The following is a 72,089-nucleotide window of genomic DNA, read 5'->3' as shown; positions in this document are numbered from 1 at the left end:
AATTTCTCTCAGGACCTACCCCAACCCTCCTTAAAACCGGGTTTCCATTACCTGCTCCCCTTTGTCCATCTCTCTGCCAGACAATGTTTGAACATGTATAAATCCCAACTACGGACAGGATTCATGTTCCCCCTCCCCCGTCTTCTATTTTAGTTGGATGTAAATAAATACTTGGGGGAACGAGCATTACTCATCTCCACAGGCAGAAGTCTGTAAATCTGAGCCCTGACCCTGCTGGGTTCCCCATGAGATTTTAAATAAGTTGTATGTCACACTGTAAGCAGCCTCCGAGTGGAGTTATTAACAATGCACGTGTTTTTGTAAATAACGAGCATCAGTGTGGATGTTTGAGGGGGAACATCAGGCTTCCTAAGGAAAGTGTGGCAGACCCCGGTGTACCCAGTACCCAGTACCTACCTTCCTTCTTGATAGTGGAGCATTTCATGTTTACGCAGGCGGTGGTATGCCTATTTCAAGGCTATGAGTCATGGCGAGTGGGAACCAGTGTGACATTCTTATCCCTCACTTTGCCAGAGTGCCTTGCAGGGAGAAGTGACACAAATCAGGTCAATGGGACCTAAATGGAAGTCTGCTGTGAGTACTTCTGGGAACAAGGGTGTCTCCCGTAAGAGGGAAAACACACAGCGGGCACCGTCTCTCCCCCCTTTTCTGCTTGGATGCGGTGTCTTCAGATGCAGTGGCCACTGTGAGACTGTGAAGTGATAAACACTGGTGCTAAGACTGGCCAGTGGCCCTGGGTCCCTCATGACTGAAGAGCAGCCACCTACTTTGACATCTCGTTAAGAGATATCCTGCCCTCCTCTTTTTTGGTCTAAGCCACAGTTAAGATTTTTCTGTTACTTGCAGCCAAACGCATTCTGAGCTGATACAGAAGTGATTTTTTTTTCTTTCTTCTTAACAAATAATAAATGCTCATTTTAGAAAAACTTAAAAATGGATAAGCAAAAAAAAAATCTGTAATCACCATTGACATCCTTTTGAAGCTTTTCTATGATTAAAAAACATTTAGCGAGGGGCGCCTGGGTGGCTCAGTTGGTTAAGCGTCCAACTCTTGATTTTGGCTCAGGTCATGACCTCATGGTGGTGAGATTGAGCCCTGTATTGGACTCTGTGCTGGATGTGGAGACTGGTTAAGATTCTCTCTCTTTCACTCTCAAAAAAATTATTTAGGAACATTTATTGAGTGTACCTATAATGACAAGCACGTGTTAAGTATTTTACTTCCTTTATTCCATTTTATTTTCACAATAATCTATTAGATATGAATCGTTACAATTCAGAAAAAATATGCACCTGTCCCTCTGAATTTCCCTCTCCTTATTAAAGTTAACCGTTGTTATTGATTCATTCTTATGATGAATTTTTCCTATGCAATTACATACACACTGAGAAGGTTTTTGTATTTTGCATAATAATTAGATCATACCAGGCATGTAGTTCTTTAACTTGCTTTTTGTACTTACTGATTTTTCTTGGAGATTTTTCTGTATCAGTTCAAATAGATCTATCTCAAAATTCTCAACAGCCTGTGTAGTAAGTAAGGCAGCTCTTTCTAAGGGGCAGAACTGCCCTGAGATGGAGTAGGCAGCTTGACAGCTAATGATCAACCTGTTCCTGGAGGAATCCAAGTAAAACTATCATAACCACTTGGAGAGAGAGGTTACATCAGAAGGTAGGTGGGACTGTGGTGGCCATTCAGGGACATACTTACCCCGAGATCTTATGACTCTCTGGCTTGACAATCTGTATTTAGTGACAAGGAAAGAAGTTTCTTAGTTTGGGGGGGGCATCATAGAATAGTGGCTAAAAACACAATTTGCTGGGTATGTGACCCAGAATAAGTCATTTTACCTCTGTGAGCCTCAGTTACTTCATAAGCAAAATAAGGCATTAGGTACACCTGGTCCCATGGTGGCCCTTGCTGCAGATTTGAATCACCTGGGAGGCTTTTTATTTTTATTTATTTATTTTTTTACAAATAGTTTATTGTCAAGTTGGTTTCCATATAACACCCAGTGCTCATCCCCACAAGTGCCCTTCTCCATGCCCATCACCCCCCTCCCCCCCACACCCATCAGTCCTCAGTTTGTTCTCAGCATTNTTACATTCCCACCAACAGTGTAGGAGGGTGCCCGTGTCTCCACATCCTCGCCAGCGTCTGGAGCTCTCTGATTTGCTCATTTTAGCCCCTCTGACTGGCGTGAGGTGGTATCTCAGTGTGGTTTTGATTTGTATTTCCCTGATGAGGAGGGATGCTGAGCATCGTTTCATGTGACCTGGGAGGCTTTTTAATCTGCATGCAACAAATGGATCAACTGAAAACAAATATTTGAGAATGGAGCCTGGGCATCCTTCACCAGGAGAGAAAACCCCCAGATGATTCTAGTACAAAGTTAGAGTGGAAAGCCATAGACCTGGTCTAGTGTGTGGGTCACCTGGAAGTCATAGTTAATTGCATCAGAAGCCTCTGCGGATAAGCAGTATCTGTGTCACGGATGAGAAAACTGAGGCATGGAGAGAAACGAATGGACTTGGCTCAGGAGGTAAGGCCAAGATTTCCCACCCAACTTGAGGGTCTTGTCATTGATTATGATAATGCTACTAATTCTTGGAATCACCTGGAGGAACTTTTTACAAATCCCGATGCCCAGGCCATGTCTCAGACGGTTCATGTGAGACCCAGGCATGAATCCTTTCTAAAATGTGCAGCTGATTCTTCTCTGTAATCAAGGCTGACAGCCTCTGGTGTAGACACAGTGAATAAAGCACTTGTCATACTCCTGCGACAGGTGAATGACCCTTGCTATTAGGATTGCTTATCTCTTAGAGAGGAAATGCAGCAGTCTGGTTGATTGTATGAGCTTTGGAATCAACCAGACCTGGCTGGGATCATTCTGAGATTATTCTGGTGCTTTCTACCTGAAAGGCCTGGGCTATGAGCCTCAGCTGCATGGTCTATAAAATGGGAATAAAAATATATGCCTATAAGAATATTTGAAATGCACTGTGCTCAGGGTTGAGCAAACAGTACGTACTACAATGTTTCTGGTAGTAATTTATAACAGTTGAGCCAAGTCCATTGATTTTTCAAAGCCTCTGTATTTTCACCTGTGACATGGACACTGTTTATCTTAGAAGCTTCTAATGAAATGGAGTGCGTGATATATACAAAACTGCACAAAGTATATGTTTAATAAACGAGTACTTCAGTGATGACATACACACAGTAGAGGCTCAACTATCGCTCGGGTTTCCCCATCAAATACATCTAGTTTTAAATCTGAGATCGTAGTCGGGCTACGTTTAATCAAAAGATGTGATTCTGTGGCCTGAATAGTGTTTATAGAAATACAAATATTTAATACACTTTATTTGTAGAAGAGTTTCAGATTTGCCAACAAAATTGAGTAGGAAGTACAGAGAGTTCCCATAGACTCCCTGCCCCTATCCATGCAGACACCCCCCACCCCCGCTTCATCCACATCCCCACGAGAGGGTGCACTTATTATAGTCGATGAACCTGCACTAACGCATCGTCATCACCTAAAGACCATAGTTTGCTTTCAGGCTCACTCTTGGTGTGCTGTATCTGGTGGGTCTGGACCATTATAATGTCGTGCAGAGTAGTTTCCCTGCCCTAAAGATCCTCTGTGTTCTAGCTATTCATCCTCTCTTCATCCAGAGCTCTGACACCACTCATCTTTTCAACGAGTGTTTATATTTAAAATTTGGGACCATTTCTCTAAGAATTGGGAGCTTGCATGTATATTTCGGGATGCCCAGTTTCTCTTGAAATATGGAGAGATTGGATAGTAATTGTGCTCAAATCCACAGGGTATACTTTTTAAAGCTCAGTAGTAGCATTTAGATGACATCAATCTGGGGCNTTTTAGATGACATCAATCTTCAGTCAGACTCCATGCCCCTTTTTATAAAAGAAAAAAAATGTTTTATAACAGGCTCTTTACTATCCAGAAATGAATTTCACAGATAGTAGAATCTATATATATACACATAACTTCAAGAAATCAATATAATGTCCTAACAATGTTATAGCTGAGAATAAAGTAAAGAGTCTCTAATAAGATAGCATATATTTCAATATGTAAATGCTTAGATATGACTCTACTATAAAACATAATGATATAGCCAGATAATTGCTTCTATATATAATCACTGTGACTTGTCACAGCTACGAAGGCAAACTTGCACAGACAACAAAAAATACCACGTGCAACGTTGCCACCCACGACCCAGTTTCCTGAAATGGTGCACTTTGGTGAAGTTCTGAACAAAGCAAAGAACAGCCTTTGCTCAAAGTACCCAGTAGTTACGTTCCTTTAAAATTCAGTACATGCTTGAACCATGCAGGAAATAATTCTGTGTTTTCATGTACAAAGAAGTTAGAGTTTGGCTCATGTGATGATGTTTGTTTTTCATGGAGTAAGTGTCTGGCAGGACATTAATGTGCAAGCCTAGTGGCAATCTAAAACATGCCCCCAACCCACCGCCACATTTCCAGATGCTTCACTAGGGGCAGCACCACCCTCACTGAGAACTTATGCTTCCAGACAAAGGGTACCGTGGGGCTCCAGGAGTTTTGTGGGGCCACATTGCTAGAGCTGTTTAACCAGACCTTACATTTTCACTTACCAAGTGCTTGCAGTGGGAGGGTTGTGCGTTTGTTTGCTTTTGTTTTCATTTTTTGTTTTTTAAAATTTGGGATTCTAGAGAGCTTTTTATGTTATTCCATCTGCTTCACCCAAAGTATTTATTATTATTATTTTAATGTTTATTTGGTTTTGAGACAGAGAGACAGAGTGTGAGCAGGGGAAGAGCAGAGAGAGAGAGAGAGACACAGAATCCGAAGCAGGCTCAGACTCCACACTGTCAGCATAGCGCCTGACGCAGGTCTTGAACTCACAAACCAGGAGATCATGACCTCAGCCGAAGTCAGATGCTTCACCGACTGAGTCACCCAGGCGCCTCTGTTTGCTTTTGTTTTTAACGACGAAAGACATTTCTATGGGTGGAAAGAACTTTGTCCTCTGGAGTTAACTGGGGGAGCAGGGATTTATTGTCCCTCAGCAAGGAAAGCCATAAAAATAAAAGATCTGTCACAAAGTGCAGTTTTTTACATAACAATTGTTCAATCATAATAGCTGCAATGGCTCGTTCTCTTTTAATTTTTAGTGAGATGTGATTGACATATGACATTGTGTAAATCTATGGTGCAGATTTGATACATTTATATATGTCCCCCCACCCTGCTCTGCCTTCTTGTTTTCCTATAGCATTTCTCACCTTCAGAAATACTAGATAACGTACTTATTTGTTAGGATTATTACATGTCTCCTTCCTCGTATGTAAGCAACTCAGGGACAGGATTCTTCTGTGTTGCTCATCGATATGCATCTGGATGTCACGTGCCCAGAACGGCGCCTGGCACACGTGGCAGATAGTTCATAAGTGTTTATTGGGTGAATGTGTACATTTCATGCATTCTCCCATCACCCTCCTGGTGAAGCTGCTGTAATTTCCGCTGTACGTTGAGGGAACGGAGGGTCAGACATGTACAGAGGTCTGCCTGAGTAACACAGCGAATGGCTGAGCAGCGTTTGGGCCTGGTATCCTGACTCCCCTGCCTTCCTTGTGCGATTGTGGAAGCCTGTTGGGGTGTTTATGGGCACAGGAGCTGAGGTCAGACTGCTAGGGATCAAGGCCTGGGTCAGACTGGTCCAAGCTGAGTGGTTATTTACTCTGCATGACTTATAGGATTGGTTTAGGCCTGTTTCCAAACCTGTAAAAATAAAATAAAAAGACTAACTCATTAAACATGGTATGATCAACTTGGGAGCGCCATTAACTCCTTCGCCTCCTTCAGCTCAGCATCGAATATGAGGCCAGGTCTTGGCTGTTCTACCTTCAGAGTATGCCAGAACACCCATCAAATCTGTCCCCTTTTCTCCATGTTCACGTGAAGCACTCTGGCCTCTGCTTCTACTCCTTGCCTATAAATCATCCTCTACACACCAGCCAGAGTCATATATATATATATATATTTTTATAAATCAGATCATGTTATTTCCATGCTTAACACCCTTCATTACCTTTCCATCAGCCTTAGGATAAAATTTGGCCTCCTTACTTGCCCTACATAGCACAGCATGCCCTGGGCCCCGCTATGCTCCCAGGCCTCACCGCTTTCCTCCCTCCCTCAATACACACCAGTTCCTCTGGCCTCTGTCACTGTCTAGGACCCACCAGAATTTTCTGCCAGAGGGCCTTTTCACTTGCTGCTCCCTCTAGCCAGAATACTCTTTCTTTGTCATTTATAGCTTGGCTCAGATACAACCTCCTTAGAAGACTTCTGCAACACAATAATGCTTGGTGATGGTGATGGGCATCATAGCAGGTGATGGGATTGTCCACTTCACCTTCCCAGCCACTTTCTAAGCATCTCAGATCCATTCAGTATCTCCACACCATGTGTAGAGTCCCATCCAACTAGGGCATTACACCTTAGTCAGGTGGCAGTTTGGCTCCACGTCTGCCTACAAACAAAACTGCTCCGTCTCTCCTCTCCCAGAGAGTCTGTCTTGTTTCGCTGATGTTCTGCTCAGTGGTTGGTCATTTTAATACCTGTTTAATCAGAAGGCAGGTAAACATGCATTTAGCTTCTCAGTGAATCCAGTCTAGGGCAGGTAAGGTGGAGCTTGGTGCCCCTGGCAGGGGGCTCTGGCACAGATTCAGGCGAAGGGGGTCACCTGATGTGAGGGACCACCCAAGACCCGAGGGGGCCCAGCAACAGACTCTGCTCTGCGTCAGGTCATCTGGACGGAGGCAGCCTCCCCTGCTGCATCATTTCCAACGATTCTCCCAGATGTGCCCTGGTCCTCGGCTGCTCTGCAGTCAGCGCTGTGTATTCTGCCTGGAAGGCTTCCCCTTCTACTCACCTGGAAAATGTCTTTGCAGGCTCCAAGGTTCAGCTCAAGAGCCACCTCCTCCTGGAAGCCTTCCAGGGCCTTCAGCTGCATTCCTATATGCACTTCCTTAGTTCTTTTTACGTGCCTTTGCTAGTCTAGTGTTTAATCTTATTATAAAATAAGTCCTCCCATTTATTTATTCATTCATCACATTTATACTGAACATTTGTTATGTGCCAGGCAATGTTCTAGAACAGTGTTTCTCAATAGTGTTTTTGGAGAGCTGCCTGCTTCAGAATCCACTGCACCCCATAACACGCTCCTCCTTGCTTTGACTGTACCCAGTGATGGGCTCCTCCTTGCTCTCTGCCTCAGCCACACAGATCACTTTCAGTCCCTGCTACTTCTGTGTTCCCTCCTGCCACAGGGCCCTTACATATGCTGTTCCCTCTACTTGAAATGGCTTTCCTTCCTTTCCTCATGTTGATAATCACTACTATTAGCCATACCCTGGCTCCGTCATCACCTCCTCAGAAAAGCCTTCCCTGACCTGCTTCCCATGTTCCTCCCATGTGGCCCTCTGAGCACCAACATCACTCCTTCTACGCATATGTATAGGCCCAATTACACATGTGCATGACCCTGAGATTAATATCTGCATCCCTTGCTAAACTGGGTTCCATGAGGTCACACTATGTTCTCGGCACCTTAGTGCATGACAATAAAGAAGAAATGAGCAAAGAAACCCCGACTTGACTTCTCTGTGCCTACAGCACATTTGTGTGTGACAAAATTAAGCTGTTGGAAGAGTGATAGAAGGCCTACAGAAGACCAAGGGCTTGACCTTTCCCCTGGTAATATGACAGTAAGAATGGTACAGGGCCAGGACTGGAGTGTAGACAATCTAGATTCCAGTCTGAACCTGTTAGCTGTGTGGTATTGGGCAAGGCAGTCTATGTTCATGAGCCTTAGGGTCCTCATCTGCAGAATGGGTTGATAATACCTACTTCACAGGGTCATTGGATTAATACATGCTAATGTTTACGGAGCGTTAACCACATGCTCACCCCACCCTTAAAATAACCCTTCAAAAACAATACTACTAATAATCTAATCCCTGTTTTACAGATAAGGAAACTGAGGCCCAAGTTCATATAAGCAGTGAGTGGTAGAGCCAGGGTTTAAGGCAGTCTGGATCTAGAGCCTGTGCGTATAATCACTGAGCTTAACTATCAGGTGGCCTCAGCATGTCTCATTTTGTCCAGTAAAGCACTTAGCACAGCACCTGGTACATATAAGCACTCACTAAATGTGGTTTTCTCTTCTTCTGATTGTCTCCTTGGCTTGAATTGGGGGTGAGAAAGGGCTGCCCTGGCATTAATTCATGGCCTGGCTCAGTCCAGGAGATAAGGTAAGGACTGAGCAGTGAACCTCAGCCTTTGAGAAGCTTGGCACGCTCCTATCAGCCTCTCGGCCCCACACCGAAAGGCATTTTGACAGGTATCTTTATTACCAACATGAAAGAGACCCTTTTGTGCTTGGAGATGGGCTCCCAGAGCCTGGCTTTCCTGCTGTCTTTACTGGTGACCTGGAGTGGGGCCTTTAACCCTTTCTCCTTCAGCACTTCTGCGACCCTTTTTCCTTCATCTCGGCAGGTACTTGTTGAGCATCTACTTCATGCATAGCACAATGCTAGGCATCATGAGGGATGTAAAAGAAATGGTGGATGCAGCCAGGGCCCACCAGGAGAGACGAGTCTTACAGGGTGGGCTTTGGACTCAGGTCGACCTGGAAACTTCAGACACGTGGCTCACCCTCACAAAACCCTGTTCCTCATCTGTAAAAGAAAGATGGTAACAATATCTTCTTCAAAGTCTTGTCACGTGCTAACCTGTACAGTGCTCAATTCAAAGAAGGACTGAATGGTAACAAGTTAAATTTCACTTGTATTATTGAAGAGAAATCACTGCAATGAGTTATTTCAGGGACTTTTATTGATGAGAGCATGGGTGTGTGCCACTGTGTAGACTATGTATCTTTTACAGCATTTTCTGTGGTGATCACCAATTATCCTTCAAGAATTAACTCAATAATAAAAAGAAAAAAACAAAAGAATTAACTCAATGAAATTTGATCACTTCCTCCTTTAAGTCAGGAAGGTGCCCAGTAACTCTTCTCAACTTTGGGACTTTTCATATGATTGCAATTGTGGTAGTTATCTGTTTCAGCTACCAAACTATGACCATCTTCTTTTTTTTTTTAATATTCTTATTTATTTCTAGGAGAGAGAGACAGAGACAGCGTGAGCAGGGGAGGGTCAGAGAGAGAGGGAGACACAGACTCCGAAATAGGCTCCAGGCTCTGAGCTGGCAGTCAGCACAGAGCCCGATGTGGGGCTCGAACCCACGAACCGCGAGATCATGACCTAAGCGAAAGTCAGACGCTCAACCGACTAAGCCACCCAGGCGCCCTAACTATGACCATCTTCTTGAGGGTAAAGATTGTTTCTTAATTCTGTCTGTATCAACTAGCACTGAGTAGGATGCTAAATAAATGATAGCTGATCTTAAAAAAAAAGTAAAACAAACAATCAAAGAGTGACTGAATGGAATTGCTAAATAAGTGTTAGCCATGAGGGGGATAGTGGTGGCTGTAATGAGGAGGATGGTGATGATGGGGATGGACAGTGATGGTAATTGTGATGCAGAAGGTGATGAGCATGATGAGAATGGTGGTGATGATTATGGTTATGATAGTGAATGTGATGAAGGTGGTGATGAGGAGGATAAGGATGGTGATCATGATAAGTATGATAATGATAGTGATGGTGACAGTGGTGGTAATGATGAAGGTGGTGAGGATGGTGGTAAGGATGATGATGAGGATGGTGATGATCATGATAGTGATGATAGTGACAGTGATGATGAAGATGATGACAGTGGTGATGACAGAGATGAGGATGGAGATGACAATAGTGATAGTAATGAGGATGGTGACGGTGATGATGAGGATGGTGATGACAGTGGTGATGGTGAGGATGATAGTGATGATGAGAATATTGATGCTAATGACAGTGATATAGTAATGATGATGGTGATGGTGATGATAAGGGTTAGGGATGGGATGGGGATAACGGGGATGTGGATGGGTGATTTGATGGTGGTGGTGGAGATGACTATTGATGATGAAGCAAAGACCTTGAGTTAATCCCCAATTTGTTGATACTAGATTTCTGAAAAAACTTACATGAGTTAAGACCTAGGTTCGAATCTGAACTCCACCATGTTTTCAGCTGTGTGACTTTATTACACAGGTCTCTCTTAGCGTTAAGTGCTCCCTGCGTAAGATTTTCATGATTGTCCCTACCTCACTGAGGGGTGTCCTATCCAGATGGTGATGTGAGAGAGCACCAAGCAGAGCCAATGAGTATTCATTAAGTGGTATTTTTTCTGTCCCTTTCCTTTCCTTCTTCGCAGAATCCCTCATTAAGTCGTAAGGAATAGCATAGTCCAAGAAAAGAGTTTTGAACCTGAAATCTCTGCTTTCTCCTCAAAGCTCTTTTCTCCAAATAAGAGAGATCTTAGACTAGTTTAAGGAAACAGTGGGATTTGTTGAAAGTGACAGGGCTGTCTCAGGAGCCCGTGGGGGAACCGACGCAGCCAGGCCTTCCAGTACCCTGGAACCATGAACCAGAAAAGGTCTAAAACTAAAGCAAATTATCTCATTCTCTCCCTCAGTAGCCAGGCCTAGAGAGACCTAGGTCTCTGCCTCCTTGGTTACATGGAAGAAGATGGAATCCTTTTGGCTCCTGAATTTATACTCTTCAGTTGAAATAGCGAACAGGGTCTGACTAGTTCCTTTAGTTTCACCCTAGGTTTCTGGGAGAGAGAATCTGATTGGTTGAGTTTGGTGAGCTTTCCTTCATGGTCCAACCGCCATTGGCTGGGAACTCGGGAGGGGGCATGGTTATGGCTTCCAAGGCTTAACCAGGTGTGGAGTGAAGCATATTTTTAGAGAAGGATGAACACTAGACAAGTTGCCTACTACAGCCCAGCTAAGATTTACTTCACCCTTCCCATGAGCCAGCCGCTGCACTAAGTGCTTCCCATGTGTTGTTATTTGGTGCTCTCATTAGTCCTCTAAATTAGGTGCTGCTTTTATCCTCATTCCAAAAATGGGAAAACTGAGGCTCAGAACAACAGCAACACGGCTGAAGTCAGACAGGAGGAAGTGGCAGAGTCGACTCCCGGCCTCCCCGCTTGTGCTGCAGTTTTCCCCAGGAGCTGCTTCCAGATCAATGTGTTCTTGCTCTTCGAATATTAGAGGACAAGAGGCTCCATTCCTTGGTGAAATGCCGACTGCCTGATGATGATTCTTATAAAGTTAGAGCACCTGAGTTTTGATCACTCAGGATTAGTTATGCTGGTCATATCCCTTATTCCAGAACTGTGTTGAGAAATGCAATTTGTAGCATCCCAGGTGGAAAATTTCTGATTCTCTCTGACGGAGGATGCCAAGGAGAATTGGTCTCCATCCTGGTGGAAACATAAACATCAATTCTGAAAATGAAGGGGGGAAAATGAGGTCCTGGAAATTGATGGAAAGCTGGCTGTTTGGCATCTTGAAATTAACCAGGACTCTCCCTGTTGCTGGTTTCTTGGGCTCTGTCTATGGGTTTCTGAGACACATTTTTTTTAATCCTCCTGTCATTTCATTTGACCTGGAAAAGAATATAGATTGTTAGGTGCTTGGGCTGTAGAATTTACACAGAGGGAGAATTGACCCTGTGGGGACTGATGTGGCTGTTCACTCACCGACCACACAGTTTCATGTGCAGATGATGGACGTGTCCAGGACATTGGCCAGCACACAATGTGGACTCCGTACCTGTAAATTTTCTTCTTTTGCTTTCCTTCAGAGCAAATCACATGTTGACTTTGGGAGGTTATTCGTTGCTACTGCCAACTAGCAGAGGGTGCTGTGAATGTAGTTGGTGCAAATTGAAGAGAGATCATTCTAGGAAGAAGGAAGTAGTGCCACATAATGAAATATTGCACTGCATGGTAAATATATTGATTGTTCGTGGCTCCAGGGGCACATTCTTCCAGAGTTTCAGCCACTAGGTATTAAATACCTACTATGTACTTGACCCTGGGCTATATGCTGGTAAGAGTATAATAAACCAAATTATTCTCTCTCTCCACCAGGTATAGTGAAGCAGAGCCTACAGTTTATAAAGGTTAAAGGAGACAAGGATAATAAAAGCTATGAAGTAATAGCTATCATTTATCAAGTACTCACCTTGTGCCAAGCATTGTGCCAAATGCTTTTGTATGTTATCTCATTTAAGCCATTCTTCAACTCCGGAAAGTAGGCATTCAACAGAAGAGGAGACTGAGGTTTAGAAAAAAAGGTTAAGTAAATATATTTTTGAATGGCACAATGAGGGGTTGCTTCAAAGTCTGTGTGTTAAGTGGCTTGGATGAGTATTTTTGGCAGTAGAGAGCTGTGAATATAGGGAATGAGGAAAAGTACCTATTCTTACATCTTGTTCCTTTAAGTGCCCTGGATGTTTAATGTTAAGCTATGTGCCTCTGGGCCTGTTGATTTAGGTTGCTTTAAAGGGATATCGGGTGTGTGAGAGCATAGGCAAAGCAGGGAAGCAAGGACACACACACACACACACACACACACACACACACACACCTTTGTTAGGTCCCTCAGATCAAGAACAGCATGGATGTTTGAAAAGAAATAATGATCTTACACACTTTCTTCCCCCAATAAACGTGGTCTGGGGCACTCCCATCCCCAACATTTGCACATGAATTCGATATTAAAGAGCCTGAACAATGCTTCACATTCATCTGGATATTAGTTACGTATCTGTTTATTTACACCAGTCTTAGTCCCCCAAATATTCAAGGAGGCTTATAAGTATGCACAAAAAGCAGCAGAACAAAATAAATGAAAATCAAGATAAATAAGACAAAGGAGGGAAACAACCCAGGAAAATTAGATGGATTCAGGAAAGAGGCTAGTGCATGAATTATAAGGCAAGTGGCTTTCCTGGTCTGTAGACTTCCTGCAGCCATTGCAAAGAGGGAAATATGTCAGTTACAGAGTGCACAAGGTTCATAAGGCAGGAAAAAATCTGGTGGCTGAAGAGAGACACATCAATTATTGATTCTAAGATCAGGGAGGCATTTCTCCCCACTCCCAGAGCCTCATAGAGAAGGCACTATGTAAAATAATGAGCAATATCCTCAACATTGTTCTTACATTAAATACAGTTTCATTGGACTGCTTCCTATTATGTCCCACCAAAGTGCAATTCAGAAAAGGAAGAGGGTCCTAGAGAGAGGAGGCAATATGATAAGATGCAAGGTGTCTGCTCCATTTTGACACAGGACGCTATTAAGATCATGTTGTTAGGGATATAAGGAGGCAGTAGCTCAGGAGATTATTATAATCATGAAGACTATACAGGTAGTGTGAATATCTAGGTCAGTGTTGGAAAGTGGGTTTAATCTTGCATGGCACCCCCAATCAATTAGTAGTGGCTTTATTCAATCAATGGGATGAAAAGGTGTGTCTGGGGTGAAAGTGTGCTGTAATTGATTAGTGATGTATTCCAAGTTAGGTACATCATTTATGCTAGAAATTTGCTGTTGGCATTTTTGCTAGGACTGTCATTGATGCTTGTTACAGATCCTGGCTCTGAGGGAGCTCACAGGTCACTGTAGTCACCATAGCCCATTGCTTCATGAGAGTTTTGTTCCTAATTGACCCTATGCAGATGGGTACCCTTATTTTGATATTCTTCCTAAATTAGCCAAATGTAGCATTCCCTGAAGCACTGGAGGAGAGTCCATAAATCCATGCTTGTGTGTACATCCCATTTTGCCTTCAGTTGTCTGGGACCACAGGAGAAACCTCAGTCACTGAACTTTATCCCATCACAACACAGAGTCAGGAAAAGGGTGGTTAGCAGAGTGCTTTGGGCAAAGGAAGTGGCTTAAAGAGAGCTGGGTTTCTGGAACTCAGATATCTCCCAGTTGGGAGGAACCCTTCCTTCTCCAGGGTTTTCATCCCAGCCACAGCAGTTTCCTGTTGTAGGGACTGCCTTTGGTGTGTTCACCGTCACAGATGGTCAGAATTGTACAGTCCTCAGGACCAATAGGAAGGACCCCTGGCTTTCTCCAGTCACCTCCCACAGCAGCATCCAGGAGAGAAAACCATGCTATTCAAGTACCAGAAGCCCTTAGGAAGAAATGCAGAATCATGGGCATTCATTCATTTATTCAACACTGTCTGTGCATCTACCACATGCCAGGGTAGTTATGTTTATTGAAAGATACAAATATAACTAAGATGTCTTCTCTGTTCCTCGTACTCAGAGCCTAACAGGGTAGATAGGTATAACTCCAGTGCAAAATGGCAAAGTGCTAAGGATAGGTTCAGTGTGAAAGGGGGAGAATAATGAAAAATAATAATGGTAGGCATTTACTTACCTGTGCTAGCACCGTGTGGAGTGAATACGTATGTATCATAGTAATATTACCGAGTATTCATAACAACCAATGAGTTAGGGATGCACTATAATTATTGCCATTCCCCAAATGAAGAAATTGAGGCTTTTGGTTGGTGGTGCTCAAGGTACCAAGCAGCAGAGCCAGTATTTGATGGCAAACTATTTTTAAGTGTTTTTTAAAATGTTTATTTATTTTTGAGAGAGAGAGAGAATGAGCAGGGGAGGGGCAGAGAGAGAGGGAGACACAGAATCCAAACCAGGCTGCAGGCTCCAAGCTGTCAGCACAGAGCCTGATGTGGGGCTTAAACCCACAACCTGAGCTGAAGTCAGTCACTCAACTGACTGAGTGAGTCACCCCTGATGGCAAACTATCTTTAGAGACAGTGGTGGGATAGGCATAGAATAACCACTGTAGGCATTCTTGTTCACAAAGGGGAAATTGTGTGAAGGACACAAGGGTTACTGGCCCGTAGAAATTCTGAAACCCAGCTGGCCACAAGTTGCCAGTTCCTTGGTTCAAACACAGGGCTTGGGAGTAATTCTCCATGGCTCTTGGCTCCACCCTCTGAGTCATCCTTCGTTTTACATAAAGGGTGGTTGGTATGTGTTTGCAAGAAGAGTTTTCTCAGCTTGCCTCCTGCTTGAAGAAATTTGGTGATCTGAATGTCTCTTTTCACCTTGTACTCTCTCTTCCACTTTCATTTCAAGATCACAGTGTTTCTTCAAATATAATCCCATTAAAAGCTTTGTATGACGCCAGTGAACCTTACCTAGTTTAACCCCTTAGCACACGTGCACAAAGTATTGTGCGTTACATTGCAAAGTGAGCAACTTTGCCTGAAACGGCAAAGGTGTCAGGGAAGAAGCCACAGAAAAAAGATGAGACCTTTATTCTCTCCTTTTGTGATGTCCGGAGCAATTGGAGCCATCTTACAACCATGAGGGGAGAGTGAAGAGGCTGCAGACAGATTGATCCGAGACCTTTGCATATTTGATTTATGGAAACTATTCTGGACCTTCTGCCCCTGTACTCCTTTTCTATGAGAGGGGAACACACACACACACACACACACACACACGCCACCACCACCCTGTTTTTAAAGCCAAAACAAAGTACAGGTGAAAACATTCTGACTATTCACATTTTGTTTTCTTTAGGCTTGGCATGCTATACCTACATGAACTTCTCTTGCCTGGCTGATTTCTCTTTGCCTTATGAGACTCAGATCCATCCCTTTCCTGACCCTTCTTGACCATCTTCATCCCCCAGGGAGACAAGAGGCCCTTTCCTGTGCTCACTTTTCTTATAATACTTATCACAGTGCAGCAGCTCCTCAGATCTTCTCTATAGAAAGCCAGAGTTGAAATGAATAATAGCCATTATTAATAGTCATCTATTAGTCATTAGATGGTATCATAATTGGGAGATTCGTTATCTGTATAATCTTATCTGTCCCATAGAATGGGTCGTGTTTTTTTCATCTTTGTTCCAAAGCTCACTGGCTGACACATGGAAAGATCTTAAAATGTCTTTCAAATCAAAGGGCGGATGAAAATACTGATTACACTAACTTCTCCCACAGCCAATACATGCGCTTTCTCCGCTATTGTCCATGACCCCTAGAAGGAAAGAAAGGACCAGGGTTCCTGGTAGCTGAACTAAAGTCACTAACTGTCTACCTCTGGACTTCTTGTAATGTGATTAGAACACGTATTTATCTACCGTTACTTGTGGTAGCCGGATACATCCTGAGCTAAAACAGAAGTGTGCTCTTTTCCTTTCTTATCTGTGACTAATAAATGTTCACCATAGGAATACTTTTTTAAAAACCTAACCCACGTTGTAAAAGAGCCCTGTAAAAGAGTACAGAAACTAAAACTGATAGCAGGTGAGGCAGTTACCTGTCCTCACTAAGTCTGGCCCCTCATCCATCATTTATGGCAGAAAGAAGATCTCTAGGCCCAGGCTTAGAGGTCAAGTGGGTAGTTGAAGAGGAGGGTCTGGGTTGAGACACATGATGTCCAATCCCTGACTCTACCACAACACATTTGGGCAAATGGTTTACCTTCTCTTAGTTTCTAATTCCTCCTCGCAGATGGAGATCCCAATAGTGCTTACTTCATAAAGGTCAGTGGAATAACTAAGATGGTGCATGTAAAACTCTTGGCCCATAGTAAGGAGGAAATAAATATTTGCACTTGTTATTAATGATTACTGTGTGTCTGATAAGGAGATAAAGGCTGGGGGATAGAGTTTTGAGCAGAGGTTTCTCTTGGGAGAGCTGCACTGTACCCCTCTCCTGAAGATACACAATACCCATAGAGAGCTCTGAGAGTTCCTGAAGTAAACTTATTTCTCTGTCTGTTAAAATAGGGAACATATTAAAAGTCTGAAGAAGCAGTGTTGTAATAGATGGTCTAGAGCAATATTACTTGGGAGCTTGTTAGAAATGCAGGCTCTTATGTCCTACCCAAGACCTCCAGAATCAGAATCACCATTTCACAAGATTTCTAGGGAGCTACACTGGGAATATGAACCAGAGTCTTAGCTCTCAAAGGGTCTCCAGATCTCATAGACCTGAATCCAGTAAAGCATAATGTTAAAAGAGGAGGCTAGATTGTTAGCTGCAGACTGTGAGTGTAGAGATGAGAAAAAGAATATGTACCTTGCAGATGCCTAGGAAGGCTTCCTGGAGGAGGTGAGCCTAACACTGAAAATCAGAGGTTAGGGATGGTGAGAATGGGTCCCGGGGAGGGCACTGAGAGTTTGCAGAGGAGGACAAAGAAAGGCTGGTCCAGGGTAGACTCACAGGCTTGGATAGGTACACCGTGACCTCCACTCCCTGGGAAGGAGATTCTGCTCTGGCCTCTCAACCAATTAGCTAATTTAGAACCATCCTATATTGGTCCTTTTGGGCTCAGATGCCCTTTGCAGACATGTCCAGGGGCTGCAAATGTTGTAGCTCTGAAGCCTCCACTTTGGCTCAGTGCAGAAAGTCCTTTGGTGCCAAGATACTCCTGACCCTGGGCTGAGAAGCCTTTTCTCCAGGTCTCTGCTGTTAAAGGCACCAGTGTGCAATTTGCATCATAACATTTGCCATTTACTGAGCTCCTGCCATGTGCTGGCACTTTTCACATAATATCTCTGGTTTTCACAATGACTGATTGAGTATTAACTTACTCAATAAACACAGCTAACCGGAGGCTTATCCTTTAGCCTTCCCAAACCCTCTGACCAATGCTGAGGAAGATAGGACAAAAGTCCTTCATGTGGGGCATCCTTAGCTATCTCCCTTGGCAACCATGAACTAAGTCCTAGCTCTTCAGAGCTCTCCAGGGCATTGTCCCCTTCTAACACTGTTTGAGGCTCAGTGGTGTTACAACTTGGGACTGATCTGTCTTGGTGCTTTCTGTTATCTGTAACCTCATCTCTACTTTATTCTGGGTAAAAGAATAGTGAGGCGAGGGACGTTGTAGGTTTTTAGTGGCTTCCTAAATGTCATTAATTTGCGTCATTTTATTAGGAACCAGGTACTAAGAATCCCTTTAAAGGATTATTTGCAAGAGCTGTTGTCATTAGCATGCTGGTTTTAGGCTTCTGTTAAATAATGCCCTGGTGAGTGAGTTGGAGGGAGACATCACTGTGTACAGGAAAACGTGTTAATCAAGGGTACTGGTGCAGACAGAGTTGGATTGAGAAGCAGGTAATCAGGGCAGTGGTCCAGTTTCAAGAGGGGCTAAAACATCACTGGACAGAGAATAAGACGGAGAAAATTGTGTTGGCCAGAACATCTCTCAGAAAGATTCCAGCCCATGGTTGGAAGGAATACTTGGCCAAGTTGCTTTGATGGAGTTTGAGGGCAAACTGCCATGGTAGTAGAAACTCACTGAATTGCCTTCTGGGTAAGTGGGGTCACATTGCCTGGTGGAACTTTGCCTAGTGGAGCTGAGTTCCCCGAATGATCGGGAAGAGGCTTCAGTGATGTAAACAGGCCTCTTAATAAACTTGTTCACTTATTTATTCATTGCATTAATCATTCATTCAATCATGTGTGCAAGCCTTTATCAGGCTTCTAACTTGAGCCATGTACTGTTGGAGATATTGAGGATAAAAAAAAAATGACCATAACAATAAGGTTCTGGTTCTCACAGGAACATTATAGTCGGGGTGGAGGCAGACAATAAACAAATAAATGAACAAGCTTTGTAATTTCGGATTTCTCTAAGAGGTGGGCTGGCCAATGGCCTATGAGCTGTCCTTTTATGGAGACTGTCCAAACAGAGATGAAGATGAGTCCCTGAGCCAATCAGGTTCTTTCTCATGGGAATCTGAACTAGAGACATGGACAAAATTGGTCAGCGAGGAGCTTCGGGAAAAGCAATCATATCTGTCTCCTGTCTAGCCTACCATGGTCTATTGAAATAGCTTCCAACATTTTGGAAGTACTGGAGAGGGCTTCAGCTCGTCTCTCCCCTCCCTTTCCTACTCTACCTAGTGGAAGTGAATAGTGGATAGGTCTCCATGTGGTCCACTCCACTGCTTCTTCAAGTTCTGGTTACAGGGTTGCCCTTCTGGAAGGCTCTTGGTTGGCATAGCGTTCCCCATCCCTCCAGGGTCTCTTCTTGCCCAACAGGGGTGGGGCAGCTTGGCAGGGGAGCATACTCTGCTCCAGGAAGCTTCACCTGGGAAGGAATAGGATTCCTGTCTCTCATCACAAGTCTGTGCTGTGTTCTCCAGCCCTGCTTTACCACCTCTGAGGCTAGAACCTTCATACAAGCTTGACTTGTGTGACTCTTTCTCATTTGGATCACAACCCTCAGGGGGAAGAGATGTGACTGGAAAGAAACTAGGACATCTCAGTGGAACTAGAAGATTGGACAAAGAGAGGCAGGAGACAGAGAGAGAGAGAGAGAGAGAGAGAGAGAGAGAGATGAGTCATGGTAGCAATAGATCTCTAGAGGGAAGATACAAGAACATTCTGCACTTCACGGGGGTGACAAGATAACCCAGTCCCTAGGGCTGCTCCTGGAATCGGACCCACCTCCATATTCCCCATTACGCCCCTGCCTTGGTACGGTCTGCCTGGCTGGATGCTCTAAAGTTCCCTAGAGATGCCTGTCTCTCTTCCTGTGGGCACCTCCTTGAAACAAGCTTCCTTACTTGTGTTAGCTTGAGTGAGTTTTTGGCAACCAAAAGAACCTAACACAGAATGAAAAGGCTTAATATACAGCCCTCCTCCATCCCTAGAGATTCTGTGTGCTTCAACCAACAAACATTTTTTGAAGCCCTCGCATATGCCAGGTCCTCTGCTAGACCTTGAGGATAAAAGACCTAATATTTATAGTGTTTTCTGTAACACAGATACTTTTCCACCTACAGTATAGCACACCTCTTCCTCATAATGCAATCCCATAAATAAAATTATTCCCACCTACAGGTGAAGAAACTGAGGCACAGAGAGTTTAAGTAACGTGCCCAAGCTCTAACAGCTAGAGGGGTAGTGCATCTTCATTTGGATTCCCCCAGAAGCAGCCCCTGAGATGAGAATTTAAGTGCAGAGTAAGGGGATGGAGGTGAGGGAGTGGAGGAAGGCGGCTGTTGAAGACACGTTATCAAGTACAGTTGTTAATTTTATGTGTCCACTAGGCTGGGCTAAGGGAAGCCCAGATAAAGAGTGAAACATTAGTTCTGGGTGTGTCTGCGAGGGTGTTTCCAGAAAAGATCAGCATCTGAATCTATAGACTGAATAAAGATATGCTCACTAGTGTGGGTGAGCCTCATCCAACCCTTTGAGGGCACGAGCAGTACAAAAAGGTGGAGGAAGGGCGAATCTGCTGCCTTTCTGCTTGAGTGAGAACATCAACTTCTGTCCTTGGACATTGGCCCTCCTGGTTCTTGGACTTTTGGACACAAACTGAATTACACCCTCGGCTCTCCTGGGTGTGCGGCTTGTAGATGGCAGATGGTGGGGATTTTCAGCCTCCATAATCATGTGAGCCTGTTCCTATAATAAATATCCTCATATAGATACAGACAGAGATTGATAGAGATGTATAGCTGTATCTATAGACTATTTCTATCCCTATCTATCTATAGACGTAGATACACAGATCTATATCTATCTGTCCTGTTGGCTCTGTTTCTCTGGAGAACTCCGATATGTCAAGCCAGCTGCCCCTCTGGGCAACTGGGGCTTGATCGCGCTGAGGAAGCTCCGGGAGCCCGGTGGAATGCACACTTCAGAGATACCCCACCCGAGACATGAGAGAACTAAGGATCTCTGTACCCATTTGGTTGAGTGCTGCTCCTGGGTGAGGGTGCGGGAGTCCGGAGGGGAACACTTGTTCACTGGCATTTCTCGCCAGCCCTGCAGGCAGCAAAGCACACTCTGGGATGAGACAAAGGCCCTCAGCTGAAGACATGCAGGTATTGGCAGGAGGAAGTGGTAAAGGGTGGGACACCCGTGGCGGCTGCTTACAGGTGGACCTAGAATTTGAACCCAGGAGGCCTGGCACGAGATCTGCACCTGCTACCACTTTGTTGCGTGAATAAGATTCTGCATTTCCCTTGAGGAGCTCACTGTCAGGGAGCCAGGTAGGAGCCCAGCTTCCTCCTTGCAAGATGGTCGGTTCGGACTTTGACGGAGCGGGAAGGTGCAGCTGGGCAGGAGGAGGTGGAATCTGTGGGATCCGGTGAGGAAGCAGCCATAGGGCTGGGTCTTGAAGGATGAACAGGATGGGCTAGGGAGTGAGAAAGGTGTAGAGAAGAATATCCCAGCCTCAGCAGAAAGGTAAGAAGGGACACGGCAGTGTAGGGGCGTGGGGGTATGGCCAGAGCTGGTAAGAGCAGACAGGTGAGGTCAAAATGCAGGTTGGCACTGGAGCCGACAGAATGACAGCAATAGCAATGGCGTTAGTGCTGAGTACGTTACCCAAGGACTCACCCTGTGCCAGGATTTCCAGTAGATAATCTCGCTTAATGCTCCCCATCTCCAGCTGCAGACCACTCTTTGATTCCCTTTCTGCAGATGAGGGAGGAGAGGCTCCGCAGGAGCACTGGTGATTTCTGAGGTCCTGCCGCCAATAGGTGGCGCTCTCACAGCTTCAACCCAGATGGGCCGACCTGTGAGCTCACCTTCTTCCTCCTAACCGTAGTGATGCTCCCTTGAAGGGCCTTGTAGTTCATGAAAGAGATCTGAACATGGCCTTTTAAGGCAGGGAACTGATTTGAGAGACTTCTCGGAGGTGGAGGCAAAAGACATTGTGACCAGCTAAATGTGGGGTGAGGATGGGTGACCCTGAGGTCCACAGGCATGTTCAGCACAGAGAGAGGAAGAAGATGTGGGGTTTAGAATTAGACCCATCTGTAATGTTGGTGTTTATTTGTTTTCAAATTATGTCTTGACCCAGTTTTGGGGCCCTGGCTAGAGGCTGCTCAGTTTCCCCTTCTTGAGCAGATAATTAAGTTCACACTCCACCTAGTTCCCTTATTGGTCTTCATGTATGCCCCAGGGGTCACCAAGCACCTGCCCTAATCAACAGGGCCAGGTACCAGACAACTTAGGGACAGCCTCTATGCCCCAGAGCCCACCACAAATTATTCAAGCTAGCCAACCCACAGGGAGCCCAGGAAACCAAGATAACCCCATTCTTCTTGCCGTATGGACGATGCCCCCTACAGCAGCCCTGTCTTGTTCTGTCCCTGGGCAGAGCCCTTATGTGGCCCTGCGTGGTGGACTCCTCCCATTTGGAACTCTGCCTGTCATCTATCTGAGTGTTGGTATGTTGTGTCCTGCCATCAGGAGAATGGTGAAATCTGGGCTTGAATTCCTGGTTCTGCCTCTTAATCACTGAGTGATCCTGGGGAAATTGCCTCACCTCTCTGAACCTCAGTATTCTCATCCATGAAGTGGGGCCAATGATCCATGCTGTGAGTGGGCCAGGGAGAGGAGTAGATGAACTAATGCAGACAGAGTCTCTGGCATGGATTCACTCCTTTTAAAGGGCCATTTGGGCATTAGAAAGCAGGTCTGAGGAGGTGTTTGGGCCTGGAAGTCTGGTGTGGGCAGAAAGACTTCCTAATGACCTGGGAATCTCAGAAGAAGCGTGTCATATATTTCATCCATCAGGAAGACCCTGGCCACTTCCTGCCTTGTAAATACCAGCAAATGAGATTCTCCGGACAGCAGGGGATGTCTTGGGAGCTCCAGGGACACCCTTAGATAAACAAATAAGCGATTTGTGCTGTGTGTGTCCATTGCTTTCTCGGCACCTGCACACATATGTCCTCTCAGCCCACAAATTCCAGAACATAATTCAGTGTGCCTGTTCAACTTCAGAGATGCTTATGCTACAGGACAGGAAGCACGACACCTCCGAATGGCTGTGGAGGGGGGCTGAAGGACTGCAGATGAGAGCCTGGAGCCCCTCCACCTCCACCTCACTGTCCCCTTCCCCCACACAAGCTGTGGCAGGAGAGCCCCGTGAGAACATCAAAATGAAAAACACCAGCCTGTTTTCCACGCATGGGGGAAAGTCAATGTGTCCGGAATCAGCTATTTTGCAACCTGTTTGTCCAGGATCTTATATCTAAATTATGTTCCTCAAAATTTAATAAATGAGGTTTAATAGAATGCACTCAGGCGGCACTGATGAAATCTGTCGCGGAAAATATTACGATTTCATTGTTTTTATATAACCTCCTTGGAACCTGCTGCTTCTTATTTCTGCCCCTCCCCCTTTCCTTCCCATTTTCAGGTTTTTAAGCTTTTAGCTTAGCTGTGGAGCCGGGGGAGGCCCCCAGAGAGTGATTCTCTCTCTCTCTTTCTCTCCTCCATTACCCACAGCGAGGGGCTGGATGCCTTAGTCTACCCCTATGCCAGGAGTAAACGAAGTTGTAAACAAGTTGTTTTTAAAAATAGTTGGTTTCAGATGAAAAATTTCTGTATTCAATTTCTCCCGTACCTAGAAAGCCGCAGGAGCACATTTCCTCTGGGAGCTGACATTGGATACTTCAGCATCGGTATGGAACCAGTCACCAGTGTCTTGGCAATCCTGTGCTGGAAGGAAGAGACGAGATTATCTCTCAGCCACAGAGAGCCACCTGCTCTGTGCTAGGCACTGTGCTAACAGCTTTACTTGATGTTTGATCCTTACGACAACCCTGTGACATAGGCCCTCTCATTGGCACTAGCTCCTAAAGGAGAAATGGGAGCTCGGAGAGGTTTAGTTACTTGATCTAAACATACAACAGCAGGTGGTGGGGGTAGGGTAGGATTTGAACTTAAGTCAGTCTCAATTATTCAAAGCCTTAGAACTTTTGCTGTTTTCCACTGTCTCATTTTACAGAGAGGGAAACTGAGGCTCAGGAAGGTGAAGCATACCTTGTGATTAAGAGCCTCGGTTCTGAGGTCAGATTCGCTGTCTATCACCTTGAGCACATTACCCCCTCTGCTCCTCAATTTTTACATTTGTGAAATGGGTTGTTGTAAGGAATCGGACACAATCAGTATAACAGTGCTCACCTGCTTGTTACAGAGTAGATGCTCATTTAATGTTTATTTTAAAAAGAAATGACTGGCTCAAGGTCAGTTAGAATGGCACGTGGCTGCAAGTGACTGAAGACCTGACAAATCTGTCAGGGGCCATGAAAAAGGAGGCTTACTGTCAGTCTCAAGATTTTATGCAGAAGCACATCTTTGGGGACCCAGCCTCCTTCTATCTTCCTGCTCTGCCACTTGCCATCTCATGGCATATGTTTCTACCTCATGGTTGCATAATGGCTGCTGCTGCACCTTCAAGCATCTTTTCCATGATCCGGGCAATAGGGGAAACCAAGACCCCGAAAAGGGAGCTGATAGACTCCTTGTCATGGAGACACAAGTGAGTGCCAGAGCCAGTTTTCTGACTTCCAGTCCAGCCTTTCTATTGCGCCAAGCAGTCTTGCCAATGAGGATTTTATGTTTACATAAATTGAAAGCCTCTGGTTTTAAACTCCAGACCTTATCTTCAAAGAAATAGGCCAGAGGATGTGACAGAGGCTGGAGGACAAAGTCATTTCAGGGGCAGTGCCGGCCTCAGGCAAAATCATTAGATAACCCTGCTCTGTCTTCCTGTTTCTCATACCCAGAGCCCTGTGGTGTCCCCTTAATGCCCCAGACCATCCTCCACCCCCACCCGCATTCTAGGGCCCCAGGGCCCAATCAAGTGTCATCCATTTCTGTCCTGTGTCCCCATCCTGTGGAATTCTGCCTGCTGCTCTCTAAGCGGACACTCTTTTCACAAGGTATTCTCAGTCCTGCACCCCCGTAGGCATCAGTGACATTGAATGAATCAGTAAATGAGCTCATTTGATAAGCGAACTTTGCAAATCCATAGGAAGGGCTCTCCTCTGAAACAGCATTTTAACAGGGGCCTTTTGCAGACAGTTCCTTCATCTAAGGACTGATTCTGCTAAGGAAGGTTCTGATTCAGTGACAGGTGCCTGGGGTGGGGGAGATTTTGGGAAAGCTTCTATGGATTTTCAGAGTCTCCTGGTTAATTGCAATTTGTTGCCCTATTCTGGCCGGGAGGTTGGGACAAGATGTGTAGGGGCTTGCTCCCCAAGGGGCAACTGATCTGAAAAGGGGATTTGGGGTTAGGGTGGAGCTAGAGATGTTGCCTCCAATGGTCTCCAGGGCTGCGTGGGACCAAGGGGAGCTGATGTAAGGGTGGATGACAAGCTGGGAGACATTAATGGATGATGCGGCCACACTGAGCACACAGGTGGGTTGGGGGATTGAGGCGTGGACTGATGTGGCTGTGCCTCTCACGATGGTGTTGTGTATTTCCTTAAGTGTCCCCATCACTAGCCCTAACTAGGGAGGATTGTTACCTGCATACCCTCATTCCCAGCAGTTGCTCAGACACTTCTAGTGGGAGTCTTATCAGGAGGATCTGGGATATTTGGTGGAGTAGGATCTTTTAACTATTTCGCCATTTACTTCTTAATGTAGCAATTGCCAGCAAGGGCTCTAGAATCTCCTCCCTTGGCTCAAATCCCTTTTACACCATTTACCGCATGGCCTCAGGGACAATTATAAAAATAATCTCTTCTGACTGTTGCAGGTTTGGAATGAGATAATATACATCTTTTAGCACTTAATACACACTACGTGTGTCACGTTGGTTTGTAATAGCGGCTAGCAGTGACTTCTTCTGTCACGCAAGGTATATTACGCCAGAAACCGCTTTCCCCTCTATTTGCACCTACTGGTTTGCACTGGGGGCTTCCAGAATAAATAATTCCATCAGCCCCAATGATGGGTGTTCAGACATGGCCGGCACGCATACATGATGGTAGGTGGGGGGAAAAGAGGCTTAACGAAAAGAGATTGTAAAGTGACAAAGCGGTCTGTCCCAGTGAATCGACAGTAGGGAAAAAATTCAATGGGCATCGTGACTCAGTCCCAACCAGAAGTCCTGGGAGTTGGAGGAAAGAGTAGTCCTGGGGAAAAACAAACAAAACAAAAACCCCAAGTGTGGCTCTTAGTTTTGTCATCCTGGCCCCGGCACTGTTGAAAGGAAAGGGCTGGGTAATAATGCAGAGGGGGCAGTGCTGGGGTCCCAGGCGTGGGGTCCTCCTGTGTGGCAGGGTTTGGGGTGCATTCTGCACAGCAGCGCCTGCCAGGCAGGGGACCTCTGAGCCCCACAGATGGGAGCAGTGCCGAGGCAGCAGTGGGGGAGAAGACAGCGTCTGCCTACAGTGCCAGATACAATGAGATGCCATCGCCTGGGGCCTCCCCAGCTTCTGGACTGGGACAGGGGCCTTGAAGAGGGTTGAAGGTCTTCCCCTTGCCAGGAGAGGGGGCTGTGGAGCTGGAGAACCTCAGATTTCGCCCGCCCATGTGACTGTGTTTATACACGCCAGTTGCAGTCTCCGTGATGCTTAGATTCCGCACCTCCCCCCCGCCCCAGTACCACGCAACATATCATTACAAGCAAAGTTAACACAGAACAGCCTGAGCAGAGAAATACCAGGGGGATTTATAGCAAAGGAATCACGGGGACAGCAGCGGGCTCAGCCTTGCTGCCTGAGGACACCAGGAGATGGATTGTGGCTCTAAAACCTTGTAACAACACCCAGCTGGTGGGGTCCCTTCACTTCTCTTTCTTCCTTGCTTGAAACTGCCTTTTCAGACCTCGCTGTCGACTCCCTTCCCCTAGCATCTCACTACAGGAAATCACAGCCCTCATCCAGCACGGGTGTTCTGTCTCTCACCAATTTTTAGCTGCTTTGAATGTGAAGAGAAAGGGGAAAATGCAATTTAAAAAAAAATACATGGCTGTAACTGATTTATTAATAGCCCATAATGCTGGTAATAGACAATCTATAAGTCTGTTCTTAAGAATTTATAGGGCAAGTATTCCAGAACCATATTAAAGACACCACTCATAAATGCCTGCAAGCCTCAATCTATTAACTTAGGTGGTGGGAGAATACCATTATCTGTAGGAAAACAGAGATCCAGCCCCCAGCTTTGATTTCCTCAGATGCTCCAAAAAGCGCACAGTAAGTAAGCAAATTGTGTGACATGCCGGAGGCAAAGTATCCTGTGCATAGAAATCAGATGTTGACTTTCTTAATATGTGTGTGTGCTGTTCAGAAAGAGCCTGGGCTTGGGGGAGGGGAGGAGGGGTCGTGAAGTCTTAGCTGGTAGGGGCTGGAGAGAAGCAGAGACTGGGGAATCGGGTGAGGCATTGGGGCCTTTTCCTTTTTTCTCTATTCACTGATACTTCAAATAATTCTGAATATAAACGTAAAACATGCTCACTGTTGAATATTTGATGAATATTGGCACGTGTTAAAAAATAGGGAAAATAATGACCCATAATTCAACCATGGATGACCTCCTCTTAAATCACTGTTCCCTACAGAATGGTGGATAGGCCACTTGCACCCCAGTTTTTAGGGATGAGAGGCAGGGACTTCATTAAAAAATTATCTCCAGGCACCACACAAATCTGCTGGGTTGAGAAGATGTGGAGGTGGGGCTTTGGGATCTGTATTTTTTAGCAGGCTCCTCAGGTGATTGTGAGCGAGGCACGCTGAGGCTTGAGAACTTTGGCCTTTTTAAGTGATTATAACCTGAGTGCAGTTCCCAAAAGGCAATTTTCAAAATCACCTAGGGACAGCACCGTTCACAGTGAGCAGCAGGTGAGAACAGTCTGAATGTCTACCATTCAGATAGACAAAATGTGGTCTCTCCGTGCAGTGTAATATCATTCAGTCGTAACAAGGAATGGATGGACCTTGAAAACATCACGCTAAGTAAAAGCAGACGACACAAAAGGATGACTGGTACAGATTTCATTTATACAAAATAACCAGAGCAGGCGGATCCATAGAATCAGAAAGCCAGGGGTTGGAGTGGGGGCACCGGGATATGGGTTTCCTTTTAATGAGTAAGGAATTTCCTCTGGAGTGAGGAATATAGTTTGGAACTAAACAGAGGTGGTGGTTGTGTACCATTGTGAATGTGCTAAGTGCCACTCAACTGTACACTTCAAAATGGTCAATTTCATATTATGTGATTTTACTTCAATAAAAAACAATCACTTGTGGAAATGAAAAAAAAATCCAGATTTCCTGGCTCTGCCCCAGGAGATTCTACTTTAGTCTATCTGGGACAGAGCCCAGGATTCTGAATTGGAAAAGGAAATGGAAACAGGTATGTCTTTTTTTTTTTAATTTTTTAATTTTGTTTATTTATTTTGAGAGAGTGCGGAGGGGCAGAGAGATGTGTGTGTGTGTGTGTGTGTGTGTGTGTGTGTGTGTGAGAGAGAGAGAGAGAGAGAGAGAGAGAAAGAGAATCCCAAGCAGGCTCTGCACAGTCAGTGGAGAGCCTGACATGGGGCTTGGACCCATGAACCATGAGATCATGACCTGAGCTGAAGTCAGCTTAAATGACTTAAATGACTGAATGCTTAAATGACTGAGCCACCCAGGTGCCCCTGGAAGCAGGTACTTCTAATACAAGATCAGGTTTGGGTGCTCCTTGCTGAGCTAGAATTATAGCCCATAAAAGTCCTGAATGAAGACAGGACCTACCAAAAATGGAAGCCACCTGCAAAACCATAGTGTCCCTTTTTGCTTCCTTGCCCATTACCTAGGTCTCTGTTATGGACTAAATGTCTGTGTCCCTCCCCCCAAATCAATATGTTGAAGGTTTAACCCCCAATGTGATGGTATTTGGAGGTGGGGCCCTTGGTAGGTAAATAGGTTTAGATGATATCTTGAGGGTGGGGCCCCCATAATGGAATCGATGTTTCCTTAGAAGAAGAGGAAGAAACATGAGTTCATTCTCTGCGTGACATATTAGGACCTAGTAAGGCAGCTGGCCATCTGTAAGCAGGAAAAGAGTCCTTACCAGAAAATGAATCTACAGATGCCTTGATTTCCCAGCTTCCAGAACTGTGAGGAATGAATGTTGTTGAAGCCACCCAGCCTATGGTATTTGTCAAAGGGGGCCAAAGAGGCTAAGATCCTTTTAAAGCTTAGCTTTGCAATTTCCATGCCCCCTTCCTGGAGTGCCCTCCTTCTTCTAGATCTGTCCAGATATATCCTAAACCTCAGCTCAGGTTCCAACTTGTGAAGACATATGAAGCAGTCTCTTCCCTTCCCTAGGGTTTGGGCATTCCCCCACCACCCTCAGAACTCAGTTGAATAAGTCAGTCCTTGACTACACTTGCATTTGCTTCTTGCTGATCTGGTTCTGGCTGCATGAATTTTTCATCATATGTTAGTTTTACTTTTGTTCATTTTTTTTTAAATGTAACTTTTGGATGAGAATTCATCTGTCTCCCTCACTCCCCTTTCTAGTTTCTCTAGGGTAGGGTCCTCACCTTGTTCATCTAGGGGTCCCCCACTGAGCTCTTTCATATCTTAGTGACCCCTTCTGTGTAAGGCTCTCATGCTCAGTTGGCAGATCATTTTTCTCCTCCCTCACCTCCTGCAGTGATAAAACCCAAAGAGTATTAACAGAGTGTTAATATTAACACAGTGTTAGATATTAACTTGCATGTCCCAGGCATTATATCAGTTCTATATACAAAACTTCTTCTTGGATCCTTATAATAAACTTACAAAGATGTCCTTTGGACAAAGGTGTCCTTCCTAGGAAACTGAAGCCTAGGAAGCAATTTAGTCGAAGTCAAAGCCAAATCCGAAATGAGGCAGAGCTCGAACTTGGAACTCAACTCTGACTTCTGAGTCTGTTTCTCCCCTCCCTGCTCCCAATCCTTGTGCCTCAGTTGGGACCCTTAGCACTCTGTGCCTTGAAGGCTATGGTTTCCCCATGGTTCATTCATCTATCCATCCATTATATCCATCCGTTTATCCATCCATCCAACTGTGCAAGGCACTGAGTAAAGTCTTAAAGACTCAGAGGGGAATGATTGAGATGAAATCCAATCCCTGCCTATATTTGAGATCAATTTCTGTTGTTGGGTTCTACATCTGCTATTTGTTCTGTTGTTCATGACTAACACCCACTTTTACTTAACTTTACCCACTTCTGTTATTGGGGTAACCTCTCCCCCCTGGAGACAGTATGGTGGGGCCATAAATAGAGGCTCTGTTTTACCCTGGCAAAGGGTGGACTGTGTCCTTAACAAGGCCACTCCATCACCTGCTCCCTGGAATTTGATTCTAAGCAGAGTAACAAAGCGCCTGAAAGGTCAAGGCCCTGTTTCCATCCTGGCAGTGGCTTTGTGCCCAGATTCTGTTCCTCAGCTCCCTGGAGCATCTTTAGTTCATTCCCAAGGCCCAGTCTCCAACCTCACATTGATTTCTTGAGGTCTGACATCCTTCCAATAAACTCCCTTGTTGCTTAAGTTAGCCAGAGGCTGTCTCTGTCACTCACAACCAATGAGCCCTGACCTATTCAGAGAAGTTGTGTGTAAACTGGGTGCACATGGCCCAGACACCCAATTCAGTTTGAAAGGGTTAGGGAGCACCTTGGGAGAGGTAACATCTAAACTGAATCTTGGAGGATGAGCAGGAATGAGTGAGATATAGAAGGAGATAGGGGTAGGGGCAGGGTGCACAGGCAGAGGGGAAGGTATGCTCACAAGTACTGACAATCAGCAGCGCGTACTGGGCACTGTCTCACTTAGCTCCCACAATGACCCCTTGAGGCTTGCTCTGCTTCCATTTCATAGTTGAAGCTCAGAGAAGCAGTGTGATTTGCCCAACCAGTGAATGGTAGAGATGGGATTTGAACCTAGATCATTCTAGAGGCCTGATTTCACATCAGGGGATTAGCAGCCTGTCCCCAGAGAGCCCGTCAAGAGGCCATTCTTTCTCATCTGCTAGCCTCATCCCTTCTGCGCAGTGGCCTTCTGGTCATGTGATTCCTATCTCTGGCAATTCCTAGGTCTTCCTAGGGGAAGCCTGCTCTGTATACATGTGGTTCTTTTTAAAAATGTTTTATTTATTTTTTAAGAGAGAGCACAACAAGCGAGCGAGAGGCAGAGAGAAGGGGACAGATCCACTCAGCTCAAACAAGCCCAATGCAGAACCACAAGATCATGACCTGAGCCGAAGTTGGATGCTCAACCCACTGAGCCACCCAGGCAGGCTCCCCTGCATACATGTGGTTCTAATGGCTGAGATGTTTTTATTCTACTCAGAAAGAGTCATCACTTCTTTTCAGGCATGTGAGCAATTAGAGGAGCCAGACTGCTAATTGCCTTTGTTTGTGGATCTGAATGCAGCCTCCCTTGTGGCTGGGGTGCAGGGCATTGGCCTCTGGGAGGATGTGAGGTTGCTGTCAAGAGCAGAGAGAGTGTGGAACGCAGCTAAGGGTAGGGCCGAGAAAGGGAAGGAGGGCTTCCAGGAGTGTGTGTGTGTGCGCGTGTGCGTGTGCTTGTGCGTGCGCGCGCGTGTGTGTATTTAAGTGATGGAGGATGGATGCTGGGGCTAACATGGACTGGGATTCCATAGCCTGATTTCATCTCTTCTCTTCCCAGCTCCTTCCTTTCTTCTTTCCCATCCTTATCTGATTTCTTCATTTGTTTTTCTCCTTTCTTATACAAATATCACAAGCTCTTTGTGGGGAGGGAGAGGATATTCAGTTAGAAAAACAGGGAAAAAATGGGTTCCAAATTCACTACCCCAAACCAACTACAGAGAACAATTTGTGATCGCCTAGTTACATATACTCTTTTGTAATCTGCCTTTAAAAATACAAGCCAACTAAGTAATACATCATATATGTATTTCTTTGGTAGGAATTTTTGTTGGCCGCGTAGTATTTATTTATTTTTATAATTGTTTATTGAGTGCCTACCGCATGCCAGGCAGTGCTTTAGATGTTGAAGATACATCACTGAACAACAAAGGCAAAAATCCCTGCCCTCCAACTAAAAGCCAAAGTCGTCACTGTGGCCTATGACGGATCTGTCCCTGATGCTTATCCAGTAGCTGACTTTCTCTCTCAGTTCTGCTTGATAACAGTTGGAGGGATTTACCACCTATTTGGATTGGCCAAAGCCGGGAGCCAAGGACCATTTGAATCCTTGTCTTCCCTTTCTGGTCTAGCTGGACTCTGACTCACACTAAGAAATTAGGGACCCAACACGGGGGTGGCAAAATGGGCAGTTTGTCCTTAAGGAGCTCACAGATGTTGAGACAGCTTTATAGTCTCGCCGTGATTAACGCGCTGCAGTGAATACTGGAGGATCATGTTGGCAGAAGGTGGGAGATGTTCCCCTTGGTCTGGGGAGATGTGGGAAGATGGGCGACGTGTTATCCTGGGGTAGGGAAACAACATGGGAACACTTCTCCAAGAGGAAAGAAAGCTGCACTTGGCTGCTTGTTCAGCGTCCAACCCTGAAGTCCTGGGAGCACTTTGAGCAAAGCATTCTACCGTTCTGAGTGCCTCCCAAGCCTTCTTTGTAAAATGGGAATGCTGACATCAAGTGCACCTATTGGGATAATTTCCTCCAACTGGGATGGATTTTCCCTCTGGATGACTGCTTCCCATTTAGGAGGAAGTCATGCCCTTCCCCAACATCTGTTTTGTTCCAGTGTCATTTATGGAACACCTACTAAGCACCTGCCATCGTCCCAGACCTTTACATAAGCTATCTCATTCAGTCCTATGAGGTAGGAATGATTATATGTTTTCCTTAAAAGATACGGAATCCAGACTTCAGAGAGTTTGAATGGCTCACACAAGGTCACTGCCAAGAAAGGGCAAAGCCAAAATACCTACACAGGTCTGCTGAGTGCAGAGCAGGTGTGCTTTCTTTTTCGTAGATCTACTGAAATAACCAGTTCCTTTTATTCAACAGCTCTCTCAGGAAGAAGTACAAAACTCTGCAGAAAGAGCTTAGCATTGCAAAACCAAGCGTCCTGGAATGAAACAGTACAAAAAAAAATTTCAAAAGAACATAACAAGGTTTTTAAAAAATGTATCTCTTTTCATTGTTTTCCTTTTTTTCCTCGTTACGAAAGCAATTCATATTCACTGTGGAAATTTGGAAAATACTGGAAAGTATAAAGAAGAATATAAAAATCACCCTAATCTTATTACAGAAAGAAAATTGCGGTTAACATTTGTTTTATACCCTCCCGGTATTTTTTTATATGCCTAAATGTACATATATATATTTTAACATAATTGGGATTGTCCTGCCAAATTAGTTTCCAGAAAGGTTGAGCTAATTTACAGTCCCACCAGCAGTGTTTGAGAATGTAATCTTCACTCCGGCCAGCATAGAGGTTTTTCTTTTTCCTATTTTTTTTCGCATGTTAAACCTAATTTAATAGATTTGAAAGGCAGTATCTTGTTTCTTCTTGCATTTCTTTGATTAACTGAAATGGCTGAGTTTTTGAAAAATTTCGTAAGCTTATTGGGCACATGTATTTATTCTACTAAGAATTGTTTTTCGTGTCTTTTGTTCACTTTCTTTCATTGGACATTCAGCTTTATATTTCTTGTTGATTTGTAAGAACTCTTTATATATGACAGCTTAAAAACTTTTCTGGGGGTAAGTGGAGACATGCATACTTTCCTCTTGGGCTTCTATATTTATTATAGTTTCTTTCTAAGAAGTTGGCTGCTTGGTTTCCTAATTTGGCTTGTGATTTTGGGGGGAGAAAAAAACATTTAAGTATTTTTTTAAAAATCATGGTCAAATACATCATTATTTTCTTCATGATACAGTTTTAAAAGATGGATTTAAGGCTTTACCCTATCACTGTCAATCATTCACTTGCCCTAATTTCTCTAACTTAGTGGACCTCAAAAATAACTCAAATCAGGATTGCTTAAGGTTTTTGTTTTTGTTTTTCTAATTCTCTATGGCTAAGCTACACCCCAAACCAATTAAATCAGAATCTTAGGGTGGGGATGGCAACGCCTAGGTGGCTCAGTCAGTTATGCATCTGACTCAGTTTCAGCTCAGGTCATGATCTCAGGGTTCATGAGTTGGAGCCCCACATCGGGCTCTGCACTAACAGTGTGGAGCCTGTTTGAGATTCTCTGTCTCCCTCTCACTCATGCTCTCTCTCTCTCTCTCTCAAAATAAATAAAATAAACTTTAAAAAAAAAAAGGGCGGTGTGCCTTGGTGGCTCAGTTGGTTAAGTGTCTGACTTTGACTCATGTCATGATCCCTGCATCAGGCTCTGTGCTGACAGCTCAGCCCTCTGCCCTCTCTCTGCCCCTCTCCGACTCCTGCTCTCTCTCTCTCTTAAAAATAAATAAACATTAAAAATTAAAAAATAAAACCCACAAGAATCTTAAGGTAGGGTTTGAACCTGGACATCAACACTTTAAAATCTTTGCAGTTGAGTGCAAAGGGTAGCCACACTTAAGGACCATTGCTTTATTCTCATATTTCCCACAATGGGAAAGGTCATTGTAGGTAGTGATGTAACCAGTACAAATCAGTCATATTGCAAAGTCTGACCACCGCCCTTATGTACTGAACATATAATACCAAAATGGACCTCTTTGTACTGGGGTGCCTGGGTGGCTTAGTCAGCTGAGCATCTGACTCCTGATTTCAGCTCAGGTTGTGATCCCAGGGTTGTGGAATTGAGCCCTGCATCAAGCCCTGCATCTAGCTCCATGCTGACTGGGGAGCCTGCTTGAGATTATCTCTCTCCCCCTCTGCCCTTCCCCTGCTTGCACATGTGTGTTAAGCCAGTTGCCCAAAGTCACCCAGAAGTTTGTAGGCCATTGGGGCGCCTGGGTGGCTCAGTCAGTTAACCTTCCAACTTCGGCTCAGGTCACGATCTCATGGTTCGTGAGTTTGAGCCCTGTGTCATGCTCTGTGCTGGTAGCTCAGAGCCTAGAGCCTGCTTCAGAGTCTGTCTCTCTCTCTCTCTCTCTCTCTCTCTACTCCTCCCCCTCTTGTGTTCTCTCTCTCTCAGAAATGAATAGACATTTAAACAAATTTTTTTTAAAGAAGTTTGTCAGCCAAGTCAAATGTTCTGATTTTTGATGAATGAAGGACATTGACTGGGTATTGTGCCATCCATCCACCCTTGGAGGGGACTTGACGGGAGTCTTGTTTCCAGAATCTTGTCTGCATTTGAGCAACTGATGCCGGATAAGTTGGATCTCCTTTCTCATTTTTCACGTAGACTAGGGAAGTTCATGAACACAGCTAAAATCAATATGCTACTTTTGGTTACTTTTGTCTAGGATTGCCCACACCACCAATTTTTTCTGATGACACAAGTAGTTGGAAGTTGGTTATGGTCCATCGTGTTCTGTTTTTTTTAGATATGAGTGTCTATAGCCACGTGACAGAGGTGATGGTGACCTTCCTGAGGTTTTATAGAACCTCAAGCACACTGCCCTGTCAGTTAGAGGCTGACTCCAAGCTTGTTGGGATGCATGCACTATAATAAGACTTTATTCAATCTCCATAATAGCTCCAAGAATCAAGTAGTGGCCTTATTCCCATTTTGCAGATAATGAAACTGAGGCACACAGTGTAAGCTGCACACAGCTCAAGGTCACCCATGCCAGCAAAGACTGGAACAGTCCCCTTCCCCAGTCCAATAGCAGCAGACCCCCAACTGTATATCTGTCACCACCCTTCCCCCCTTTTCATCACCTTCCTACTACCCTCCACCTGGGAGACCTGCCTCTTAAAGCCTGTTCCTCATCAGAGGGTGACAGTGTTTCTCTCCAGAGCAGGCCTTGGCGTGTAATTACTAATCAGAGGTAGGCAATCAGGCTGCATTTCCATCTCCCCATTTTCCTCCCCTCCTCCCCTCAAGGGACACCTTTCTGGGGGGAAGGTGACTCCTTCAGGAATTCAGATTAACATCAACAACAGGGGTGGGGAGTGGGGAGAGGATGAAGAAAGGCATCAAACTCGTTTGCAAATTGCAAATGACAAGGCATCTTCTGCCATGGTTTGCTCTCTGCTATTTTAAGGGGCCTCATTTAGCATAATATTTGCATCATTTGTGTCTTACCAGATAATTAGGACTAGAGACAAATTCTTCTTGTTCTCAGACTGAGGGCATTGGGGTGGAGAATTAAGGCAGCTCTGGAGATGGCACTCTGCAGTAAAACCTTTAAAAGTTATTCCCTGCTGCACCCCCCTCACCCACCCGCTGTCTTGCTAAAATTCCCTCAACACCAAGGCTTCTGAACTGGGGTCATTGCTCATTGTTTGGCTCTAGGGAGCCTATGACCTCCCTGAAACTCTAAGCAGAATTCTGTGTTTATGAAATTGTTTGCCGTTTTTTTCTTCTTTGTGGGGGGAGGTCCCTAGCTTCCGTTGGTCTCAGTTAACTGTAACTCTCAAATTAAGAATGACTACAGTGAGCACCACTGTTGCTTCCCCAGCACCCATCCACGCTTCCTAGGGCCCTGTCGTCTTTGTTTTACTTTGGAAACCAACTCCCCTCCATCTTCCCTCCATTTTAGGGCTGTCCAGTAGAACTCCCTGTGATGATGGAAGTGTACCATATAGTCCTGTTCTCCACTCAAGAGGACTGAGGAGCTATATGCTGTGGCTGCGGCCGTCACGAAGGTCCCTGGTGGTCCACGTCTTAGCTCGAGTTCTCGCCAAGTTTGACGAATTCTTCCTCCCCTTGATTCACTTGTCTTTCTGATGGCTACTGCGGTAATGAGTCAGTGGCTGAGTATATTATATATAAATGCAAAATGCCATTATCCTTCATTAAAAGGCCCGTCACAACTGGCCTTCCGGGGAGAGAGTGATTATGCTATTAAGGGCCCCTTGACATATGGCCCAGCGATGGCCAGCCCATCCCAGGGCTCTTGCCTCCCTTCCTACGATGATCCTTTTCTGACTCGGCTGCTTATGCTGACGAGAGCAAGGCAAAGCCCTGTGAAGCCAAACTGTCAGAGGAGGATGCCAAGGACGAGGATGCTGCTGCCTCACTTCCACCATCTCCTTGAAGAGACCCATTTCCTATCTCTCTCATCACTGGACCCACTCGCCTGACTTGAAATTTTTGTTCCCTTTCAAGATCCTCTTAGAAAATCTGACTCCCTTTAAATCGTCCAAAATTCAACTTTTAAAGGTCTAACTGGAGCCAAAGTTGGGATTTGACAGTAGTTAAGAGCACAGGCTTTGGGATTGGGCATGACCTTGCTTTTTGTTCTGCCACTCATTCACTGTGTGACATTGGACAAGTTACTTAACCTCTCTAAGCCCCAGTTTTCTTAATTTCAAATGGGTGTAAATAGTGTGGCGGACACTGTTGCTTCCATAGCCAATAGCATGCCTCATTGTTTTCTCATGCTCACCTCCCATTCTAGAAGTTGAAAAAGCCAGGTACTTTCATAGCCTCCTTTGTAGTCAGGGGTGACCCTGTGACTTGAGTTTTGGCCAATGGGATAAAAAGGAAGTTGGTGGGGCACCTGGGTGGCTCAGTCGGCTAAGTGACTGACTTCAGCTCAGGTTGTGATCTCTCAATCCATGGGTTTGAGCCCCTCTTTGGGTTCTGCTGACAGCTCAGAGCCTGGAGCCTGCTTCAGATTCTGTGTCTCACTTTCTCTCTGCCCCTCCCCTGCTCATGCTCTGTCTCTCTCTCTCTCTCAAAAATAAATAAACATTAAACAAATTTTTATTTTTATTTTTTTAATTAAAAATGTTTAATGTTTTATTTATTTTTGAGAGAGAGCTAGAGACAGCATGAGCAGAGGAGGGTCTGAGAGAGGAGGAGGCACAGAATCCAAAGACAGGCTCCAGGCTCTGAGGTGGCTGTCAGCACAGAGCCCAACGTGGGGCTTGAACCCACTAACCGTGAGATCATGACCTGAGCCAAAGTCAGACGCTTAACCAACTGAGCCACCCAGGCGCCCCTAAAAAATTTTTTTTAAAAAGGAAGTTGGTGAAGAAGATTCTGGGAGTGATTTTTCTCCAGAAAAGAGAGGATCTTCTGCTCCCTTTCCTCCTTTCTGCTTTGAATGTTGTTGCATAGTTATAATGTCTGGAGCCATAGTTGCCATCTTGTGACCATGAGGCAACAATCCTGTGAATGAAAAACCAGCACTCTGAGGATGATGGAAGAGAAGGATATAAGAGCTGAGATTCTTGGTACTCTCCTTGAGTATGCTTGGTACATCTCCTTGAGATGCTGAACCAATGTTGGGATGTCCAGTTTTCTTGTTAAGTATGTTCTTATTGCTTAAGCCATTGGTAGTCATTTACTGAGCTGAAAGGATTTGTAAGTGATACATCAAACCCAGGCTCACAGGTTGTTTTGAGGAATAAATAAGATAGTGTATGGAGAGTTCCCTGCATAGTTTCAGGAACATGATGAGCATACAATAAAACATGATGGCAGGAATAACTATACCCAGAGATCCACAGGTGATATTTGAGGAAGCTTTGGGAAATCTGTCATGTATAACATCTGGCCCTTCCTTCCTGCCTGGGTGGATATTGGAATCATAAAATGTTAGCACCAGAAGGGAATCTCTGATCTTAAGTTCAGCTTAACCTTTTTCATTTTAAAGACAAGGGCATTGGTTCTCAGAATGGGGAAGAAACCATCCCCAGGTCACATAACAAGTTAGTGACAAATCATGACAAAACAGGGCGAGAGCTTAACATTTCTTGGACTTAGAGGCTGAAGCTTTTTGGTCAGCACTCAATTGCCATCCATTCCTATTTCAAAAAGCTAAAAGGTTGTTGTGGGGGAGGGGAAAATAAAATGAAACATCATGTAGGGAAAAATGTTGAAAATTGGGAAGCACTCCACCTGAAGAGTTATGAATCTTAGTGCATATAGTTGAGCACTTTGCTCCTTTGTCAAATGGGCAGGAAATGTCCCGGGAGTGGGGGTGTTGTGCCCAGCTAGGTGGTACACCTATATTCATTGGCTTATTAATCCATTGACTGATTCATTTATTGAAAAAATAGTTACTAAGTGACTACTGTCATCCAGACACTGGGTAGAGTCATTCCCACAAATGTTAAACAAAATCTACCCAGTGTCTGGATGACAGTAGTCACTTAGCGAGAGCCAAGTAAAACTCCTACCTCTGCTCCTGGAGCAAAGCCCTGTAGTTTGCTGAATTAAATTATCACATATAAGGATTGACTTAGGATCCACTTGCCACAGTAGATTCTCTTCTGTTTGGATACTCAAAGATGTATTTAAAACCCGATGATTTAAAACCTGTGTTTAGGGGACCCTGGGTGGCTCAGTCAGTTGAGCGCCTGACTTTGGCTCAGGTCATGATCTCGTGGTTCGGGGGTTCGAGCCCCGCGTCGGGCTCTGTGCTGACAGCTCGGAGCCTGAAGCCTGCTTCGGATTCTGTGTCTCCCTCTCTCTCTGACCCTCCCCTGTTCATGCTGTCTCTCTCTCTCTCTGTCTCATTAAGAACTTTAAAAAAATTTTTTTTAAAAAACCTGTGTTTAAAACCTCATTGCCGGGATCACTGTTTTTGACATGTCTTGAGAAGTTCTTACTTGATGACTTAGTAGTAGTTTTGGGAACGTTCAGAATGGTTTACTACCCTCTTCTTTTGCAGGGCAAGAGACCATGTTGAGATGGCGTTTGGGGCCTGGGATTTTCCTTGCAGGGAGGGAAAAGGTTGGGAGAATGGACATGGGTAGTTCTAGATTTAGGGCAGATGGCAGTGGGTGAAGTGTAGCTAGAGTTATAAGAATTAGGTCAGAGACACTTGCTCTGCTCATTCCTAGCTGTGTAATCATTGGTAAGTCACTCACCCTCTCTGTGCCTTGGGTGTCTATAAAATGAGAAAATCACTCATTGTGTCAATCAAATGAGATGACATATATATATATATATATATATATATATATATATATATATATAGAAAGAGAGAACAGAAGGAGAGCTCTCTTGCACAGTAGCCAGCACACAGTATCCCAAGACAAGGAGTGGAATGCCAGTAGTTTATCTGGGAGATGATTTTAAGAACTAATAGGGGAATGAGGAAGTGACATGGAAGGGAAAAAAGGCAATAAACTCTTGTTATTGAGCATGTTAACACTGTGGGCAATTCGAACTTGATCTCACTGGGGACTCCTGGGAGATGTGTAGAGCATACATTAGAACTATCTCACTCGAGAAGTAAAGAAGCTGGGGTATTTATCTTCTAGCTCCCACCCATCACTGGGTGAGTGCCATTGTTGGGGGAATTAACTCTCAGAACTCCTAGTTTTGTTTTGTTTTGTTTTTTTAAATGTTTTTATTTATTTCTAGGAGAGAGAGACAGACAGACAGCGTGAGCAGGGGAGGGTCAGAGAGAGAGGGAGCCACAGACTCTGAAACAGGCTCCAGGCTCTGAGCTGGCAGTCAGCACAGAGCCCGACGCGGGGCTCGAACCCACGAACCGCGAGATCGTGACCTAAGCGGAAGTCGGACGCTTAACCGACTAAGCCACCCAGGTGCCCCCAGAACTCCTAGTTTGTCCTGAGTGGGCAGGGAGAAAGACTGCAGGTGGAGACTGGCAACAGAACACTCTCGAGTGTATGTTGGAATAGTGAATGCCAAAGAGACATGGACAGGTTGATTTAACTTCAGAGTCATGTTCTACCACTGATGACTAGCTATGTTTTCTTGAGCAAATCATCTACTCTCTTGGCTATTCAGAGTGTAGTCCATGGGAGCACGGGCATCACCTGGGAGCTGTTAGAAATGCAGATATTTAGGTCCCATTCCAGATATATTAGTTACCTATTGCTCCATAACAAATAACCCCCAAACTTAGCAGTTTTCACAAATACATATACTGTTTTTCTAGAGTCTGCTTGCTTTCATGACATGCATGGGGCTGCTGCTTTGTGGTTAAGGAGAAGGAGGATTTGGGGGTCAGAGAAGGCTGGGGAAGGAAAAACAGAGTGGTAAGTGTAGTCAAGTGCCTGTCTCTTCCCTTACCCATAACTACCTCCACACCCAGTTAATGGCCTCATTTTGAGCTCCAATGAAGTTAGCAGGTAAGATTGAAAGTCAAAGCTGTCATGTTCAAGACATACATGAGATTCTGGACCTAAGCAGGGCTTTGTAGGGATAAGGTCCAAGCCTCATTAAAGGAAAACTTCATCTCTGCAACTCTGTCTGAGGTCACATGCATGGTGGCCTTTAGTGGATATATCCAAGGGCAGAAGCTTTGAGCAACTATGAGACTCAGCTTTCTGTTACCTCCCCTCCTCTAGTCAATGGTCAGGACCTATGTCAGCACATGTAGGCTCATGTGGTAACTACTCAACTAGATTTATAGCACTGTTTTAAGCCTCTTAGGTTTATTAAGACATTTAATTCTATAATAACCTCATGAGTTAGGTTTCTATTAGTATCTTCATATTTTATATAAGGAAGGCAAAGTTAAGAGTGGTTAAGTAACTTGCCCAAAGTCACACAGCCAGGGAGTAGCAGAGCCAAGCTGCTAATGTGTCCTCAGGTTTACTTATGAGCTGCAGTTCTGACACCAGGTTGCATACGTATAGATTGTCAAGCAATGATTTTACTTCAGGGTTTATATTGTTTTTTATGTTTTTGCCACAGTTATCTTCGTTCCTTCTAGACATTTTTAGTAATGCAAAATTTTATACTTCTGTTGACTCATTTATTCACCAAGTGTTTATTGAGCACTTATTATGTGGTAGGCATTATATAAAGGACCAGGGAAACAGCAGGGAATGAAACATACAAAAATCTCTGTCTTTGTGATGTTCACGTGCTAGTTGTCTAGTAATGGACAAATGAGTTATCCAGTATATTAGAAGGTGACAAATGTTATAGAAAAAGTAGATCAGGGTAAGAGTGACTGGTAGTGTTTGTTGCAATTTTAAATAAGGTGGTCAGGAGGTGAGGGAAGAGCATTCCAGTCAGAGGGAACAGCTCATGCAAAGAAGATGGCCAGAGTATGCTGAGAACATTCTAGGAGCAGCAAGGAGACCAGTTTGATTGGAACAGGGTAAGCAAGGGAAGAGTAATAAGAGATGTGCTCATAGAAGTAGCAGGGGCCCAACAGGTGGGGCCATGTAGTTACTTTGAGTGATTTGGGAAACCATTGGAGGGTTGTGGAAAGAGGAATGACTTAAATCCATTTTTTTCTAAAGGAACACAATGTGACAATGTCATCATACTGAGAATGGGCTATAGGGGGATGAGGATAGAATTGGGGAGACCAATTGGCCAGGTGGCAGTGGTGAGGAGTAGTCAGATTCTGGATGTAGACACTAAGAGTTTTCAGCAAGAGGCACCTGGGTGATTCAGTTGGTTAAGCATCTAACTTCAGCTCAGGTCATGATCTTGCAGTTTGTGATTTCAAGCTCTGCATTGAGCTCTCTGCTGTCAGAGAGCTGTGCAGAGCCCGCTTCAAATCCTCTCTCCCCCATCCCCTGTGCCCCTCCCCCACTCGTGTTTTCTCTCAAAAATAAATAAGCATTAAAATCTTTTAAAAAACCGAGTTTTCAGCAAACATGAAGTTCAGGATTTATCTGCCTCATCTTTCACAGCTGGTCAGGTCATGGGAGCTTGTGTAACTGGGGTCCTTTGGTTCTGAAGACAGCTCAGACCCTTGACTCCACCATGGGGCTGCACATATCAGACATGTCAGCATCAGGAGTTATTGCTGGCAACATCTTTTGTCTCTCCAGCAGGGAGATCAGCAGAAGCTTTTATCTTAATTAGGTTACACAGGGTGCCATCATCCATCCGTCTTTCCCAATTAACTTGGGGGAGAATATGAGGGTGATGGTGGAAGAGAAGACAGCCCCAAGCTGATAAATATGAATCAGAACAAACTGGTTGGAGTGTCTGAGGACTCATCAGAAATGAGGGGGGAGAGGAATAAGATTTGTCAAAGATGTTTTGGAGGAGAGAGAGTGCAGAAGGCTGTTGTATGGTGGGGATTGATTTAGGAATTACCCCAGTGGGCTAAGCCTGTCTTAATGAGAGAATGCTACCTTCATCTCCCAGACTGTTTATGTCACTAGGATCATTAGAATATCAAGATTCTGGAAACTCTACTGATGGCTGCAGTAGGAGTGGCTTGTGTCGGCTGCCACAGCTGGATGTGACATGATGTCTCATCGAGGTTGCACATTAGATTCATCAGTGGACAGTTAGAAAGAAGGAAGGAAGGGGTACCCGGTTGGCTCAGTCAGTTAAATATCCAGCTCTTGATTTCGGCCTCAGTCACAGTCATGGAATCGAGCCTTGCTTCAGGCTCTGGGCTGGGCATGGAACCTGCTTGGGATTCTGTCTCTCCCTCTCCCTCTGCCTCCCCCTGTCTCTCCCACTTGTGTACATGCACACTCTCTCTGAATCAATCAATCAATCATGTGGTTTTTTTTTTTAATAAAAAGGAGGGAAAGAGGGAGGAAGGAATTGAGGCCTCTATCCAAGTCAACCCAATTGCCATGTGTCAGACAGCCAGGGACAGAGATCCCAAACAGTGGGTCTCTGTCCAAGGTGCTGAATTCTTCAAACACTCTTCCTGACACCCCTTCTTGCTTTATTCATTCAAATTTTCACACATCTTTATTGAGCACCCAGGTTCTGTATCATATCCAAGGTCCTGTTATAGAGCCCAAAATTCAACCAGGAAGAAAACTGACAAAAATAACTTCCCTCTTGGAGCTTATGTTCTAGTGGGTGGAGTTAGACAAGTTAAAAAAAAATTCAATATTAGAAGGTGAAGATGCTTTGGAAAAAATAAAGCAGGGAAATGTAAGAGGAAGGGCAAAATTTTCATTGAAGCTGTAAATGGGATGGTCAGTTAAGGTCTTGAAGAGGTGATGGCATTTGAATAAACAGTTGAAAGAGATGAGGTAGTGAGCTATTCAGATTTGCCTACAATTTCACACTAACCAAGTGGTATTGCTCATGTCTCCTATCAGATTTCTCTTTCTCACATCAGTGCTTTTGCTTATGTGTTTATTCTTCCTCAAATTCTCTTCCCTCTAAGACCCATCACAACTGTGTCCAAATCCTAACCTTTTTAGGAAGACTCTATAACGGTGTCTGGGTGGCTCAGTCAGTTGGGTGTCCAACTTTGGTTTAAGTTATGATCTCACAGTTCATGGGTTTTGAGCCCCACACCAAGCTGTCAGCATAGAGCCTGGAGCCTGCTTCAAATTCTGTATCTCTCTCATATTCTCTCTCTGCCGCTTCCCCCACTTGTGCTCTCTCTGTCTCTCAAAAATAAATAACATTAACAATTTTTAAAGAAGACTCTATATAGTTATCACTTCCCTTAGTAAATCTGCCAGGGTTGTCCATTTACAGAAACTGATCTCTCTTCCCTACTAACCTTTACAATATCTGAAGTATATTGCTCTCTGATTCTTTTCTTTTTTTATGGTGTTTCTGTGACTTTTTAGGTCCCCAGTTTGGCTCTTTCACTACTCTTGGAGTTAGGATTACAGTGTCTGGAATCAGAAAGACCTGCATCCACATGCCAGTTCCTCTGCTTGTTATCTGTGAGGCTTTGGACAATGATATTTGGGGCAAGTTACTCTGTGGACTTCAGTTTACTCCTCTGTAACATGGGGGTAATAATATTACCTGACTTGGGGCTTGCCATGATAAATAAGCATTAATAAACATAAAACATTAAGCAACACACCTGGAATATGGTTATCATTCAGGTAATGGTATCCAGCATTAGAATTAATTATCTGGACTCTCTAGCCCTCCTGAACTCAGAAGGCAGGGACCCAGGATTCTGATTTTTAATTAATGCCCTAGGTGATTCTTGTACACATGAAGATTTGAGAATCCCTGATGATAGTAATATTAGTTATGGCATAGAGTTTTTTGGAATACACACACACACACACACACACACACATATACACACACTAATTTGATATATATAAAATACAAATAGGGTGCCTGTGTGGCTCAGTCAGTTAAGTGTCTGACTTCAGCTCAGGTTGTGATCTTGCAGTCTGTGGGTTCAAGCCCTGCATTGGGCTCTCTGCTGACAACTCAGAGTCTGGAGCTAGCTTTGGATTCTGTCTCTCTCTCTCTCTCTCTCTCTCTCTCTCTCTCTCTCTCTCTTTCCTTTCCCTGGTTATGCTCTGTCCTTCTCTCTCTCTCTCAAAAATTGACATTAAAAATTTTTTACATATAAATATATAAATGAAGTATATGTATATATATGTATGTGTGTATATTTGTGTGTGCGTGTGTGTGTGTGTGCGTGCGTGTGTGTGTGTGAGTGTGTGTGTATATATGTATAGCTTAGAAAATAGTCTGGCACTCTGTGAGTCTTTGCTGGTTATTTTGTGTTTGTGAGCAACTTCTGTGAATATTCAGTTCACATGAATTTGACCAGGGGGCTCCTGAGCTTGCTTCAGAGGCCTCCTTGCCTTACAGTCTTGTTTTGCGCTGCGTGCACAGCTGTTCTAAAGACATGAACCTCAGACAGAGAGGGAACAAACCCAAAATGAGCCTCAAGCACTTGCCCTGCTGTTGCTGCTGCTGGTAGAAAAATAGCATCATCTCTGCACTTTAAAGAATTCCTCTGGCAGATGTGCACACAGCTGCTCCACCCCCTTCCTGCAGGCAGAGAGCAGGCAGATCCTGCCAAGAGTTCAGGAAACCATGCTATAACCAGCTCATGCAAATGAGACCCACCATGGCTCCCCCATCTTCTTACTAGTCTCCCCTCCTCCTTCTTCCCCTTCTGTCCAAGAAGGCTATGGTATGGGAGACATCTCTTAGTTCTAGCTGCTTCTAGAAGAGGAAATTGAGGAGGAGAAGTCTCAAGGGGTGGGGGGAACTTCCAGAAAAGGAGATGGAGAAGAGGAAGTCTGGTGCAGCAAGGTGTGTTAGTGGACTTTAATCCCAGCAACACTGTCTTGCTGTGTGACCTTGGGCAAGTCACTTCCCTTCTCAGATTCTTATCCCAAGTCAAATAGCACATTTCAGTGGAGTGGGCATAAACTTTGGAGCCCAATCTATGTAGGTCAGAATCCTGGCTTTGCCTGTATCAGCTGCGTGACCTTGGGTAAGTCTGTTTACTCTTTTGCATCTTTAGTTTTCTCTTAAGAGAGAGAAGTTTGGAAATATTTGTCCTGTGTACCCAACAGGTTTATCATAAGGATGAAACAACTCAGAAGGTGTCAGAACCCATCCTAAGGTGTGAAATGCTAGACATATGTGAGGTGTTATTTATTCCATCTATGGAAACAAACTCTCTCATCCCCTCAAGTCCAGGGTAATGTTGTGCTAGACCAGAAAAATTAAGACATGCTGCCAAGAGAGGGGTTATTTTCCCAAGGGTGCTGGCTGGAGGATGATCAAATTTCAACATGCAGTACTCCACTTGCTAACATAGTTCAAGGCATTGGCAGAGGGGAAGGGCATGTCTTTCACTCATCAGATCAAGGCTCTCTGTCGGGAGCATTTGCAGTATAGGCAGTTTGTTGGAATGGTTAGGCACAAGAGGCATAAGATAGGTCTAGTTTCAGATTTCAGGTCTTATACTTACCAGCTGTGTGACTTTGGGTAAACTACTTAACCTCTCTGAACCCCAGCTTCCTCCATATTTAAATGGGGGATAACCATTACTATCTCACAGTGTTGCTGAGGACTAAAAGGGATAAAGTGTATATTAAGTATTTTTTGTAATGCCTAGTACATAAAAGTGTTCAGTTACCAATTTCTAGATCTTATTTATTTTTGAGTCTGAGGGAAGGACAGCTTTCTCAAGTTTGCCAAGTGATCTTGCAGCCACTGAGGCAGAGTGTGTACCGGCTAGGAGGGTGAGGTGTGTTGCAAAGGGCCACAGACATGGGCTCACCATGGCTGGAGTTGTGTGAGGCCTGCTAGTCTGTGTGACTTTAGATATGTCCCTTCCTTCCTCTAAATTTTAATTGTTCTCATTTGTAAGATGGGGGAAGCAACCTTTATCCATCTGCCTCATGGGATTGTTGTAAGGCTCAGATGAGTCAATTCATGAGAAAATACCTTGTCAATCTAAAAGTGCTGGGTGGCTGAAAAGAGGGAGATTTCGTGTGTGAGAGCTGGGTACCATCCCACCACCCCTAGCTGTTTCCTCCTTACCATTCTGCAGCTTGCTGTGAGCCAGGCAGACTAGGCCAGATGGAATTTGGCTTGTCATAGCCCAAATACCCCAGAAATAGACTGCCCTCACCACTGAGTTCCCTCTTCTCTGACAGCATTACATGGGAGCATTACCAAACATTGGCAATTCCTTAAAGCTCCTCCCACTGGCAATGTATCTGAATAGCTGAGCCAAGACAGTCCAACTTCTCAAGAACATATTACAGTCTGGCCTCCCCCCCCACAAAAAAATCAGCCCCTCAATACTCAGAGCTCCATAAGGAAACAGAGAGGGGGGAGTTTGAAGGACATTTAATGAAAGGCTTAAACACAGGGGAGTGGGTAAGGGTGGGGGATGGATGAGGATGTTGAGACACCCAGAGACTTGCCTTACCTGGAAGCAGTTACCCCTGGCTAGAATATAAAAGGAGAGAGTGGGGTTCCAGAACCTGGTAAGAAGTGGAGCCAGGGAGGGGGGCTAGAAGGAGCTGTGGTCATGGAAGAGCATCTGGAACCACAACACTGAGTCGGGCGCGGCTCGGAGAGGCAATGGGGAGACAAGGGGGTACCTTCAACGCTTTCTTCTTGCTCTCTGACTTCTCCCAGTCCTTCCCTTTGACCAAACCTCCTGGGGAGCTAGAGGTCAGGGGCCCACCGAAGCCATCTATACAGGTCATCCGCCTGAGGCATAGAGCAGTGCAGAGAAGGGCAGAGTGGATCTGGTTGGGGGTGGGTATCACAAGCAGAGAATAACCAGCCTACTTACACATGTTCCTTCTTGGTTGCCCTACTGGGCCCCCAGACTCTTAGTGAAAGGCTTTATCTCCATTCTTCTGAAGCCCTTGTCAGAGCAGCATTGTCTCCTGTGAGGTCAGGACTCCTATCAGAGGGCTGACACAGAAGGAAATGAAAAGTTCTGAGACAGGCCAAGGTGTCAATGGCAAAATGTCGGAGGAGCTGGGCTTGATGGCTCAGCCATAGGCTGGGTGGTGAGCTCCATGAAGTCCCAGCTCTTTCAGGAACAGTTCTAGCTTTCCCGGTTTCACGCAGCTGGAGGGGTAGCCGATTTTCTCAGCTACAGCCTAGCAGTTAGGAGCATGGATTTGGCACCAGACAGACCTGGCCTTTCCACTCCTGGCTGTTTAAACTTGGACGTGTTTGTTAACCTCTCTGAGCTTCGGTTCTCTCATCCATAAAATAAGAATAAATTGACTTCATAGAGTTGTTATGAATGAGAGGCTGAAAGCAAAGGGTATGACCAAGCAGGAGACTGTCAGGATAGGATAGCTAGAATATTCTCCTGTCACTGGCATATGAGCTTTCTCTGGTGGGCCTCCCACGGCTGGGGTGTAGCCCTTCCTCAGCCCCTGCCTCAGCATCCGTGCCTCCGTCACATGCTCAGTGCTGGCCCTGTGCCGCCAGGGAGGGCTGCTGTCTGGCTCAGCCTGAAGAGCGCCAGGCAGAAGAGGCTGGGGAATGCAAATGTGGCCTTATCTGAGCGTGTGCAGCTGCTCCCTTCCTTGAGCTCATCACCAGGAATAAGGGCAGACTCTGGGCCCCCTAGGGTGCCCCAGGCTTCTTCTGGCCCCACTGAGTCTATAATATCAGAAACAATAACAATACCTCAGGCTTTCCTATTTGCAGTGCACTTTGATGTTTATGCTCTCAATGTACCTTCACTATGACTCTGGATTACGATTACCCGCCACGTTGTACAGAAGGGGAAAACCAAGGCTTAAAATGGTCAGGAGACTTGACCAAGGTTACATGGCTACTTGGCAGTGGAGTGGGGTATAGAACCCATGCAGTTTGACACCAGACTTTAAGGTTCATCATATTAGCGAGGGTGCATCTGGCTGTAAGTAATAGAAAACCTTGACTTGATGTACTTGAGTAAGAAAGTCTTTCCTAAAGTCCTTAACAGGCCATTCTGGAGGACATTTGGTTCTGTGGTTAGTTAATCAGCATTTCAAGAATGTCATCTAACCTGGATCTTTTCATCCCTCAGCTCATGGGAATTGCCCTCAATCTGGCTCCTCTCAAAGTCACAAAATGGCTGCTATGGTTCCGGGTATCACATCCAGATATAACATCCAGGGAAGATGAGAGGGCTTCTCCTGGTGTGATGTCTCTTTTAGAGCTAAGAAACATTTCCCAGGAGCCATTGGCCACAAAATAAGTCCCATGTCCCATTCCCAAATGAATCTCTGGCAAGGGAGTAGGAATGGCTTAGACCAATTAGACTTTGCTTGAGTCAAGAGTGGGGAGGGAGAAGTCGCCATGATGGGCAACCGTCTGTCCTCAGCCCTCATGCTTGGGATTACTGCTAATTCTGGCCCTGTGACTCATCCTTGGTCTATGTCCATTATTAGTTGCAAAGTAGGCTTCATGGTATAGAAGATATATCTGACAATAGGATGCTAGGATGTGGTCTCAGCCTGTCACTGACTTGGAAAATAACTCAAACAACAAACTTTTCCTCTAAAGTGTAAAATGTAAAGTTTAGTGAGTGGGCGCCCTATCTCTAGGGTCAGAAAGCTCTGGTTCCCAATTCTGGCCACTTGGCCCTGAGCAGGCCTTCCTGAGCTCTGTCCTTTTTTACTAAAAGGTGCCTAAGAATGGTCTATGTCTTTAGACTACAGTGAGGATTGTAGAGAAAATGGTGCCAAAGCACCTAGCACAGTGCCTAGTACATAGCAGGTGCTCAATAAAGACCAGCTGGTTTATGGACGTGTTAAGTTCCCTCCCTCTTGAGAGTTAAGAAGTTTGTGAAATGTCCCTTTGAGCCTCTGCCGTCTATGAATCCTGTCTGACCCTGGGGACCCTGACTTTGCATTTAGTCCCTGTGGCCAGCTTAAATCTCCTCGTTCCCCTGGAAGTGGGACTCCAGAGGGAAATGTTCCAGGTGGCCGTAATGTTCAGCCCTATCTCTGCTAAAACCATTCACAGTCTATGCACCATGCAGAAAACCCAGCTGGCATTTCCTTCTGCCTGGTCAGTGCTATCTGAAGCTGGTGTCAAGGGGCCTAAGGAGCACAGCCTTCCTCAGCCAGCAGCAGAGAGCTGGTGGCATTTCCTTTCCTCCTGAGGGGGCTGGGGACAGCAAGTGACACTTAGGAGTCAGCGGAGCTTGCCCTGTGGCTGGTGAGCGGCTTGTGTGGTTGTCATCCCAGCGCCGGCACGAGAGTGGCAGACTGGGAAGGGCGTGTTATCAGTTGAAGTTTCCAGCATCATGGATCCAGGCTGGAAATGTCTGTGGCATGTCAGCTCAGCAAGGACGCACTGTCGGTCAGCAGGCCGAGGTCCAGTTCACATCCCAGCTCTGCAGATTTGCCCTGCGTGACCACGCGCAGCACACCATCTCACCCGGCCTCAGTCTTCCCACCTGGAGCAGTGCTTCAAAGTATGGATTCTAGCTGTTGCCACAAGAAATCGCTCAAATCCCAGCTTTACCACTTCCTGTGTGACCTTCGGCCTTGGACTTAACCCATCTGGGCTGCATCTTTAAAGCAGGGATGCAGATCCAGGGTAATCTCCCCAACTCCAAGGCCTTCATTTAACCATACCCACAAAGTCCCTTTTGCCACACGAGGTGACATGATCAGAGATTGTGGGGATTAGGACACGGGCATCTTGGCGGGGGGTGTCGTCATTCTGCCTCTAATAATACTGTATGACTCCATTCCTATGAACTTCCACACTAGTGAATCTCACCTGATCAGGATAGCGGTTGGCCTTGGAGGGACCTGTGGGGGCCTTTGATCTGGATGCTGGTTCCACAGCTGTGACCATGCTGCGAAAATTCGTCGACCTAGGCATTTATCATAGGTGCACTTTTCTGAATATATGTTCTACTTCAGTAAAATAATTTACTTAAAAAGAAAAAAAACCCTGCAATCCAAATGGTAACAATTTCATTAGGAGGTTGGGGGCTTAAATGTGGTGTGACTTATTAAACACCTCTTCTTAGGACAAGGGACGGAGGGCATAATAACATAATGATGAATCTATTATATTATAAAGACAAATACCCATAAGGAACAGAGGGCATTACCAACTGTGTAACTCGTCCGTTCAGCATACGTGTGTGTGTGTGTGTGTGTGTGTGTAAAAATAGCTCATGCACAAAAAATTACATAGGATACATTTTCACAATTCAGAGCTTTATAGGCATTCCATTATTGAAGAAACTAAAGGGAAAAAAATAAATAAAATGGTTTTATTTAATTTGTATATGTTTATATGGCAACAAGGCAAAAGTGGTGAGAAATAGTTGAATGAACATGTGGTTTTTAAAATGTTACATAATAGGGGCACCTGGGGGGCTCAGTCAGTTGAGCGTCTGACTTCGGCTCAGGTCATGATCTCACGGTTCGGGGGTTCAAGCCCTGCGTCGGGCTTTGTGCTGACAGCTAGCTCAGAGCCTGGAGGCTGCTTCGGATTCTATGTCTCCCTCTTTTTCTGACCCTCTCCTGCTCATGCTGTCTCTCTCTCTCTCAGAAATAAATAAAACATTTAAAAAATGTTACATAATAAAAGAGAGCACACACACAAAAAGTAGGATAAGGCATGTGATGGAGGAAAAATCCAGGTCCTTCAGGTATTTAAAGAAAATCCATAAATGTCGACACTCATGCAGTGAGGAATTGGGGCCAGTTATCATATGCGAGTTAAGTGACAGCGCTTTACGAAGCTACCTTCTCTGTTAGTTGTCGTCTTCAAAACTGCCCAAAAAGGGAGGCATTTTATGTTTTAAATATTTTTTTAATAATCTTCAAAAATGTTTACTTATTTATTTGGAGAGACAGAGAGTGAGACAGAGCATGGGTGGGTGGAGGGGACACAGAAAGAGGGAGAGAGAGAGAATCCCAAGCAGGCCAGACATGGGACTTGAACTCATGAACCTTGAGATCATGACCTGAGCAGAAATCAAGAGTTGGATGCTTAACCTACTGAGCCACCCAGGCGCCCCAAGGAGGGATTTTATTATGTGAGTTTTGCAGATGAGGAACTGGAGGTTCAGAGAGGTGAAGCCACTTACTTAAGGTCTTTCAGGTAAACACTGGAAGCTCTGATATCTGAGCCTACATATGGCTGACTCCCAAACCCCCTGTGCTTACCTGCCCTGCTGGCCTGGTCCCCTGAACTCTAGGTGTGCATTTCCTCCACAGGCCTCCTACCTGGCCTCCGTTGTCAAGTAGAAACGTGGTATTTGGGAGTTGAAGGTGATCCAGAGTCTAAATTCTTCCCTTCTCAGCCCAGGCTGAACTCCCACCAGATGCTCTGGTTTATCAAGGCTGCGGGCGTCCCTGCCTGTCTGGGCTGTGATTTCTCAGAATTAAAAAAAAAAAAAAATTATGTTTATTTCTTATTGAGACAGAGAGAAACAGAGCATGAGTGGGGAAGGGGCAGAGAGAGAGAGGAAGACACAGAATCCAAAGCAGGCTCCAGGCTCTGAGCTGTCAGCACAGAGCCTGATGCAGGGCTCGAACCCACAAACCGTGAGATCATGACCTGAGCTGAAGTTGGACACTTAACCAACTGAGCCACCCAGGCGCCCCTGTGATTTCTCAGAATTTTGTGAGAGCCTCTTGTGAGGGGTATCCATGTGCCTGTCTGGGCTCAGCTGGCCGCTCTCTGTCCCTGGAAAATCTGATGTTTGACTTTCTGTTTGACAAGTAGGGGCAGACTCAGATGCTGTCTTTTATTTAAGCCAATGTGAGTGCTGGGAGTTTGGCAATGGGTTTCAGAGGGGCGGGGATCAGGTGCCGAAGGGCTTGTTGGGGAGAAGCCTCTTCTGCCTCCACAGCTGTTCAAAGGAGGGAGAACCTGTGTGCATGGTAATCACGGCAGGTAACAGCTAGTATTTGTCGAGCCTTTCCCAGGTGTAGCACTGAGATCTGGAGTGTGGCTCTAGCATCAGGAATTTTAAAGCTCCCCAGGAAATCCTAATGGGCATCCAGAGTTGAAAACCACCAGTCTAGGGGTAAGGCACAAACAGGGGACACATGAGGCCAGACGGAGGTGGGTGGGACCACAGAATCTTGTTCCGAAAGGGCTGGTTCCAAATTAGCCAGCTCTTCATCCCCTCTCCCCCCTCCTCTCTTTCCCCTCCCTTTGTTAATTGCTGTCAACATCAGGGTCATCTTCCTTATCATTCTCATTGCAGCTCTGCCTTCATTTAGTACCTACCGCACCCCACACACATAAGCGTTGAATATTATCATTCCATTTTATCCTCAAAATGTCCCATGTCAGCCACTATTATCACCCCCCATTTTGCTAAAGAAAATAATTGAGTCTCAGAGAGGTTAAGTCATGTGTCCAAGGTCACACAGCTGGTAGAGACAGGCTAAGAATTCAAAGTTTGTCCTTCATGTCCCTTTTCCTTCCCGCTTTCTTTCTTATTTCCTTCATTTGCCTCCTTCTGTTCCTTCTCATTTTCTTCCTTCTTTCTCTTCTTCCCTTTGCTCTTCTCCTTTCTAGCCATTTTCTTTCCTGCATTCCTGTGAACTGCAAAAGTTCAGTGGGAAATACAAAGGAGATTAAGCCCATGTCCTGAAGACATTTTTAATCCTGCTGTGGAAGACAGACCTTCATTTATTTATTCCCTTATTCATTTATTCCACAGGTTTTATTTAGCACTTAACATGTGTCAGACACTAGCCTACATGCTGGGGCTGCAGGAATAAATAAACAGAAATCTCTGCTTCACGGACCTCTCCAATGGCACGTAGTCTGCTTGGGCTGCCATAGAAAATACCGTAAACTGGGTGGCTTAACCAATAGACTTTTTCTCACTGTTCTGAAAGCTGGCAGTCTGAAATGAGGGTACCAGCAAAGTTGGTTTCTGGCTAAGGCTGTCTTCGTGGCTTGTAAATGACTGCCATCTTGCTGGGTACTCACAGTGGGGTGGAGTAGAAAACATTCTCTGGTGTCTCTTCTTATGAGGGACTTAATCCCACCATGAGGGCCCACCCTGAGGACCTCATCTAAACTTCCTAAAGGTCCCACCTCCAAATACCATCACAAGGGGTGGGAGGGTGTTAGGGTTTCAACATAGGAATATTGGAGGTACATAATTCAGTCCATAGCAACTATGTAGCAGTGTAAGACTGTATTACAAGAGCTGCCTCAGTATAGCAATGAGGACCAGACAAGGGATACAGAGTGAACTGAAGGGGCTCAAAGAAAGGAAACCTGGGGAGGGAAGGACTGTTGAGGCAGAAAGTGAAGTCGGTCTGTCTGTCGAATAGGCTGAATCTCTGCATGGCGGTCATGCATCTTTTTCTGCTGTCAACAATATCAGAAACTGGAGTCATGGCTACCATTGGGTACACACTCGTAAATAGCCTACTTCCTTCTTTCTGGGGAGGGTTCTTGTGGTCATCAGAGTCAAATGTTCCTAGTCTTTTGAGGTCTAGGCCTGCATGGAAGACCTTGAACTTACTGGACCATACAAGTTGTTTTTTTTTTTAATGTTTATTTTTGAGAAAGTGAGAGAGAGAGACAGAGCGTAAGTAGGGGAGGAGCAGAGAGAGGGAGACACAGAATCTGAAGCAGACTGCAGGTTCTGAGCTGTCAGCACAGAGCCCAGTGTGGGACTCAAACTCACAAACCACGAGATCATGACCTGAGCCGAAGTCGGATGCTTAACTGACTGAGAAGGCTGCAGTGAGACCAGAAAGTATGCACCAGTGCCCATGTGTTCATTTTTGTGTGGGAGTATGTGGGCATGTGAGAACAAGAGTGCCATGTGGAGGAGGGTCTGAGTGATGTGGGAGCACTGTATGTGTGCCTTTGTGTGGTGATACCTTAGGGGAGTATGTGTGTGCTTATATATGTCTGTATGTGGATCTGTGTGTGAAAATGTTTGTGGGCATGCGTGTATATACAGATCATGGAAGTGTTTTGTCTGACTATGCCTATAGCTAAGTTTATGAGATGAAACGTGAGTGCCTATAGGACTATGGGAACAAAAATTGATGGGAGTGAGAAAATATCTGAATTGTATTTATTCATATGAATTAATCAGCTACTGCCACAATAATGCTGTGGAACAAACTACCCAAAACTCAGTGCCTTATACCAACTTGCATCTATTCTAGGGATTGGAAAACTTTTTCTGTAAAGGGAAAGATGGTATATATTTTTGGCTTTGTTGACCATATAGTATCTGTTGGAACTGTTCAACTCTACCTTTGTAGGGCAAAAACAGCATAGAGAGTACATGAATGAATGAGAATAGCTGTGTTCTAATAATTATTTACAAAAACAGGCATAGATCTGATCTGGCCCATGGGCTACAGTTTTCCAACCTCTAATCCAGTCTGAGACTTATAGGTCTGTGGGTCAACCATGGTGTAGCTGATCTAGAGTGGACTCAGTTGGGTAGCTCCACTTTAGGCTGTGGATCCAGCTGGGCTGAGCTACCAGTGCATATGAAGTTCATGTCTGCTCCATGTTCATCCTAGGACCAGCCTGAAGGGGCATGCTCTACTTCTGGCAGGTCTCTGGAGATCAAGAGAACAATCCAAGGCTCACGAGCATTCAGTGTCACATCTGCTAACATTCCATTGGCCAAAACAAATCATGTGGCCAAGTCCAGCATCAGTGGGTGGTGAAAGAAGCTAAGTTCGTAGTAAGAGGAAGTTAAGTAACAAAGGGCATGGATGTTTGGTTTTAATACAAGGGGAGTGTGAAGTTTTTCAAACACTGATTTGAGATACTGCAATATGTATGAAGGCCATGTGTGAGACTGTGTGTGTGAATAGTATGCATGTAGGAAGGTGTTTCACGTGTGAGGGGTCCTTTGATTTTGTGGCTACATGTGTAAGAAATTATCTGGGGGGCATTTAGAAATTGGGGTGTGTTCACGCCGGTCAGAGTGGCTGAAATGAACAAATCAGGAGACTCTAGATGCTGGCGAGGGTGTAGAGAAATGGGCACCCTCCTACACTGTTGGTGGGAATGTAAACTGGTGCAGTCCCTCTGGAAAATAGTGTGGAGGTTCCTCAAAAAATTAACAGTAGAACTCCCCTATGACCCAGCAATAGCACTGCTAGGAATTTACCCAAGGGATACAGGAGTGCTGATGCACAGGGGCACATGCACCCCAGTGTTCACAGCAGCACTCTCAACAATAGCCAAAACATGGAAAGAGCCTAATTGTCTGTCAACGGACAAATGGATCAAGAAGATGTGGTTTATGTATACAATGGAATACTACATGGCAATGAGAAAGAATGAAATCCAGCCATGTGTAGCAACATGGATGGAACTAGAGGGTGTTATGCTGAGTGAAATAAATCAGGCAGAGAAGGACAGCTACCATATGTTTGCACGTATAGGTGGATTAGGAGGAACTTAATGGGGGACGATGGGGGAGGGGAAGGGAAAAAATAGTTGGGGAGAGGGAGGGAGGGAAACCATGAGAGACTCTTGAATGCTGAGAACCAAAACTGAGGGCCAATAGGGGTGGGGGAGGGGGGGAAAGGGGTGATGGGCATGGAGGAAGGCACTTGTGGGGATGAGCACTGGGTGTTATATGGAAACCAACTTGACAATAAACTATTTTTAAAAAAATAAAATCTAGTTTGATATAAAAAAAACAAAATTGGGGTGTGTGAGAGAGAGAGTGTATGTGTATGAACCTTTATGGATATATGTATATGTGTGTGTCTAGGTGTATATGGGGGTGCATATATGCTTGGCTGTGAAGGCATCTCTGGGTGCATATATGTCAGGTGGGGAGTAGGTGTGTGGGTTGTGTGTTGTGTGTGTGTCAGGGTGCATCTGGGTGTATATGCATGGCTATGCAAAAAATGTCTCTGTGTGCGTGTGTGTGGGGGCTGGGATGTATGTGGGGTATATGAATTGAGGTGTGCATGTATCAGGGGTTCATGTGGGAGCATTGCATGCTGCCAGGAGTGCATAGGCATACACTGGGTAAAAGAGTAAAAGCAGAGAGTGGGGAGGGGCGGTGGTACACACTCCCTTTCCCCTGGCACAGACTTAAAACCATTCCCGTCTCTCAACATGAGTTCTTTGTAGCTAAGATTAATTTTCTTATTTAGCATTTATGTGGCACTTTGGATCCGCAAAGTGCTTTACAATCAGTTTTATTAGTTGTGCTTGTGTGTTATATATAGCAGCAACCTCAGCTGCACCCAGAGTCTCTTCAGAGATGTGAACTGAACAAGGCCAACTTTACCCTCTTCCTCAAGCTTTGCCAATTCCCCAGAACATGGTCTGCCCTCACGTGTTCAAGTGGGTGGTTGGTGGTGCTGATGCTGTGGGGGAGGGTTGCTCCTTTGGAGCTGCCCCCAAAGGCTTTCCCTTTTCCGTGAGAAATCAGTGAATCTAATCACTAGAGTTCTTGCCTGGCTCAGCTCATGTACGTGCCTGGGCCAGTGGATGAGGACCTACTTGCAAGACTGGCTTAAAACTCCTTCCGTTTCTTGCAGTAAAAGGCACTTGCTTTTTGTATTTGCCATCAGCACTTTGTCCCTGGCCATATGGCTCCTGGCCCATCTTTATGTGAGTTCTCCTCCATCAAAGCAGACCTAAATCAAGGATACATGGGTGCAAACAACTTTTTAGGGAAGTGGTCCCAGGAAGCATGAGTGAGAGAATGGAAAAGGGAGGTGGGGAAGGGAGAAAAGCCAAGAAGAGGTGTGTTATTGAGGAGATTGGTGCTGTGGGCCAGTCGACCTTCATTCTCCTGAGAAACCATGTCTCAGAACCGCTCCCCGTGTGAAAATAAGGGCTGGGATTATTTATCCACTCCCACACTGGTTTGGTTAAGAGTTGCCCCTCTGCCCCCTGTGTGTTAACTCGCCTGCACATCTAGGTTGAGTCTACCTAAGGCCAAGCAAAGTCCTCTGCTGCTGGAGGAAGTCCTCAAGTTGAGGACAGACAGACATAGATCCTCAAGGTAAGAAGCTTGTACATGGGAGAATTCTTGGCTATAGCTGCAGGTGAATTCAGGTGGGCCAAAGGCATATGGGATTGGGAATCCAGTGTCTGCTACACACCCCTAGACTCTTGTAAAACCTTTATTTCAAGGTCACCAGTGACCTTCAAGGTCATAGATTCCATTGGCAAGTTCTTGGCTTATTGTCACAGTTGGCTGTCCTTTGATTCTGCACTGTCCTGGTTTCTTTGTCTCCCCACCTCCTCCAACTCTCTCCTGCACCTTCTCTATTTCTCTTTTTCCTTCTCCCAAATGTGTATATTTCTCCAGTATCTTTTCTTTTCCTGCCCCATACACAAGCTCACCCATGTCCTATGTAGCATGCCATTTCAGAGGGCGTGGCCTCTCCCTCTCTGTCCACGTCCTGGCCCTGTGTATATAACCACCCATCAAAGTATTTATTTGAGACTCACCTCAGCAACTGAAACTCAGCATCGCAAACCTAACTCCTCATCTTTGACCTCCTGCTCGAATGAACTGCATCCTTGCTTCTCAAGTTCACTCCGGGGCCAGCCACCTTGGTATCATGAGAGCTTGTGGATGCAAGAATCTCAGGTCCTGACACAGACCAACAGAATCAGGACCTGCATTTTTAACAAGGCCCAGATGACTTGTGTGCCCGTTAATGTTTGATAAGCATTGGTTTACACTATCGATTCTCTGGATTTCTATTAATGGCACTAGGATTTTACCAATTACCCCATCTGAAAACTGCAGTTATTTGAATCCTAGGAATAAGTATCCACTCACTTTCTTGAAACCAGGATTTCTGTAGGACTGAGGTCTCAGATAAACAAGTGATAATAATAATGTAACCGATATTAATATGTTTCAGTTGAAAAAGTCTGTGACAATACCATTACACATATAATTTCACTTCAATAAATATTTATGGAGTTGTGGCTCCTTGGTAAACTGAAATGATGTAACACTGAACTAGGCTTAGTCCTTATCCTCAAGGAGTTCATATTTCAGAGAAAGACAAAAGTAGATGCCAAATGATAGAGGATGTCTTGTAAACCAAAGGATGGGTCCTAACACAGCCTAGGGGTTAGAGACGTCCTCTTGAGAAAGGATATCCAAGCGGAAGGAAACTGATGCATGAGCAGACCCAGCCAGTGAAGGCAGGAAGAATAAAGGAGGTCAGCAGGATAATGGCTTACGCACACCCTGGCAGGGAAGGAAGTTAGGGTGTGTTTGGGGACTCTGCCTAGGTTTGGAAATTTGGAGATACTCACTTCACCTCTTCTGCCTCATTGGCCTCAACTTAAAAAATGGGAAGAACACATTCTACCTTCTCAGGGTCATTATAAAAATTAAAGTGAGCAGCTTCCAGAACTGATAACTACCTGGTCTTTATAAATATTGACTGAATATAAATGGTCAGCAACCAGAGCTGGGACTTTAATTACAGAAAAAAAAAATCACAGTGTAGTGGGTAGAATGGTGTGCCACCCCCACCTCCAAAAATTTGTCCATGTCAAATTCTTAGAACCAGTGAATGTGACTTTATTTGGAAAAAAGGGTCTTTGCAGGTGTAAATAAGGATCTTGAAACGAGATCGTCCTGGATTTTCTGGGTGAGCTCTAGATCTAACCACAAGGGTCGTTAGAAGATACAGAACAGGGGAAACAGCCATGTGAAGATGGGGTGATACAGCCACAGTCAAGGAGTATCTGTTGCCACCAGGAGATGAAAGAGGTAAAGAAAGATTCTTCCCGAGAGCCTTTGGAGGATGACCCTGCTTACACCTTGACTCTGATCTCTGTGGCAATTTGTTACAGCAATCACAGGCAACTACATGGCAGCTACACAGGCAACTGCATGGTTACCAATTTGTGAGCAGTCTCTACATGCCAGGTGTGCATTCCTCCTCATCAATTCTTTGAAGTGATGCTATTATTCCCGTTTTCTGCATAAGGAATTCTAAGGCTCATGCAGGTGAAGCAAATCTTGCTAGCCCAGGCAGTTAAGAGTTAGAGTGGGAGCTAGAGTGCTGAGCAAAGTAGATGCCTTTGCTGAGGTCACAGGGCTTAATAGCCATTTGCACTGGGTTGAATAGTGCCCCCTGACTTCCCCAAATTTATGTTCACCTTGAACCTTGGAATGTGACCTTATTTGGAAATAGATTTTTTGCAGATATAATCAAGTTATGATGAAGACATTCTGGATTAGGTTGGGTCCTAATCCAATGACTGTTGTCCTTATAAGAGAGAAATTTGGACAGAGAGACGCAGGGAGAATGTCATTTGACAGTGGACACGGAGATCAGAGTCAGGTGTCTAGGATCCAAGGAATAGCAAGGAGTGCTGGGAGCCATCAGAAGTCAGGAAGAGGCAAGAATTCTCCCTAGAGCCTTTAGAGAGCATGGCCTTTGTGGCACCTTGATTTCAAACCCCTAGCCTTTAGAACAGTTAAACAGTAGATGTCTGTTGTTTGAAGCTACCTAGTTTGTAGTAATTTGCTACAGCAGCTTTAGGAATCTCATATACCACTGAAATTATATAATTCCACACGTGGACAGCACGACATAGGGAGCTGTGGTAGCCAGTGAAGGAGATGGAGAAGACTTCACCTCAAAGGGATGCTTGGGTTCGGCATCTAAAGGTGGGGTAGGGGTTGAGTGTGCAAAGGGAAGGAAGATTTGGGCTAGAGGGAACAGAATGTGTTCTGGTTCGGTGGCTTGAGGATGACGTAGGTAGGCACTGGATGAATGGACAGAAGGAAGGCCAGAGCCCATAGGGGCACACAGCCAGCAGTGGGGCAGCCAGGGCCATTGCCCTCCCCAGCCTTCTGGCCTGTGACTTCTCTCTGAGGGACTGTTGAGTCAGCATATCTTTTGGTCCATCTACTCCACACTCTCCTCCCCTCTACCCTTTACCACCACCCTGCTTGCAGTGTCAGAGCCTGAGTTTGGAGATCTCTATGTCCTTGAGTACAACAGAGGATGGTGGTGGGGATGGGGAGGTGGGGATAGGCACCCCAGAGGCACAAAGGCACTTTGTGTGGTAGCTCCCAACAGCTTCTGGGTCTGGGAGCCGGCTGCGCAGTGAATAGGCTGCGGACAAAGGCATTGCTGCCTGAGTACCTGTAATTGGAGCATCCACGTGCAATGCAAGGGACAAAAGGGAGACGAATGGCCGGCGTCTTAGGCTGCCCGTTGCTATGGTTTCACTAAGGCTGCTGGGGAGGGCCGTTACCAAGCAACAGGAGAGGGATCAAGACAAAGGGAGCCAGTTTGAGGGAGAGGTTTGGGTCAGGTGTGAGTGCGTGAGGTGAGATGGGGAGGAGGCAGAGGATGAGGGAGAGAGGAGGCAAACACATGGGACAGAAGGAGACTAGAGAGAGGAGGAGACTGAGAGAGACAAGACGAAGTGGGGAAAGGAGAAGCAGAGAGATGTAGCACAGAAAAAGAGAGACAAAGACATTAAAACAGGGGAAGAGACAGAGAAATACAGAGATATTCATCCACCCATGAGCACCTGCTGTGTGCCAGGCCCTGTGCTCTCTGGAGACAGAACTGTTGGCAAGGCAGATACCATCCTACCCTTAGAGCTCACAGATGCAGAGGGAGAAGTGGAGGCTTTAATGGAACCAGAGAGAGATGCTTCCTTGCCCCTTGGAGTGGCTGGGGCTTACTCTCCAGCCTGGTGTTTCTTTGAAGCTGGTGACCTCTGCATAGGGCTATTGCATCCTTCATTCCCAGGCAGCTCCATTGCTAGGAGGCTGTACAATGTGACTCTTGGTCGAACGACACTCAATCTCTCCCTAGTAGCTCTCCCTTTGGTGTCCCATCATGATGCCCAAATCTTCTACCATTAGGGTGACCCGGGACAAGTTACTTCACTTAATAATTATGTAGTTACACAATGCTGTTACATACACTTCTCCTTTGATCCTGTGTGGTAGGCATCATCACCACTACCGTGTTACAGGAGTAGAAATGCAAGTCTGAAGGAATGAAATGCTTTTCTGGAAGTCTCGTGATCACTTAGTGGCAAAGCCACTAAGGTCTTCTGATTCCAAGCCCAATGTTTCTTCCTTCTGCTTACATCTCCATTTGTGTCAAGGCTTGTGTGTTCACAAAGAACAGAAACCTACACAAATGAACTCTAGTAAAGGGAGATTAATTGGAAGCACAATAAAGGTATTCCTGAGACCCAAAGGCAGGACTCAGAGCTGGTTTTTATAAGAGACTTCATCCAGGCACTGAATAGAGATCAGAAACCAAGAAGACCATTCTTTTTCTTTCTCTCTTTCCAAAACCATCTAGTGGCCCCCGTCTCTGATTTTCTCTGCACACTATCTCAATTAATAGGATGAAAAAGTGGCAAAAATCACCCTCAAGGAAATTCTTTTTCAATTCAAATTTTCAAGAGAGAACCTAATCGGGTGACTTAAATCATACGTGCACTCCTGGTCCAGACAACTATGGGCAGTGGGGAGCTTCTAGCATATAGCATGACTGGCTCCTTGTGGCTAACTTGTTCACAAGGGCTGTCAAAACAGGGGGTACGTACAACACAGGCACCCTGAATTATCTGCACAAGCACACTCATTTCCATAATGGAGATACCAAGACTAACCTTGCCTGTCTTCCAGGGCTGTTGTAAGAAGTTTATAACTTACGGTAGGAGTTTGCAAACTGTCAAGTGTGGCAAAAGGGACAGCTGTTATTTAAGTTAAAGGGGGTATCTTTGAGGCAAAAATACCCCTCCTTTAAACTCCTTGGCCAAGATTATAGCCCTGACCCAATGGGCAGTGTGCAAAAATTTTTTAATTAGGGAGCAAAAGAGAATAGGAAGAATTCAGAGGACGGGGGGAACAAATGTGTACCATCGTAATTGAAGATGAGGAGGGAGGTGCCATTCATTCATTAACTTATTCATTCACTTATTTAATAAGCCCTGTGAGCCTACAATGTGCCAGATGGTATAGATACAGTGGTGAAAGTGTCATAGCCTCTCTTTTCCAAGGAGGGTTGGGTGACGGGTACATAACCTACCAGTTACTAAATATCTTGAAATGTGCTGTGAGAGACAGTGGAATCAGAATGGGTGACTTAACTCAGCCAGAAGCACCAAGGAGGGCCAAGTGAGGGGAATCCAGAAGGGTGTTTGAAGTATGAGTAGGAATCTGGAGAGGCCAACAGGGGCAGTGTTAGAGTGGGTGATAGGTAGAGGCATTCTGGAAGAAATGTAGATGCATGAATGAACATGGAGAAGGTTAAAATTTTTCCAAGATGGAGGTGCACGGAGTGTGGCAGGGGTGGTCGAAGCAATGACAAATAAGGCTGGAGATCATTAATGAGCTAAAATAATTGGACTCTATCCTAAGGACACTGGAAACCATTGGAGAGTTTTAAGAGGACTGCCACTTCAGATTTGTCTTCCAGAAAGATCTCTCTGGCTTTGGTGCAGAGTAAATTGAATGGGGAAGATGGAGACGGGGAAGCCCCAAGGAAGGGTGTTTCCTATGAGAGTGGGGGAGATGTTGGGCAGTGCCTGTCAAATGTTAGTGTTGTAACATACCTCCCAGGGAAGTTGGCTAAAAATACCGACTACAGAGGCCTGCCCACCAGAGATCAATTTAATCCGAGATGGAGCTCTGAATCTGCATTTTTTAATGTTTTAATTATTTCTGAGAGAGAGAGAGAGAGAGAGCGTGAGAGACGGTGAGAGAGAGAGGGAGACACAGAATCTGAAGCAGGCTCCAGGCTCTGAGCTGTCATCATAGAGTCCAATGCGGGGCTCAATCTGTGAGATCATGACTGAGTCAAAGTCGAATGCTCAACTGACTGAGCCATCCAGTCTCCCCAAATCTGGGTTTTTAAACAGTACTCTGGGTGATAGGTAAAAATGATTCCCAAACCACTCTTTAAGATACTTTGGTCTCGGGGTGCCTGGGTGGCTCAGTCGGTTAAGCATCCAGCTTCGTCTCAGGTCATGATCTCATGGTTCGTGGGTTCGAGCCCCTTGTCAGGCTCTGTGCTGACGGCTGGCTCAGAGCTTGGAGCCTGTCTTCGGATTCTGTGTCTCCCTCTCTTTTTGACCCTCCCCTGCCCACGCTGTCTCTATCTCTCTCTCAGAAATAAATTTTTAAAAACATTAAAAAAAAAGATACTTTGGTCTCAGGGACAGGAGGGTATAGACATGAATCAGGAAGTACTTTAGAAATGTCTTCCCAGTTACCATTTTAAAACCAAAGACCCTTTTATGGCTGTCATGGATTTTCATAAGACTGGTTATAATTGGTTCATCTTTATCATTTTACATGTATATCATGCTTCCCACTCAACTACCAACAGCTATTGCTTGTAACCAGGGAAAGCAGGATGAAACTTTGATAGTTCTCATTCTCCCCATTTCTTCTATGCCTTCCCATAGCCTGGATGTGGTGGGGGTGGTGGAGGGAAAGTTCATTTATTGAATACTTGCTCAGATTTTGCAGTGTCATGGAACTGGCCTGGTATTCCAGGTCCTCCTCTTAGGAGCTCTGTGAATTTGGGTGAGAGTCGACCTCTCTGAGCCTCAATTTCTTTTGTGACAAAGAGGCTATTTAGATCTTCCTTCATTAGGTATTAAAGTGAGGATTAAGTGAAAGAACTGAATTAGTTGTTTCTACCATTACAAATTCATAGATCTTTAACATATGTGATGTACTTAATTCCATTCCATTATTATTACTGATTCTCAGATTATCTCATCTTTGGCTAGTGGGAGACTTGAGTCCTTTGGAAATGGCCTTAATATATCAATAGTGTTCATACCCTCTGGTATGATAACACTGTCTGGTTCACCTCATACATTTTCTGTCCAAGGCCAGGAGTCAGCCATTTCTCCAAAGAGTTTGGATTTCTTTGAATAGGAAAATGGTTTTTAAGCACCATAGTCTAGGTGCTGGAAGTGCTCATTGCTCCCAGGTTACTTACTGTTTCTAGGCATTTTAAGAGGACAGTTAGGAAATGCGTATGTTTTTTAGGAGAAACTACATCATGAATTCATACTGATATTTCCTTCTTTAAAATTTTTTTAAACGTTTATTTATTTTTTAGTGAGAGGGAGACAGAGTGTAGTGGGGGAGGGACAGAGAGAGAGGGAGACACGGAATCCAAAGCAGGCTCCAAGCTCTGAGCTGTCAGCACAGAGCCCAATGTGGGGCTCAAATTAATGAACTGCAAGATCATGACCTGAGCCAAAACTGGACTTAACTGACTGAGCCACCCCCCCATACTGATATTTCTAATTCAGACTGAGGATGCACTGTTTTAAACTGAAATCCTTGATTCCTAAGGACAAGAAATTAGCTGTTTATTTGCTTTATTTTGTAATACAAATATATTATTTCAGAATTACAATAACAAGCTATGATTATTCAAAATTTTTAATTTAAAAAGATTACCAGGTAGCATTTATTCGAGTGCTCACTCTTTGCCAGGAACTTAATCTCAAAATGAACCAAAGAGGGAGGTGTGATTATTATCCCCATTTTTCTGATGAGGAAATTGAGGCTCAAGAGGTCATAGAATCAGAAGTCAGTAAGCGACCAAGGCAGTACTTGAACCCCCCAAGTCTCTGATTCCATCCTTTCCATTGCTTTGGGTTTCAGTTTGTTCCTTGCCTTTTGGAATGAATAATTTGTTTACTCTCCAATTGCATTGGCCACCTGGGTATTTAATACTCCTAAAGATGACTTGACATTCATTATTTGGAAATGTACAGATGAGAGATTGAAAGAGAGAGGGAAGTAAGCAGTTTACTAGTCCAATTTTATTACTAGAATAGAAAGCTTCTTGAGAAATGTATTGGTTCATACTTTCAAAGTGACAGATTATTGCTTTCAGTTTTATTAGCTGATGGGTTCTATTTAAGTATTGGTAATTTCTCTTCTGCCACCAGATCATTTTAAGCGGGGCACACAAATGGGAGGGGTCATCAGGGCCTTGAGATGGATATTATCAGGCATAGGCTTGAACCCACCAGAGAAGCTTTCAAAGGGGTCACTGGCTCCCCACCTTTGGGCGTTGGCTCAAGCAGGTCTTACTAAATGGAGTATCTGCCTGTGCAAGCAGGAGCCAGCCTCAGGGACCCAGTTTCTTTTGGAAGCTCTCCTTGATCATACTAGTCTGCAATACTAGTCTCATCTGTAAAATGGTTGTGCTGCGTTGTGTTGTATCCCCTCAAAATTCCTGTCTACTTGGAAACCTCAGAACATGACCATATTTGGAAGTAGGGTCTTTGCAGATGTAATTAGTTCAGTAAGGTCATACTAGATTAGATTGGGCCCTAAATCCAGTGATTGGTGTCCTTATAAGGAGAGGAGAGGAGACACAGGGAAGAAGACCTCTTGAAGACAGAGCAGAGGTTGGCGTGATGTGGCCACAAGCCAAGGAATGCCAAGGAACACCTGGAGCCCCAGAAGCTAGGAGAGACAAGTGAGCAATCTCCCCCAGTAGTGTTGAGGGAGTATGGCTCTTCTGACTTGGTTTCAGACTTCCAGCCTTCAGAGCTGCAAGAGAATACATTTCTGTTTTGAGTCACTGGTGTGTGGTAATTGGGTTACGGCAGCCCTAGGGAATTGGGTACATACAGCACCTAACTCCACATTGGGAAGGGGAGCAACAGCTGGGAAGTCTGAGGAGGATCTGGAAGGATGTTCAGTCATCCTGGTGAGCCTGGAGGGTGGGAGGAGACAAAGGACATCCCTAGGCAGAAGGACAACTGGGCAAGTCTGGAAGAAGAGAAGCAGCCTGTGGGAGGCAGGGAGCTGCATGCTAGCACAGCATTTCTTGAATGATGCAAAGACAGCTGTGATAAGAGCTGGGAAGGTGGGAGGGGGCCAGGTCCCTCAGGGTCTTGCAGGCCTCCTGAAAATGTCAAGGGAGCCATTTGAGGGCTAAGAAGAGGAGAGACGCTGTAGTAATAAATTGTCAGCCCGAACAGGTCTGGAGGTCCTAGAGGGTGAGCTCCCTGCAAGACTGACTTCTCCCCAAATTGGAATCCAGTCCAGCGCCTTCCGGAGACATGACATTTCATCCCTGAGTAAAGCCCTGCCTCTGGGCCACCCCCAGGCAGGCCTTGCACAAAGGTCAGGGAGATGTTAATGGAGTCAAGAGTACCTCCAGTTCTTGACCTGACTCTCTCAGACTCCTCCTGGAAGTCCATCCAGCCTGCAGCCTCCGACCTTTATTTTGTCATTTCAGAAGGTTCTGCTTTAATAAATCTCTCTAGCCAAGAAAGCCAACAAGGGGCCTCCCTCGCAGAGGTCCCCACCGCCGCTCTGTCAGGAGGGATGGAGGGGGGCATGGAGCTGGAGATAGTTGTTCAGTCTCCAAGGAGACCAAGGGAACTTCGTGAGGTCCTGCTTTGATGGGCAGCTCCAGGACCTGCAAGACACAACTGGGATAGTCCTGGAATTCCTTCTTCTCCGGGGAGGAGGGATGGGGAGGACAGAGAGAGGGGGGCCGGTCCAGTCCATTGGTCTGGCTTTCTGTCCATCATCTTTAGCTCCAACATTGCTCCTCCCTCAGCCATCTTCCCTTTTCTTTCCAGCTCCTTAGTGGTTGCCCCGCACCCGTCTCCCTCTCAAGCCTACCCAGACATTGGTCAAAGGAAATGAAAGGACCTGGAATTTTCATGGCAGGTGACAAAGCTTCCCTCCTTGACCAAACTCTGTTCAAGCTCCTCTAAACTGTCTTCTCAGCTAAGCCCTGGCTTTTGGGCTTCTGTGTTCCTCTCCACATTTGGCAAGGATCCTGTTCCATCAGTTTAGTCACCCTTGGTACCGGATCAGATCACCCTGGCTGTCTCAGGGGCTTCCTCATCCTCCACCATCGCCCAAGTGGTGCCTCATCATCCTGGCCTGCCTCCAGCAAGAATTCCAACTGGTCTCTTTAGCCAGAATTCCCCCATTAGTAATTTTCCCTCCAGTGAGCTGCTCCTTAGCTAGAAAGTCCCACTTTTCCTTGTATTGACCCCAATCTCTCTTCCCTACTGTAAAATCTCACTGCAGTGGTCCCTATACCCATGGCAATAGCCGCCCCCCCCCTCCCCAATAAGGTCTGCTTTACCATTCTTTAGCAAATATCAGGAATAATTTTTTCTTTAACACGGGTCAGGGATATTTGTTGAATAGATATTCTGTAGCTCAATGGAACTAAGGCCAGGGAAGCTCTGGAGTCAGGATTGCTGGGTTCACATCCCACCTCTGCCTTCTCATCCTTGCTGTGTGGCCTTGGACGTGTGGCCAACCTCTCTGTGCCTCAGTTTTCTAGTCTGTCGAGTGGGGCTAAGTATTCACCTCCTGCAGCTGTTGTGATAAGAAAATGCCTGGGAAGTGCTTAGTGCCTTGCATATCTTAAATGCCAAATACATGTTAATTAGCCTTAATGAGGGCAACTGTTATTCTTTCTGGGAATGAAGATGGTTGAATGAACAAGCACTTAGAGACAAACAGACCTAGTCTTGAATTCCCACTTTGCTGCTTACTTGCTCAGTGCCCCAAGGTTAGCTAATTTGGCTCTTCAAGCCTCAGTTTCTCATCTTTAAAATGGAAACAAGCATACCTGTCCAGTTTGTGCAGGGGAGGATGTGTATAAACGCCTGGGTACTTACCAGGGGCTCAATAACTGGATGGCCCCACCACTTACTGTGATTCAGGCAAATTCTTCCTCTCCTCCCTTAGTTTCCTCATCGAGAATATGGGACAATAGTAGTACTATTTCATAAGCTCACAGTAAAAATTACAGGATTTTTTTTTAGTGTTCATTTTTGAGAGACAGAGAGAGAGCATAATTGGAAGAGAGGCAGAGAGAGAGAGGGAGACACAGAATCTGAAGCAGGCTCCAGGCCCTGAACTGCCAGCCCAGAGCCCAACATGGGGCTTAAACTCATGACATGAGACCATGACCTGAGCCAAAGTCAGATGCCTAACTGACTGAACCACCCAGGTGTCCCAATTATAGAATTTATTTTAAGTAAAGCTTTCAGAATAGTATTTGGCACTGTGAAATATTACAATAATTATTTTTCTTCTTCTTCTTCTTCCCTGTAGTAATAAAAGTTAATGGCTACCATTTACTAAGCACTTACTATGTGCCAGGCATTATGCATGACTGCCCTAAGGCATAGGCACTCCTACCAGCCCCATTTCACCAAAGAACAAACTGAGGCTTAGGGAGGGAAGATCACTTGCCCAAGGTCACCACATACCTAGCTGTAAGTTGGAGATTTACTGTCACTATCATCCCAAGCATGAATACAGTGGTCTGGATATGTGGGAACAGCCCCTAGAAACCAACAGAATAGTCATCCTTACGGTTCTGTGCGCCATGGCCCTCCCCACGCCCCCACACCCTGGGGAAGACTGGACTGCGGGTGAAGTCTGGTTGGGGTGATGGATGAGCAGAGNTGTGTGTTTTACCCCAAAGCCAATCTTGTCAACTTGATCTTCTGCCCTGAACTTCAGCTGTCCTCAGGATGTTCTTGTGTTTCATGAATTATGCAGGCTTAACAAAATGTGTGCTCCACAGATTAAAGACTGTTCTCCTGACTGGAAGGCCTTTCTTTCCTCCCCCAGTTTTTTTTTTTTTTTCCTTCCTCTTGCTCTCACAGCCTGTTTTTTGTTGTTGTTTTTTTTTTTTAAGCTACCCTGTAGAGCACCTTCTCTCTTCTTGCTCTTAACAGTTCAACTTGCGATGCCCCTGCTTTGTGCTAGTCTCACTACAGATTCTTTGCTATCAACTAGAAACACTTTTGGGAATCCCAAGGGGTCCTGGGTGAGCTCCTGGGAATTTCCCTGGGTAAGTTTAGTGGGAACTAAAACTTCAGTATGGCTGGCTCTGATAATATGGGTTCAATCTGGTGGTAAATTGGCTTGCCCATCAAAAAGAAAAGCCATGATTTGTAGCATTTGCCAATACCCATGGTGTAAATCCTTCCCCATGGTGGCTTTCAAGGTAACCAGTGCAACCTCAGTGGATATGAATGTGGGAATAGATGCCCAGAATCAGCTCTCACAGGTTGGTACAGGTGGGCTCTGGCACACTGCTGGTTCAGTTCCCATGAGTGGTAGAGGCAATTATTTGGGGTCCAGGTTTGGGTCCTGACCATGCCTCTTATGAGCTATATTAAGTTGGGCAATGCACTTAACTAACTTCTTAGAGTCCAGTTTCCTCATCTGTGAATGAGTATGCTAATAGTTTTGTCTGGAGTTGTAATCAGGGCTAAATGGGTTGAGGTAGATAATAAAGCAGTTATAGCACTTCATCTGAGACACAGAGCTCAGTGAATGGTGCCTACAGGACATCAGATTGGGGAGGGCCTGTGTCAGTTGAGATAGCGAGGTGTTGCCATAGTAACAGATAACCCCAAACACCAGAGTGTTAACATAGCCAAACCTTATTTATCATTCATGTAGTGTGACAGAGGCATACTGGCCCAGAGGTCTTTGCTTATCCTAATTTTTCAAAAAAGCAGCTGAATGGAGGCCCACATTGATATGTGTTCATGGGAACCACAGCATGAAGAAGAAAAACATGCTGAATTGCCTGCTCTCTTTTAAACCTTTTGCCCGGAAATGGCACACATCACTTCCACTCATTTTATTAGCTGAAGCAAACAAATATCTCAAGAGAGTGGAGAAAAGCAGTCCTACTATGGGCCTGGAAAGAGAACCCAAAGTTCTTGGTAAGCAGCCTTAAAGATTATCATCATCTCCTAGATAATGGTTTCCCCTAGTGGCTCTTACTTTTTTTCCACTAAGCAGCCAGTGTTAAAACTGAACAGACTGTGCAGGAAGCCTGGTCCTCACAATTGACCAGATTGGTGACCTTGGGCAAGTTACTGAACCTCTCTGGCTCCAGTTTCCTCATCTGTCAAGTGGGGAGAATAGATCCTTCATCTCCCAGAGTTGTAGTGAGGATTACCTGTGTTACCATACACAGTCACTGTGAGCACTATGTCAGGTAGAAACAGCCATTATGATTAATCTACCACAATCCTATCAGGTTGGTACAACGATCACTGGTTTTTGCAGATGAAGATCCCACGGCTCCAAGGAGTGATTTCACTGGTCCAGGGTCACAAAGTTGGGAGATAACATCATCAGGATTGGAGTTTATACCTGTCTGATCCCCAAAACTCCACTTTTGAGGGTGGTTGGACCCTTAAAAGTGCTAGGAGCACTTTTCTGAGAGGGAGCCAGCAGCCATTCCCCTACCTGTTGTATGTAGACCCAGAGGGATGTGGCTGCCTTGGTCTTGGGGTTCTTCTGCAGATCGGGACTGTGGTAGCTGAACAAAGGAAAAAGTAAACCTCATTACAATGCCAACACACACATGTGGGGTTCTTTCCTCACTTAAAGCAAACATCTCAATTAACACAGAAGGCCTTTTTCTTTCCATAGCTGCAGACGAGTTCATCTTTTGGATCAATTAAATTGTTGACAGTCAGCACGGGAGCCCACATACAAATCAATAGCCAAGGTGCCTTTGGGTGCAGGTTTGCCAGTGCTCCAATGGGGCTATGTGAGCCGGGCATGGCATGCAGTCAGGTTCAAATATTTTGATGCGATCCTCTGTAAGAAATATATTTTATATCATAACCAGCACGTGGCACATATGCACATATGCATGCCTGTGCATGCACGCATGCTCCCCCACACAAAACTATTGTACTGGCATATTTTCCACTCTATTTGCACTCCAGAAAAAATTCTGGTTTCCCAACCTACTAAATTAATTTTATGGCATAAGGAATAGGATGTAGCCCACATTTTGAAAAACGGTGGACTAGACTGTGGTCACCCAACTTGTGTGTGGGTGGGATCCTAGGATGGTGCCCTTGATGTGTTGTCATGGGGTTAAGGACAGGTCTGTCCACAGGAGTGAGACAGACCCCAGCACTAAATATTCATATCATTCTATTGCAGTTCACAAGCTCTGCCTTCCTCTCTGACCCTCTCCCACCATTACTGTCCTCACTAACCTCATGAGAGCTACCTTGACCTCTTTGTTCTTTGTGATACAACTAGCACATCTCCATTTGAAGCCTTGGGACTCAGCTGATCCTACTTCTCTGAACTTCTCCCTCCTG

This window comes from Crocuta crocuta, unplaced genomic scaffold (genome assembly GCF_008692635.1).
Source record: "Crocuta crocuta isolate KB4526 unplaced genomic scaffold, BGI_CrCroc_1.0 scaffold339, whole genome shotgun sequence".
In the NCBI taxonomy this organism is placed as follows: Eukaryota; Metazoa; Chordata; class Mammalia; order Carnivora; family Hyaenidae; genus Crocuta; species Crocuta crocuta.
The sequence above is the reverse complement of the archived record's forward strand: the minus strand, read 5'-3'. Positions refer to the sequence as shown.